This window comes from Chroicocephalus ridibundus, chromosome 4, assembly GCF_963924245.1.
Source record: "Chroicocephalus ridibundus chromosome 4, bChrRid1.1, whole genome shotgun sequence".
Taxonomy (NCBI): domain Eukaryota; kingdom Metazoa; phylum Chordata; class Aves; order Charadriiformes; family Laridae; genus Chroicocephalus; species Chroicocephalus ridibundus.
This window is the reverse complement of record NC_086287.1, coordinates 54,163,759-54,233,579: the sequence shown is the minus strand read 5'-3', so window position 1 is coordinate 54,233,579 and position 69,821 is coordinate 54,163,759. Positions and strand designations below refer to the sequence as shown.

General features: G+C 43.8%; 5 protein-coding genes across 12 annotated transcripts in view; 3 read left to right on the top strand and 2 right to left on the bottom strand.

The window, feature by feature from the left end:
- Positions 1-20,248: 20,248 nt before the first annotated feature.
- Positions 20,249-41,015, bottom strand: CPSF2 (cleavage and polyadenylation specific factor 2). Of its 4 annotated transcripts, none has more exons than XM_063332567.1 (15): positions 40,995-41,015; positions 39,228-39,413; positions 37,579-37,738; positions 37,382-37,487; positions 36,130-36,259; positions 35,686-35,801; positions 34,916-35,103; positions 34,123-34,413; positions 33,274-33,374; positions 32,749-32,949; positions 31,956-32,108; positions 31,159-31,384; positions 29,231-29,530; positions 28,125-28,259; positions 20,249-28,019 (listed from the first exon to the last, which is right to left on the bottom strand). In XM_063332567.1, exons 2-15 carry the CDS (start codon positions 39,374-39,376, stop codon positions 27,927-27,929), a joined length of 2,349 nt encoding a protein of 782 aa, XP_063188637.1. In that variant the 5' UTR covers positions 39,377-39,413; positions 40,995-41,015; the 3' UTR covers positions 20,249-27,926. The 4 variants fall into 4 exon arrangements, with proteins under 4 accessions (XP_063188637.1, XP_063188634.1, XP_063188636.1 ...); XM_063332564.1 differs by lacking the exon at positions 40,995-41,015 and adding an exon at positions 39,972-40,064; XM_063332566.1 differs by lacking the exon at positions 40,995-41,015 and adding an exon at positions 39,976-40,064.
- NDUFB1 (NADH:ubiquinone oxidoreductase subunit B1) lies at positions 40,077-42,431 on the top strand. The gene is made up of 3 exons (XM_063332568.1): positions 40,077-40,222; positions 41,151-41,295; positions 42,095-42,431. The coding sequence occupies exons 2-3, from the start codon at positions 41,156-41,158 to the stop codon at positions 42,129-42,131; spliced, it is 177 nt and encodes a 58-aa protein (XP_063188638.1). The 5' UTR covers positions 40,077-40,222; positions 41,151-41,155; the 3' UTR covers positions 42,132-42,431.
- A 1,420-nt stretch (positions 42,432-43,851) lies between these two features.
- LOC134514575 (interferon regulatory factor 9-like) lies at positions 43,852-48,555 on the bottom strand. 2 transcript variants are annotated; one of them, XM_063332557.1, is made up of 9 exons: positions 48,396-48,550; positions 47,593-47,774; positions 47,251-47,434; positions 46,802-46,902; positions 46,645-46,708; positions 46,458-46,532; positions 45,733-46,134; positions 45,126-45,241; positions 43,852-44,958 (listed from the first exon to the last, which is right to left on the bottom strand). In XM_063332557.1, exons 2-9 carry the CDS (start codon positions 47,761-47,763, stop codon positions 44,875-44,877), a joined length of 1,197 nt encoding a protein of 398 aa, XP_063188627.1. In that variant the 5' UTR covers positions 47,764-47,774; positions 48,396-48,550; the 3' UTR covers positions 43,852-44,874. The 2 variants fall into 2 exon arrangements, with proteins under 2 accessions (XP_063188627.1, XP_063188628.1); XM_063332558.1 differs by lacking the exon at positions 45,126-45,241 and having other exon boundaries at positions 48,396-48,555.
- Positions 47,828-56,741, top strand: LOC134514576 (fibronectin type III domain-containing protein 11-like). The gene is made up of 3 exons (XM_063332559.1): positions 47,828-47,880; positions 53,117-53,217; positions 55,791-56,741. The coding sequence occupies exons 1-3, from the start codon at positions 47,853-47,855 to the stop codon at positions 56,739-56,741; spliced, it is 1,080 nt and encodes a 359-aa protein (XP_063188629.1). The 5' UTR covers positions 47,828-47,852.
- A 4,449-nt stretch (positions 56,742-61,190) lies between these two features.
- Positions 61,191-69,821, top strand: part of ATXN3 (ataxin 3) — a 16,570-nt gene continuing 7,939 nt past the window's right edge. Inside the window, exons 1-6 of one of the 4 annotated variants that reach the window (XM_063332547.1) lie at positions 61,191-61,264; positions 64,794-64,958; positions 65,489-65,533; positions 66,865-66,950; positions 67,362-67,428; positions 69,804-69,821. The exon at positions 69,804-69,821 is cut by the window's right edge and continues 70 nt beyond it. In XM_063332547.1, the coding sequence (XP_063188617.1) occupies positions 61,241-61,264; positions 64,794-64,958; positions 65,489-65,533; positions 66,865-66,950; positions 67,362-67,428; positions 69,804-69,821 (405 nt within the window). In that variant the 5' untranslated portion in view covers positions 61,191-61,240. Of the gene's footprint in view, positions 61,265-64,793; positions 64,959-65,488; positions 65,534-66,864; positions 66,951-67,361; positions 67,429-69,803 lie in introns of those variants that run through there. The other 3 variants (XM_063332548.1, XM_063332549.1, XM_063332550.1) reach the window with 3 other exon arrangements.

The following is a 69,821-nucleotide window of genomic DNA, read 5'->3' as shown; positions in this document are numbered from 1 at the left end:
AGCAACAGTGGGATGAAACTCAGCAGTTCCCAACTGACAGCAGCAGAATCACAAAGGGAAAGGGCCAGCAAAGACCAAAGCGCATTTGGGGTGATGAGGTTCGAGTTAAAGGACATTGAGGCTCAGCTGCAACGTGGCCTGAAAAGGGTTACGCAGCTACTCAGAACACAACTGAAAAAAGGTACACAGCAAGCAGGGACCAGCAGGGGCTTTGGGGCACTAAAATTAATTTCCTTTACTTGATCATGTGAGCATCAAGAGACCATCCTGTGACTGGTGAGCCATGACACACCACCCATCACTGAAAAACAGAAAAAAAACCCAACAAATTCAGAGCAACAAAAGTCTCACTGAATCTGTGTACCCGAAAGGAATTGCTCGCACGTCAGGGGGGACACAGGCGCACGCAGGACAGACTTGGAATAGCAGAGGTGAAAAAACAAAACTGCAATTTGCTGTTGTAGCCCCCAGACTACACACTTCTCCGGTACCGTTATTATTGATAAATATTTTGACAGCTCTTCAGCATGATAGATTTCAAAGGGTAGACAGCAAGCCCCTGTCATAAATATCAGATCAGGCAGGGCTCGCAAACAAGGCGGCAAAGTCAGCGAGTGACACTATGGGAAGCTCACGGACCAACTTTGGCACTTTGTGACAGCGATGGCAGAGCTGAGAGATTCCAGCAACTGATTTCCACAGGCACAACAGGAGAGGTCCCTTGGGAGATCTGTACTGGGAACAATGTTCTAACTCTCCTTCCCCCTCTCTTTTTTTCTAGTGGAGGGGAAAAGGGGGAAAAGAAAAAAAAAAAAGAAAAAAAAGAATAAGTCGGGCAGATATAACTGGATCCAGAGTGGAGGCTGGTGATGAGAATCTGCCGACAGCGAAGAGTTTTAAGGCATCTATTAAAAAGGAGAGGAGGAGGCTAACATAGAAGTACAAGGAAGTTTGAAGTGTGAAAATTTGCATGTCTGTGTATTTATATAGATGATATTAGTGGGATCTAAAAAGACAGAGCAGAAGCTGGAAACTCCTGTGCACATTTCAGAATATCACACGTTCCCAAACATTACACTCTGTGTGTGAGGTTTTGACACCTTTAGCATCTCCAGCAGGCGAGAAGTTTGCTGTAAGTATTAGAAACTGCTGAAGATCCAGTCAACTGACTAAGAGCAAATGACAGCTGGTTTTCTTATTAAACATTATGTAAAATATTAACACATATGCCTGCCATGTTAAATCCTTCCTCGGGGTACTTGGCCTCACATGTGTAAGCCTAAAGCAGCTTTTGCTAGAAGTAAATGAAGCTGGCAAATCTGTCCCACAACGACGTCCGAAAGCTAAAACACTAATGAGGCTCTAGCAGAGGCCGCAATCAGCTACAGCGATCGTCTGGCTGCTTGGCCCCTCTTCCATTCAGGATACGTTTTGGATGTAATGAATTTACATGGTTGGGAAAAAGGTGGCAGGAAAAGCTCAGGGGACTTGCCTGCAGCTGCGTAAGTTTTGTGAAGGACGAGTCCCGCGGCGCTGGTGGTAGAGCCGGGGGTGGCATTGGGACGGCTCCCGTTACTCGCAGGACTGGAGCTGGCAGAGAGAAAGCGATCCCTGGTGCTCAGGAGGTGAAAACCGCACAAGGAGACCCATCACAGTGGAGGGGAGGAAGGTAGGAGGAATATCACAGCTCACTCTTCAGAATAGAAGGAAAATACAGAGAGGTTAAAGCCAGGCATCAAGGCAGGGAACGGCAATGGAGTTTCCACGCGTTCACAGGGAAACTGATCCCAGTCCCCTGTGGAGGCAGGCACAGCTCCCTGCTGGGGAACACCACCCATGAAGGGTCAGGACAACCTGCCGCAGACAACCTACCAGGAACTGCAGGGTTCTTACCCCTATTCCTCCTTTGCTACAACAGCGTTTGTGTGCGGTCACAAACACCCGCAGCAGAGGCAGGACAGAGCCTCCCTCTTCCCATGAGAAGTCCTCGCCTTAAGCCATAACTGTAAGAATATTAACTTGTGTTTTTTTTCATCAACAGGTCTCAAAACACTTCACAGAAGGAAAATACCCACCTATTCCCAGTTCATGGATACAGGTGTGAATTGGTAAGAGATTCTCCTACAGACAGAGAGACAGTGAGTAGACAGTAGGAGAGCCCTGGTTGGGGACTGTCGGGGTCCTCCCTCTCAACTCAAAAGACCCTCTCTCTTCCACTTCTGTTCTTGTGCTGGTTTGCATATCGAAAGTGACCAAATGTGGCAATAGCAGAGCCAAATTAAGCATAAATTGGATTTGATTGCAAGGATACACCTTTTGCAGGGAACTCATACTACGGCTTTGCTGGGCAAATATTTGAATGGAGTGGAACCAATTGGCAATTGTCATGCGTTATTTGCAAGTGAATACACCAGATCTTTTACTGCACTGAGAAAACAAATAATCAGACCCCCCAATCCATGTACTTTCCCTTTAGAAAGAGCCACATTGTGTTGTTACATCAGCAATTGAAATATGACAGGGTGCTTGTGTTTATACTCAGAGAAGTCATATACAGATTCCATCTGTTCAACATTTGGAGCAAATTTGCAGTGATTACTCAGGCTGAAAATTGCTTTGGAGTTTTGTCTGCTCTTGCTTTATTTGAAAGAAATCACTGATGTGGTGCCGCACTTCTGAAGACAGACACGCGTGTCAAAGCCGGAGGATGGCAGCTGAACTTTAGCCCTTCTGATTTGCAAGACATTCAGGTGTTGTTGACACTGACAGGGTGGTTTTCTCACAGGCTTTGGAGAAATTCAAGAAGAGCTGAAGCTGCCGCTGAGGTGAGGAACTAATTTCCTGGAGCTTTGTCTCTGCAAAGTAAGACTCATTCCACTTTGGACAAAGTCCACCCCGTGCCATGAGCTCTGGGACAGAGCTGTCAATAGCGAATGTCACAGCACAGAGCTGCAGCCGCGTTGCTAAAAGTGGTTGCCCAGCAGTCTGACAGGGTTATCAGATAAACTGAGGTGCAGATGATTCCCAGCCATTCCAGCTCATCGGGTCCAGACTTACATCCAAGCTTTGAAGCAGCAACCTCTCTCCGAACAGGACATACCCAGGACTCTCAACAATATCAAGGAGAATTAAGAAGCTTTGGAGTTTGCTCCAGCTTTGCTGATTGGGCTCTAAATCAGAGCAAGAGAGAGATGAATTTCAAACTCGATCCTTGATATGGCCAAAGAGGAAGCCACAAAGGAGAAAAATTAATTTCAGTCATTCAAATGCAGTTGAATATTCCCAGCTGCAACTTCAGGGAGAAATCAGAGAGGAAGAATTTAGCTGATTGGATTTTGAGACAGAAACAACTCCTATTAAAGTGCCAGATGTTCAACAGTAGTCAAGTAATAAGGGTTAAACCCTACATCACCATTATCCAATCCTTCAAAATCCTTGAGTGATGGGAAGCTTTTTATGCGAAGGTAGGCTATTCTTCCAGCACTCTGCCTAGCTTGCAAGATCGAGCGGAGTAAAGCAAGATGACTAGCTACCCCAGCTAACAAATTAGTAGGATGAGAGAGCGAAAGCATGTGTCGCTCTGAGAATCAGGCTAACTATGTGGGTGGCGAAGAGATGGGAAATGGGTTGGAGGGAGTCGGTACGCATTACCAGCCCCTGATCCTCTGCAAAACTTGTTGACAATGGTACTGCAGCCAGGCAGCTTTGGAAGATGAACAGCTTGGCTGGTGGAAAAACCTGTTCTCTGGCCACCCACGCCATGGAAACCAGCAAGCAGTTGGCTTCGGATGGATAAAAGGTTATTTCTATGGATGAAACACACTCAACAATTAAGGGTAAAGTGGCAAAGTTAGGCATCAACTGAGCCTGAGCTAACACCCAGTGACTGCGGCACGACTTGTGAGACACTGACACCATGACACCATCTGTGTATGATTTATGCTGAACAGACTGCATATAGAAACAGATGGGAGGTGTCAGCTTTGATCAGAATTGTTATACCGGTGATTCCGCAGCACATTATATAGCCGAGAGCCTTACTTTCCCACGTAATTCTATAAAGAGGAAGATGTTTGTACTCATAGGAGCTCCATGTTACTCAGGGAATTATTCTTCCTGAATCCCCACCAGACAGAGTCCTAAGGTTATGCAGCTGGGACAGAGCTTTATTATTGTACCAGATATATTCAAGAAAGATCGTCACTTTGTCAAGCCCAGTGCTCATAAAATAAGGTCCCAAAGTGTCTTTTTTGGGCTAGCTCTCAAGGTCAAATCAGACCTTGCTGAGACTGTTCAAGGTTGTTATGAAGTTAATCTCGGGCACCACTGTCCTTTAGCACTGCCATGCTTTTTATTTCAAGTTTCAGCATTAGAAGGTTTCCTTTATGCTTTTATGACTTCAAAATGCCAGAAAGGCCTGTTGGAAGGGATCCCTGGACAGCTCTTGTCTAATCTCTCACTTGAAGGAGGATCAGTTCCAACACTGGAACAGGTCAGCCATGGCTTTATTTACCTGGGGCTTGAAAGCCTCCAAATTTGGAGATTGCACGACCTCCCTGGGCAGCATGTCCAGAAGCCAAAATGCAGATAGAAAAGAACCCAAACCATGTATTTGCCAAGCCTGATTTATGATTTTTAACACAAACACCTGGCGTTGATACCTGCAAGAAGAGTTTTCTAGTATAGATAGTAGACCATAAGGCCAATTTTCTGTCTATGGGCTTTCCTTAGGCCACAGTAATTAGGAGACTCATAAATATTAGATCAAAATAGCAAAAAAGAATTCTACGTATGAAGGCAACTGTTAAAAACTAAACTAATTCAAAACTTGAGTATCATTTTTGTAGGAGTTGTTGTTAGCTAAACTGGAAAGCCCCTGTTATAAGAGACTTTCAGTCAGTTCTCAGAAGTCTGATAGACTTTTTTTTTACCAGATTATCCAGAGGGGTTCTCCAAGCAGTGATGCGTTCAAAACTAATCTCACTTAAATTGCAGTTAACTAGGTCCTAAAACGAACAGGGCTTAAAACTACTGTGAGAAACCACACCAGCAGGCAGTACAGTGCAATGGTCTACCATTGCTTCCCCAGTTTCTAATCAGGATTTAAATGGGTGAAAGTAAGGTACGGATGTCACTGAGTGCCGTGGGGCAGAATGGATGCTCCCATGTCCATGCACACACACTTACAAATCCAGGGTAGCCCTACTGCAACCAGAGGCACTGAATTTAGATAAAATGAGCACAAGAGTGGGACAGGCCCTCTCATCTTACTTCCACTGATCACTGAGAGGGGAAAATGACTGTGCCTGTGGCTATTTTGCCAGTCAGCGTAAACCTGCTTTCTCAAATCACAGAATGGTGGGGCTGGAGATCATCTAGTCCAACCCCTCTGCCAAAGCAGGTTCACCCAGAGCAGGTTGGACAGGAATGTGTCCAGGCAGGTTTTGAATATCTCCAGAGACGGAGACTCCACACCCTCTCTGGGCATCCTGTTCCAAGACTCTGCCACCCTCAAAGGAAAGAAGTTTTTCCTCATGTTGAGATGGAATTTCCCATGTTTCGCTTTGTGCCCGTTGCCCCTTGTCTGTCACTGGACACCACTGAAAAGTCTGGCCCCATCCTCCTGACACCTGCCCTTTAGATATTGGTCAGCATTGATGAGATCCCCTTTCATCTTCTCCAGGCTAAACAGACCCAGGTCCCTCAGCCTTTCCTGATCAGAGAGATGCTCCAGTCCCTTGATCATCTTCACAGCCCTCCACTGGACTCTCTCCAGCAGTTCCCTGTCTTTCTTGAACTGGGGAGCCCGGAACTGGACACAGTACTGCAGAGCAGAGGGGAGGAATGCCAAGGGACTCAAGCCTGTTGACATCAGCAGAGTGGTGAAGCCTGCTGTGTTTTTAAGCATGAACGTATGTGCCAGACCCTCAAAGTATAGGTGAGTAAAATGACACAGCTATGGATTACGTAGCATGGAAAAGTCTGGCCCACCTTTCCCAGGAAGCAAGGGATTCCTGGCTGGTGCTACTCCAGGGCACAGACCTCAGGACCACCAGTGCGTGGCTGCAGGGCCTCACTGAAACAGTTTCTCCTACTGCCAAAGCAAGTGCCAGAGTTGTTGATCAGCTACGTGGCACCCGCCAGGCTCAAGGATAAAAAGCAGCAGATGGCACAGCAAGAGTCGTTATAGAAACGAAACAAAAAAACTTTTTTACTTTTTCCTGAAACAGAGACAAAACAGAGCATTGTACCACTCCGTGCTAACACGTCTCTCCTGGACACGGTCCCTCAGGGCAGCACTGCTGAGGGTCACCGGCACAGCTGGGGGCTACGGACATGGGGCACGCACCAGCCACTGCAGCTGCAGGAACCAACAGGCTTGGGGACCGCTTGATTTAGGGATTGTTTGTATTTACTATCTAGAGATGAAAGAGTGGATTAAGAAGCAGCCAGGTTTCGGCTGAAGGAGTTTTTCACAGATTTCCCCAGGCCCTGGAGAAAATAACCCACTCTAATTCCCAAGCACGGTTGGATTCCCAGCATCTGCACTGCCTCGGCTAGTGGCGCTGTCAGAACTGATCCTGAAAATCACCCGCCAGATCAATCGCATTAACTTGCCAGGGCAAGATCCAGTTTTGGCCAGTAAAGATGCAGAGCCCAGGCTGGCCCAAAGGCAGGCGGGTACAATGGGAGCAGGGGGTCTGGCGGGAGCAGACACTCAGTGAAGCCGGCTGGGAGCTGTTTTCTCCGTAGCCAGCGTGGTGAATGGTTTGCAACTAGGGACAGAGCCCTGGGAAGCAGCTACAGGCAGAGGAAGTTTCCCCGTGTGTTTAGGGCAGAGGAGGGAGGCTGTGGCCTTCAGACAGGTGCCCTCCCTCTCTGCTGCTGCCAGGTGGCTTCCCCTCTGCCCAGCCAGCGGTCTGGTTGTGCTGGTAGGCTTCAAAAAGAGTCACTGTTCAAAGCTCTCATGGACCCCCTCAAGACAGCTGGGTGTGCACACTTACAGGAGCACACCCAGTTTGGGGGGGGCGGGGGGGGCAGGCAAAGCACCCTCCCATTCCTCCAACATCATCCAGTTCCCTCGATTCAGCTTTACTAGACCTCTACGCAGGCGTATAGACATAGCACAGCCCCTGGAGACCTGACACAAGGACGGCCAGCATTAGACTGCAAGAACTTTTCCCAGCCTCATCTACACTTGTCGGGCATCCTGCAGCTGGGTCAGCAGAGCGGGAACCCGGCAAGGAAGGGTTTCAAACTTGGCCAAGTGTTCTGAGTAGAGGGGAAATGCTTTCATTTCTTAACTTTCCCTTAAAATAATGCGCACGAACTGTTCTGGGAACACCCACCCAGTGAAAATCCCTCCGGAGGCTGCCTGCCAAAGCCTGTGAAAATCCCTTCTGGGAGCCGCGTCCGCTATTTCAGACACAGCCTGTTCATAGGAACATAAATCTGCTGTCCTCACTGATGAAGATTATTCGAGCTGGATTTAATGTGCCTAGGCATATCTTTCTTAACTTGGCTCAGACAACCACCTGCTACTTCACGTGCATTTGTTGCTCAGTGCAGATGTCTTCATCAAGTCACCCGTCCCGCAGAGAGCAGCTGCAGGGGGCCGCAGGCTTACCTTTCCCCACCACCCAGCGCAGCCCTGTGCACGTAGCTGGTGAAGAAGCCGCTGCTCCCGCTCCGCCCAAGTGTTTTACCTCAGGATTCTCTCCACTTGCAGCATTATTCCAGCACATTGTCAAATCTAGGGCAGAGAATACCTGATATTTAGGAAAAGAAAGTAATAGAGCACAGCTCAGTTACCTAAAAACATAATAGAGATGACACTTATGGAAACGTAACAACATCTGTAGAAAGTTACATGAGGATCTATACAATTTACAAGAGCGTGGGTTTCCTTTGCTGAACTTCTATCTGGAAGTCCACACCAGCAACCGTGTCACTAAGGTGTCAAAACCACCGGAGGAGGAATTCTGAATTCTGTAGGCCACCCTCTCTCCATTACTGTAATCCCTATAGTAAAGAAAGGAGGCGGGGGAGCAGGAGTAAAACCCATATTTTGGCACCACTTCTGCTGGCAACTTGAGTTGTTTAAAACCAAAGGAATACCCACATTTTTTGGGATGTCAGAACATTGGCACACACAGACCTCTGTATGATTTGGCATAGGACAGCGCTGTTTTCACCCATACCCAGCGAGCGCTGCATCCCGCCAGCCACCCCGAGCTCCCTGCCATTTCACCGTGCTGCTGGCACCAGTTCCACCCGCTGGAAATAACCAAACCCCGCAGCCAAATTCAAGTTTTCTGGATGCAATTGCTGTATTACAGAACTTGCCTCTGCCAACACCCTTGGTGATTTCTCAGAATCACCCCCGAGAATCAACTGGTTCCGTTAAGGTTTCATATCTTTGTGAATTAATTGATCGGAATTCAGTCCTTGCTCTGATGCAATGGTTTAACTCGGCGTTCTTTATAATTCAGCCCTTTTTATCCATACATATCAGAAAAATTAAAAATATGTCAAAAATAGAAAGTTTATCCTATGCTCTACATTTTTAGATAATTTTAAAGACAGGATCGATTCCAACTGGTTTAGTTTCTCTAGTTTGATATAAAGTAGGTGAAAAAATGTCAATGAATGATTATTTTTATCTCTCGGCCAAGGCTCCTGGAAGAAGTTACAAGCATTAGGCATAATAATTCACCTTCACAATTCCCTGCTACGGGACGATCAGATACCCACGTTACCATCACCTTTTCTCTACGAGTACTCAGCGCAGAGGATTTCACACGGTGGTTCCGCTGTTTATAAGGCTCAGAACTTTGAGTTGAAGCAAGCCTTCACAAGACATTCAGCTTCAATTTGAAATCCTACCCAGTGGGGAAACCACCCTGTCAACTGCAATTGCACTCAGTTGTTAATTACCTTCACTGTGAACGTTTTGCATCTTACCTCCAGTGTAATTTCATTTCCAAGAGATGATGGGCTATTATCATCCCTCCGGCTGCCAAGCAAAGCACACTCTATTAGTAGAAGTGTCACAATGTGGATGTTTATCAGCTGAATAAATTATCACTTAACCTTCCCTTTAAGCTAGCCGTATTTTTATCACTCTTGCATTCCTATTTTCTAATTGATAAAGAGGAAAAAGGGATATGGCTGAAATCTAAACAAGGCCGTAGCAGAGCCAAGCACGCCTCGCAGGATCTCGATTCTCAAACCTCTGCCCCTGACACTACTTTCTTCAGAGAACAAACTGACATTTATGCCTCTCCTGACACTATTTAACAGCAAGACAAGAAGCTGGTATGCCTTGGAAATTCCAAGCATACAGAGTGGAAGATGGTAGAAGAATACATGCGTTATAAAAACATTATTTTAAACAGCCAGGAAACTGTTCACTCTTCACAGATGACCTAATACAAAGGTATCTTGTGATTCAAAGGATAAGAAATGGCCATTATGAGTTTCACCGCATCTTATGGTCAAATCATAATTAATTATTTGCAGAAACAATTCCTTGATTCATCTAATCTGAGAATTGGTAGTAACATCATGGTTTTGTAAATCATCCAATGTGCTGAATCCACAATTTTCTAGGCCAACATATTTGCTGAAATCATTCCAAGTATCTGGAAAATACCTAATTTTATTTTTTGTTCTGACTTTTCAAAATAAACTAAATGAACACTCAATGCTCACAGATAAAAGCAAGCACAGGAAAGTTCATGTAATGCTGTGTTACTTCGTTCACGAAATTGCTGGCATTTTTCCCAACAATGTGGTGATTTGATTTTCCTAGCATACTTTTTTGCAGTAGACAGATTAAACTCATACTTTCTGAAGATACCATCAAAACACCATCATTAGATTCAAAGTTTTTCTCGTGGCTATTTATCATGGTCTAACAACATCAGAGGTAAAACCTGTTGGTAAAAGCAGAATCTTTTATTAGAAAAAAATGATGTATTCATGAAAAAATGTTTGTATTTTGAAAAGATAGTGCTTAATCTAATAGAAGAGCTGCTCTCTTTCTATTTCAAATTTTCAAAATGCCTTGAGTCAGTTTTAGATCATTCAAGTATCACAAAACGTATTTGCAGTAGTAAAACAGAAAGGTATTTGCAAACACATTCCCCTCAGAACATTTTTCCTCTGTTTACATCAAACTTTGCCTTCAAAATTATATGGAAGTTCCTCTAACTTTATACTGTTCTCAATGTGGTATGTTTCCTAGAAGCCAGAGGCTGTAAGTTTGACTCAGTATTAGGAGCGATTATCTACAGTTGTAGCGCTCTTTCATCAACACTCGAGATGTCACCCATTTACTAATGTGAGTGGAATGACTAGCTATTTTTTATTTAAAAACAAAACAAAACAACAAACAAGCATGAAATCTCTCAAGAGCAGCTTTAAAAATAAATTTGCTTTTGATTAGTCTGTCACTTTTGGAAAGGCATTTACGCTTTATCGAGGCACGTCAGGTGATAATCTCAGATGTGGCAATCAACAGCAGGCACAACTTTGATGCAACGCCTCACATACGCAGCAAAAGGGCTTTTGGGACTTTGTTCCAACAATTAAAATCTTCAGCCTTTTGCAGGAGCTGAGCTGCTGCATAAGCTCAGAAGGACACAAAAGACTCAACATCTAAAAGTGCACTCAGGTGAGATCTTCAACGACCTTCCACAGGTTTCACATCAAGTCAGGACCATCCAGTTTATGGTTTTGGTGAGACCACTGGACGAGCACTTGCCACACAGAGTTTGTTGCTGCATCTCCTTCAGTGTGGGCATGAAATAATTACGTGCAACGACTGCTGGGGCTTCTCCCGTCTCTGGAGTTTTAATCAATACTGAGAAAATGTTGACAATTTGATAATGAACCATTATCATTTGGGAAAAATGAAAGAGAGATTGAAAGTAAACATCTGGCAAATGGAATTAAACATTTTCTCTTCTCACACATTACATGTGCTCAAATCACACAGAGTATCTGCTGCTCGGCATACACGTTTCCATCATGGGGACTTTTTTTCTCCTTTTATATTAGCATTTCTTCTGATGCAACTCGGATAAGTGGTCTGAAACTATTTGCTTACCGGCCGCTGCAATACTGCATCATGTGTATGTCAAAATCCTAATATATGGCACCAGATATTTTTTTTTCCTTCACATTTTTACCTCAAAATCCTTTCCCTCTCTGCAGTGCTCACCTAGTGACTTCCCTTTACCACTCCAGCACCAACTCCTCCCCCTAAACAAGGCCAAGAACTTGAGCATAATGAGCCATACTTCAGTCCTGATGAGATTTTGTCATCTTATTTGTACCAAACATACTAAAATCAGTCTCCAATAATGTCTGAGGACACAAGAACAGGCATTCATTGAAAAGACTTTATCTATTTTTGCACCTGCATATCACATCAAATTCTTTCATACCGTAAAGACAAGTTTTTGTACTCCTTTTCTAAGTTATGTTTACCAACATTATCTGCTAGTTAAGTAGAAAAGGTCTATGTAATTTTTCGAACAGCTGCTTTTTCTCAAGCAACATGCTCAGTGAGTTTTAAGTTAGTTTATGGAACTATCATGAAATATCCACTCACTCCTTTCAGAAGTCCTTAAAAATCCCCGAGACAAACAATAAAGATCAGAAAGCAGCAAATTTACATTTTTTCCCCCTCCCATTTTTTGGAGGTAACCTACCTGATAAGCTTCCATTAAACGTTAATAAAACAAAGGTTACATAATTCACTATCCAGCAAGGACTAAGCGGGATAAAACCAGACACTAATGATGGTTTGTTTGGGATTAATGGTAAGCGTTGGATTAGTTGAGGGCTTCTTGGTATCTGCCTTTCCCGTCTCTCAACAGAAACTCCAACTGCAAAAGACTAGTGCCACCTTTGGATGAAAATTAGTAGTAGATCTGTCAATCCGCTCTATTCCCCTACAGACACTGTTTCTTGATGAGATATTTTGTCACACTTTCAGAAAGTTTAGTAAGATTTACTCAGAAAAGCCCTTTTTCCTGCTGTCTCACCTTCCTTTTTCCCCTCCCGTTCAACTTTAAATTTTAAGCAATAAAGAGAGAGTGTCCTTCCCCCTTCTCAGCGCTCGTATGCTACCTCATCTTTTTGGAGTCTATCCCATCAGAAAGACTCCTATTAATCATAGTGATGTATAATTAAGGCCCATTTGTAAGCTATTTCCACTAAATTGTTAAGCATTTGAGAAGAAAAAAAAAAGGGGGGGGGGAGGGGGAAGCTTTACCTAACTTTTGGATCTTTTTTTGGGTTTTCACCTATTCCCAACGCTATCCTTATTTTACCTTGCTTCAGGTAGCCAGACATGTTAACATCCTCATCAGACCTGCAGCACCATCGCACGAGGACGGACTGCTTCATTCTGCAAGATGGCATCCAAACATCACATACCACCTCTGGCTGGAATGGAGCTCACTTTCTTCATAGCGTCGTTGGTCTGATCACGAGAGACGGCGAGTGCACCTCTGCACCCTCTTTCCTTCACTTTCAAACTGTGCTTACCTTGACCCAGGCATTTTCTTGCTTCTTAAGGCAAAATGGCATAGCATTACTGACAATCAAACCTACACTCGTGTTTGGTATTAACAAAGAGCGGCGACTGTAAAATCCCAGAGAGGGGCAAATGATACCATTGCTAATTGGTGCTGGGTTTCCATCTCTGTGTGCGTTTTTTAATTACATGTAAGCTTTGTTTGATTTCAAGCGCTCTGCTCTTATTTCTAACAGTAGCACTTTCCAGTTTTTCTTGGGTGATCCCCCAGAGACCTTGCAGTAGGGAAAAAAATAAATAAATGTGATCAATCAAACGCTTCACTTCATATGTTGAGGCATATTTCTACAGCAAAAGGACACAGATGCCATTTAATGCACCACACACGCAGGCAAGTGACAACTTGAGAAATACAGTCTGGAGTGAGTCAAATCAAAAGAAGGGACTTTTCTTGATGATTTCCCAGTGCAACCAATTAAAGTCCACTCCCTGCGCGCTGCCTGGCCTTGTTTTTTAATTTTTCATGGTTTCTTTTTTGCTAACAATTTCCCTTGTCCCCTTAGGGGTGAGCAGACAAGTGTTTGCTTTCTGCCGAGGAAATGCTCCGACACCAACGCCCCTCTATAGCCACCCTCATTTTAAAGCCTCCGATTGCAAAGCTGAGGAAAGTTAGGCCAGCTGACTTTTTTTGCTCTCTACACGTATCTCCTTCCACTTTAAGAGAAAATTCAGGCTCATCTGCAAATAAATGTTGCACACATCAACGTGAAACTGAAGCGATATCACTAATAGCATGTGAGCCATCATGTAACAATTTAGCAGGGAAAGGGCTCGTGTTCCCAGTTCAGTTTTTAAGACTGTTCTTCATCTCCTCGGCATGTTTCGCTCCAGCCACAAGTTGCAGGGAGACGTCTGCTTTGTCAGGGGTTATCCCTTTGAAGTCACTCATCAAACCTAAGTTTAATTCCCTGCTGTGACAGGAGTAGTCAGGGACGAGAGTTCTGAAGTCACTCTAACCCTACTGTAACTCACCCAACGTGGGTCCCCAGTGAACGAATCGCTACATAATCACTGTAACGAGTCTTGATAACTTGCTCCATCAGAATGGGTATCTGGTTTTAAAGTCTTGTAGAAAGAAAAATAAAAAAAGAGATTAAGAGAGAAAACAGTCCATTTCCATGCTAAAAAAAAAAAATACACTTGTATCCCAACACTATAACCACTTTGATCAGGCTAATTTTCATCACGTAATATTTTTTCTGTTATTATTATAAGCAGTTATATTTATGCTGCACTATCAAACCGCTGATTTGTGAAGGCCATTTACAAAGGCTGTGACTACACAATTTAACGCACTTTAAAAATCCGTAGTTTCTCCATATGCCCTACACTAATGCATGAGTGCCTGTAACTCGCTCCCCACTTGAGCCCAGGGCAGGTGAATATTAGGACAGCATTTGTCAGAAGATTCCTGGAACTCCTGACATCCTGGAAAGATTTAAAGAGCAGCCAGAAATCACATCTTGTGTAACAGCATCTCTCAGTCATGTTTTATTTACGTGAAAGTCAGTCAAGGAAGTAAAGTGTATGTGCAACTCTTCTACTAACTCTTATTTCCCCCATTTCTATCCAAACAAATTTAGTACATATGCCAGGAGGAACTTTGCAGCTGCAAGCACACCCGTGTACATTTAATAAAGCGAAAGAAAACCAAAGTAGATGATAAAAACACAAAACCAAAAAGAAATGCTTTGTCCATGCCCTGTTTCTTAGTGTCACGGTTGGACATACTCAGTGACTGACAGCTGACCACATCAGTATTCACAGCAGCACGGGCCACCACTCGTTGTTACCTTTATGACTGCAGCCAACTAGTCTTAAAAGTACTTACCTTGTGCCCAAGTCAGAATTTTAATGCAGAACACAAAACTCAGCAGAGGCTGGAAAATGCATCCAAAAAGCTGGGAAATATTTGGCCAGAGGATCCAGCCCTGGCCTTCCAGACCGGCTGGTTTGAAATGTCCACTGGAGCATCAGAGAAAAACATCTGTAGATTCTCATCAGACCAGGTAGCTCACAACCAACAGGCAATACTCTACCAGGCTTAAAATACCTCAAAACTATACCAAAATGCTGAGCTTGCGACGCTACCACACTATTTAAATTTCTGTGTTACCTTGTCCAAAAACTCTGACAGCACCCCGTGGCCGGGATGCCCATGTAGGCAGAGATGTGCAGCTAAATGTATTCTGACGTTCAGCAATACAGTAGGCAATGCAATTCTCAAAAGTCAGTAATACAAACTTAGGCACACAGAAATGCAAGTGGCCCCCTTATGCCTGAGGCTCTAAGTACCAGCTGAATAAAAAAAGATCTTTCTCTTGCAATTCTATCAGAAAACTCCCCAAACTTCAGCGCTAACTCTCAACTTTCAACGCTTTGTTCTAACTGCTGCCCCAGCCAGGATCCCTCCAGCGCACACGGTGCCATGCTCAGCGCAACAAGAGCAGAGAGAAAGTCACAGCTGACACCGTAACGATGTTTGTTCCACATAAGGCTGCAGCTCACGCTTCGTTAGTGCCTGTTCCTAAATGACAAGCTGATCTGTTGCTCTGAGGCGAGCTGGCTGACGCCTGCCCAACCATCCTCAACTAACCCAACAGCAGTTTGGTTCCAAGAAATTCCACGTACTCCACGTAACGTACTTATCTGGAGAAAAACTGTACACTGCATAAGCCTTTTAAAGGTGTCCCTAGCAAAGGGGATGTTTGATGAGGTCTGTAATGTTGCTAATCAACCACTAATAGCCGACACCATTTTGGATGTTTACGCATCCCACTCGCCAGGTCAGTCTCAACTAGTCTCACCACTGGACAACTCAAAATATTGCAATCAACATTAAAGAGAACAGCACTAATACTTCTGCAGTCTTTGACATGAAATTGTGAAAAATCCTCTCGTGATTTACTTTGTTTATTTGTTCTAGATTTGGAATGTTTTTCCCCCCACAGATTTCCATTCGTTTTAGCATATATACCAAAACCGGGCTGCTATTGTGATGCAAATTGTTTTGTTCAGATTTCTTTTTATAGCTGCTTTTGTTTCAAAGGCTTGCATAACTTGCTAAGGAATTCACGCTTTAAAAATATACATACTGAAAACAAATTAACATTTTCTGCAGGTTTCAAATATCTGTACAAAAGGGAGTTAAAGAAAAATAATAATTATCCTTTTAAGTGGGGTATCAGAAGTGAGGCTTTTTAAGTTACTTGAAGATTATAACAGAGGAGTTTGCTCAGACACAGAATGCAATTTCAAACACAAAAGTACTATTGGTTTTAATTACGCGCTTTCCTCAAAAAGGACTATTTTGGGCACGGAGACACACGTACATCCTGCTTTTCCAAAGAGGCTTCTTGAGGACCACACCGAGCTGCACCATCGATGTCCTGATGCCCAGCCCCTGCCTGCCAGCAGAGCCTGAACCCAGGAGATGAACGTGCTTATGGCTAGAACAAGACATCACACCCAACCATCACACACGGAGAAGCGAGTCGGGTTTCTCTGACAAAGGATTCATCTTCACTGACATCAGCCACACCGGTTTATATTTCTGACCAACTGTAGAGCTGGTATCACAACTGCCCTTCCCCCCAAGACGACCCCCCCCCCCTTTTTTTTTTTTTTTTTTAAATCAAAATGACTTGCACTTGCAGTCATTTATATTAGGATTTCTTTTCAAACACAGGAAAAGCACAGGGGAGGTGTTTGCACTGAAATTCTTCCGTTACTTTCATCAGACTGTAGCAAGAAAATGTACTTTTCGTCTCTGAACTCCAGTGCCTTCTACCATACTCTTTAATGACGTGGCCAATAGTACCTAGAAAAGGGGATTCTGAAATGAGTTATTTCTACAGCTACTGGATATGATGAAGAGAACTCAAAAAAATCTAGAACCTCCTTGATATTTTATCATTCAAGACAGCAAAAGGAGATTCCCCGTTATCATTAGGAATACAACATTCTGAAAAGCCGCTGTTAGTTTTAACAGTTCTGCACATCAAATTTCACCAGAAGTCACAGAAAACAAGACATGTTTTTTTCCTCAGTTGTGTTCTTCTAGGAGTAAAAGACTTCACGGTTCAAAAACTGTATGACAGAGTCTTTATAACTTCTACAGATTCCATGACTAGATTATTGGGATATTTATTCCATGAATTGCACTAGTTTAAATAGACAGCAGGAACAAGCAGCAATTTAGAGGCTGACCACTTCCATCAGCCTAATATCCCATTTTTTGACTGAAGAATTCAAATCGAGAATAGCTTTGCCCCATCCTGGCATCCACACACACCTGAAGAACAGCAGCTCCTCTCTCAATGAGCAGTCAACACGCCACGAGCGTTACAAGATAACCCCCAACCTTTCTGAGATACTGAGACTCTACATCCTAATTTAGGCTTGATTTCAGAACTGTCACTTCCACAAGCTGAGAAGCCTAGAAAAGTGGAAACAAAAACGCATTGTTGGTTAAGTAAAAGAGTTCAGAGAAAAGACAAAGTGCAGAGCTGCTGAGCCTATCAAAGGAACCAACAAGGTGTCTGAAAAAGCCAGAATGTATGGAACTGTAAACAAATTCAACTATGTTCCTTTAACGTAGTCTTCTCTCGAAATTAGTCCACCTACTAAAAAAAAGGCATTTAAGGCAAACATCCATCCATTGTACCCACGAGTGAATGGAGTCTCCTAAGGGGAAGAAATGCACAAAGAACCCAGGAGACCTGGTGCAGAAACCCAGCTGATGCCAAGGGAAGATCTCAGCTTCTCACAGTCTGCACCACATCCTCCAGTTTCCATAGGCAGCATGGGAACACAAGGCTCCTACTCACCTAAATGACATTCCTGGAGTTAGTAAATGAGTAACTGCTCTTCTCCCCACACACTGTAGCAGACCAAAGAGTGGAAGATTTGTACAGATCCAACGTAGAAAAAGGGCCCTTTGCCTGAGCAGATAGTTATGCTAAAGTGGAGTATTATAAACATAAATCACAAATAGGGTGAAGCTGATGATTCAGAAAGTAATTCTTAGGCAAATTCCATAGAAGTATAATTAGACAACTGAGGAGGAATCTGCCTGTCTTCACTACTTCCATCTGTCCCCCCTTGTCTTCCCTGAAGCACACCATTAGAATCATAGAATCGTTTGGGTTGGAAGGGACCTTAAAGACGATCTAGTTCCAACCCCCCTGCCGTGGGTAGGGACACCTGCCCTAGATCAGGTTGCTCAGAGCCCCGTCCAGCTTGGCCTTAAAAACTTCCAGGGAGGCGGCTTCCACCACCTCTCTGGTCAACCCGTTCCAGTGTCTCACCACCCTCATGGTGAAGAACTTCTTCCTAACGTCCAGTCTGAATCATCCTATCTCTAGTTTTAATCCATTCCCTCTAGTCCTACCATTTACCCAGCATCCTAAAAAGTCCCTCACCAGCTTTTTTGTAGGCCCCCTTAAGACACTGGCAGGCCAGTATCTTATTTGTATCTTATCAGTATTTGGTTTGCATAGGTAGATGTCCAATCAGACTAGACGTTAAAGGTGCCTTGCTAGCTAAATCTCAGCTGCTTGCAGAGAGTCATAACTAGTTACCAACTCCAGAGCCACAAATTTGCTAGACAATGAAAAAAGAGAGACCTTAGAGTCAAAGCCAAGCAGTTGACTTGACAGTTTTCAAAATAACGTAAATAACGCTGTACTTCAGCAGTTTTCACCAGTCGCACAAAAAAGCTCCGTGCAGTAAGAAGTCTGCGGCAGTGCTGATAGGAGAAAGGTTTTACACTCGTACATACACCAGTGAGCAGACGACTTTCAAAGCGCGATACCCTGCTCGGAGACTTCCACGCACCCGCCCTTTTAGAGCCGCTATACACAAATGTGTCAGAGCAGCTGCAATAAGAAATCAAGGCTTACAGAAGCACACATTTAGGAAATTAGTATTGTTTTGATCACAATTTTAGAAAGCTCAAGGAATTAAACAAAAAGGTCAATATCATAATGAAAAGTCATCGAATACTAGGAAGATTTTTCAATTATTTAAAAGCCCAACTATAAAAACTCCCTTTAATTCTGGATTTCATAGTTCAATCATATGCAATGTAATTCCATCTAACGAATTATTAAGCAGCAGAATGGTATGATCAATACAATGAAACAAAAAGCAGAAGTCAATATCATTTCATCCAACAAGTTACACAAAGCTGTGTATTCAAAACCTTACAGACCAATGCTTTGACCAGTGACAGCGGAGGGACACATATACTAAAAGTTTATGAATAGACAAGAAATAAGTCTTGTAACTTCTTGTTGGCACCAACCCAGTATCAGTTGATAAGGCAGAAGTTGCCAAGAATCACCCATGGTTTGCCTTCAGTGCTTTACTCCATTTGTATTATCAATGCCTCCTTCAAGCTTCTCTCGCCATGAGACTCTCTACAAAATTTAGATTTGTAACCCTGGTGCCCCTAACCCTGTCCTTAGCCATAACTTAAACTAGAACTCAAATAAGCCAAACCACCCAGCACAGAACACTTCATAAACTGCTTGCAGCCATCAAACCTAGGCCTGCAGACCCTGCTGTGTGATCCAGGAATATCTCTTAACTCTTTCTGAAGCCGTTCATAACCCTAACCTGATCTTATTCTGGAGAAAAACATACACCATTCTCTTCTTCTGACGCAACAGGCTTACAGGCACTGAAAGATATGCCAGTAAAACTCTGCAGTTCCCCTCCCAAATCTTAAACTCATGCCTAATTCTACGGGGAACAGTTAACAAGACATCCATAACCCTCTCAAGCAAAGCAGAACCACATCTCCCTAGAAAACTCATCGCACTTTTGGTTATTTCTCCTTACCTTCCATGTTGTCTGAAGATCTTTCTTCACTCCGTCCGCACCTTGTTTCCAAGCCAAAAATACCAAGGCAGATCACCTTTCCCAGTCTCAAGGAGACTGTCAGTTTCTTTAGACAGCTCAACTTTAAAGAAAAAGTATTTCCCCCTGTAGCTAGAAGGGTTATTTTAGAACAATTTCAAAATTGTGAGAGCACATGTTCTGACAAGCAAAGGAAAATTCCATTCATGGATCGAAGAATAACTGTATAATTTGGAAGCTATTTCTTTCTTACAAAACTATCAGTTGAATAGTCCTGCAAATGTAGGAGTAAATTACCAGAAGTGTGAAGCACTCAAGTTCTGGACTCTTAGGCATGTAACTATTGACTCCTGTATATACAGCTCACACAAGGCAGTCTCTAGCTGGTTTTGAGATCATGCACACGTGCAATGAGATATAAGCTTCAATTTTGCATTAAAAAAAAAGTAAATTACCTATTTCTGTACATCAGCTTCAAGGCACTCCTTTTTATATATAAATAGCAGCAAGGCTACTAGTCAAAAGTTCAATCTTTCAACAGGTTCCCTGAACACAACACTGATGACTTCCTTCACTTACATATTCTAATACCTCAATTACCAATGCAGAATCCTTTCTTTTTTCCTTGCCACCCCCCCTTTTTTTTTTAAGCTGGCATTTTACAGCAAACTTTCAGCTATAACATAAAACTTGTGCACGTGTGAGATTAAGAACAGGCATCTTGACTGACCAAAGGCAATACACAATATTGCAGGAAATAAAGTCATTAATGTATGATGGCATGAATGGCATAACTTTATGACTTCTTTATAATAATTAAGTTTTTAAAACATAAGAACAGGCTACATGGAATGAACAAGAACAGACAAACAGGTGCAGTTTTGCAGGAGGAGGCTGTCGTGCAGGTATTTTATAGCTATTCAGTTTGGAAGGTATGGACTACGTACATGATTTCTACTTTTTCCAGTTTACTTTTTTTGTTTTTGCCTCTCCAGAGACAATTTAACATAAGGCAAAATACCAACAGTCCCCTCCCTAACAATCAACAGAGCAGCAGTCTACGGGATACTCAAATCACACTTTTAAAAGTCAAGAATTAATGAAAACAATGCCCAAAAGTTAATTAAAACCCTATTTCACACAATAACAAAAGTAGTATTTTGACACTTCTGGAAGAGAAATCAGAACAGAAAAGTCGCTAGTGAATTTCTATGATAAACACGATGTTGACTATTCAAGTCATCAATACACAGAAACGCAAAAGCTGTGCTGAAGAACTGTTGCCATCATCTCCGAGAGGAAGCAGACTAGGAGCATGGTTTGCAACACCAGAGTGGTTTTTGACTGCAACAGAAACTAAATTTAGACCCAGTTACATAAAAAATACTAATAGCCTTAACACTTTTAATCAGCATAAGAGGTTTAGAGATACACAAATGATTTAAAGTCAGTTGACTAGTTTTACACTGCATTTGCAATATTGTGCATTAGTAAAATCAGAGAGATTATGAAAGAAATACCAAAGCATAATAAAATTACATAAAACATGAAAAGCAGGCTATACAGAGTGACTCCGAACCCTGATACTAATAGAAATTTTACCAGACTACATCAAGAGATGTATTCCTCTATAGATTCCGGCAGCAAGGGGGCTAACCTACCCAGGTAATGCAACACAAGCACCTGGTAGGTTCAGAAAACAGGTTGGGCTCATTATAAATGCAGTATTAACTCATGTGATCTTACAAAGGACAAAAAATAAAACGCTTACTGTCTTCCTACTGTCACACGCTGCTGAGCTGTAGCTCGCGCAGCAGCACACAGCAATCTGGCAGGCTTTCAAACGCCACATCTGGCATGGTGACAGGCAATATGCTCTGCCAGCTGTGCAACTCCTTCAGGAGCTGCAAAATGGCAAAAAAACCAAAATTAATTCCCTGATGACTTTAAAGGATAGTTCATTATTATGGCTTGCAGAGCGCCCGCCCATAATTCATGAAGTATTGGTCACATCATGCACAGGGTTTTTCCTCCACAGCAGTTAAACAACAGAAGACACAACAATATTTTCCTAATACAAATAATGACTTGGATAAGCTGCAACAGGCATGTGGTAAGATGGCCAAACAGGTGGCAATGTTATCATATGTCCCATCTCCCACTTTTTGACATGTAATCTACACCATGAAAACATTTTCAGGTTCACACCTTGAAGCAATATGCAACAGGCCAGTTAGCTAAATGTGGGTAATTTTTCTTTTTTTTTTTTTTTACTTGAATAGTTCATTGCACAATGTCATCAGAATGCATTTCTTAAAAGCCTGTTTCTATCACTGTGTGCTAACAGATACAGAAACTAAATGGCTGACAGGTAGTCCTACTGAGTTTTAGTGATGACTAAGTTCTATCTACGTTGGTTTTGGTTTTTTTTTTTTTCTCTTTTCTTCTCTTCTTCTATCAAGGATCTTTCAAAATCTTCTTGTACAATTTTTCTATACAATTTGAGTGTTACTGCTGATAAAGACGCATTACCTACCCCATTCAGAATTATTTCTGAGAAACACTGGTCGTAACAGCTGAGATGAGCATACTATAAAACTTACCCAGACAGATTTCAAAGAGAAAAAAACCCCAAACTATCTTTGAAGCAATTACTGTAAAACGTACCTTAAGACAAGTATTATCATCGGTACCTGGCCAGTCACTTTTGAAGCCAATTGTTCTTTCTACAAAAATATAAAGATCTGGAGAGGAAGCAGTAATTTCTCCAGATTAGATTAACTGCAATGGTTCTACATAAAATGACAACTTTACACAAACCCCAATCAAAGGCTAGTTTTCAACTTCTAAGCTATTACATCTTTTTTTCTTTGCAGGGACTGTAAGCTGGCTGACTCTAGATTAGAGTTCCTCTTCCAATTTACACAGCTGCAAAGCTGTCTAGAACATGACTGTGGTCAGTGTCACCACATTACGGTTGAGAACTGGTGGGACAACCCCACCAGACTCCTTGAAGACAAGGCAACCGAGTGAAGTGACAACCCTAAGGAGGTATCCGTGAAACCAGCAGCTTGAGACACTGATCACTCCAAGCGTTGTTGCTTAATGATTGTGTTGCTAAGAGTTCATTCTTCATAATTGACACCTAAATATTCCTATAAACTCATCAGCCACAAAGGAAAAACTAATTTTGGTTGTATCTAAGAAAATCCTTTAATACATTGCAGATGGAATAGCTACTTAGCTGCAAAAGTTCTGACATCGTTACTTGACATTAAATATTATGCTTTATTTTCTACATCTTAAATACCAGCAAGGGCACCATAGCCACTATATGAGGAACTCTTTCCATTGGTTTCCCTATTTAATTTTCCACAGTCAACTTTACAACAACTGCTATCAGCCTTGGGCTGAGCTGGACAGCAAGTCTGTAGTTTGGATTTTTTTCTTTAACTGAAATTGCCATCATCGCAAATTTCTTTAGAAACGTTTGTCAAAAATACCTTTTAGAGAAGTTTTTAGCACCTCAGAAAAACTGCACTGAAAATGGGAAATATTTATGAAAAGCCTACACAACTGAAATCGTGTATTTGCTCGTTACCAAAATTTGTGAATACCAGATTGCAGTCACAAACTACACTTTCTGGCAGATGCTCAGCTGTTGGACCACAGATGCAGCTCGCATCACCTAAGAGGATTATGCAACAACACGCAGGTTATTCCTGCTTAAAGCTCACACACCGAACTTGCTTCTTCACAATGCTTTAAGTTTCTATGGATCCTTTTCCTCCAGGAAAACAGCTACATGGCTTATTGGAAGTTCTACTCAAAAACACAGTCTTTTTGGTTTTTTACTCCCTATCACAGTGGTAATATAAAACCTATCAAGGAGAGTAAAATGTAAAGAATTTAAAGCGCACTGCATAAAACAATCTAGTTCTCCCAGATCTTTATCAAACTCCCCATATTTATCAAACTTTCACTCTCTCACTACATGTAGGAAAACATACTTGTCAATTCATAGGTATTTTAAATACTGCTTCTATATTCCTCTTCTACCACTGTGAGCAAGTGCTACTGAGCTGAAAGGAGCGACCTGTTCACTTACCACCAAACTGCAATCACTCCTCAGAATTTCTCTGCCACAAACACTAAGACACCCTTTAGGACAAGGCATTAAGCATTTTACTAACGTAATTAAAGTAATTTTCATCCATCCAAAAGAACACGTTCTTTCATCCCTTGGTTAACACTGGTCAAGCAGCGTGATGTACATTAACAGTCCACAACATATACTGCTCGTCCTGCAGGGAGGAGGCAATTTTAGACCACCCAAAACATTCAAAGAAGTATTTGCCCTGCTGGCAAACTTCATGGAAGGTGATTCTTTACAAAAGCTTGCGTTACTATAATGGAAGCTTTCGGCTTCACTGGAAGGAATAGAAGTACTCTTTTTTAAGGTAAATACTGCTCGTTTTTGGCTAACTACCAAGTTAGCCATGTTAGCTGATACTACGAGTATCAGCTTTGGCTAACCACCCTGTTCTGTACTTGCCGGAACAAACCATGCAACAGACGTCCATTTACAAAATGGATCCTAGTGATGCAAATATTGATCTTTGTGTCATATCTGTTTTCCAATCAGAAGGAGTCTCAGAGAAGATAAGACTTAAGACTGTTTGAAATATTTTTAAAGATAAATTTCAACAGGCAATTTTAAAGATTCTTTTGATCTAGTTTCATTATCCCATTTTGAAGTACCATCAGGTCCTTAGACAGTTTTCAGATCAAGACCTAAAATTCTGCTTACTGGATACATTTCTTTATCAGATTTGACTGCAAGATCATCTTCCCCACCACCACCTCTTTAAAACTATGAAAACATCTGCAAAAGCCAAGAAACAGAATATTGTGCAATGTTCAGATCCTTACAGTAAGATTTCTGTTGCCAAAGTCTCAGAACATTTTATCGGTTTAAGTGTTTTCACTAGGCAATACACTCCCTTTTCCTAACTGAAATATTAATACATCGTGCATTATCATTATCTTGATTCTGCACAATGTAAGTGTTTTAGGACACAACCATCTACAATATTTATTTAGATTGTGGGGGTGGGATGTTGCTTGTTTATTCCAAATTAATAGTCTTTGACTGTGATTAAAAGCTAATACAGATACAAAATTCCTACCTTCATAAGCAAGTTTTACCAGCAAACGGATCTCAAACGCTCTCAAGAGACCGTTACTCTGACTGAATGCAGGGCATACCACCTTTCCATTAACAGCACATTTTGAGAAGTGGATACGGTTAAGTCTAAATATTGTTCAGGGAAGGAGAAGAATAAAGATTTTCAGCTTCACCTCACCTCCAGCACATACTGTCAAAGTAAAACGATTGAATATGCGACTGTCACCCACACAGTTATTTTAACTCCAGGGTAAAGCTATGTTTAGACAATGGGAACAGCTTAACAATTATTTCTAATATTATTTTTTTATTATTATAGAGTTCTGCTTCTACATTCCCTCCATCTTTTGAAATATGTCCTCATATTCTACTACATAGGCACACAAAGAAGAGAATACAAAAGCCAGGATTTACCCACAAATACTTTTGGGGGTGGGAAGGCAAGTTTCTGCCCTTCCTGTGTGTCCCACACCCCCTTGGCTCTTCTTAGCTGAGGAAGCTGAATTACCTAAGACCCTTGGAAGGAAATATTTTTAAAAGGTCAGTAAGTACCAAAACTAGGTTTCACTTGAAGTTAGTAAGTCAGTATTCTTGCCCTCGAGAGCAACAGAGCAAAGAGTAAGAAATGGTACTCCTTACCAAATTTCTACTGCTAATGAAGAAAACGCCAAAGTCAGAATATACAGCTTACAGTCCGTGCCAGCACTGGCATTTTGCGGAGGGAAGAGGAAACGCATCTTTCATTTCCGATACAAACAAGAACTAGATTATTAACTTAAAGTTCAATTATTGTTTAAAGCAAATCACAGTTAAGGAAAAAAAAAAAAAAAGAACAATGATAATCTATCAGAGAACTGATAGCAGACTGGGCAAAATTCATGGGAACTTGCTTCAGTTCCACCCTGCTTACCAGTAATGAACGTAGAGTGGAGGAGCCCGCCTGCCCCACAGTGCAGCGGCAGCCTGGGGTCCCGTGTTCCCCTTCAGCCCTCTCACCACCAGCACTGCCCACAAACCCAGCTTTCCCCCATCCCAGCACTCAGGTGACTACTATTGCCTCACCTACCAGCCTTCCAGGTCTCATTTAAAGCCACACTCATGCTGGATAGACTGAAAAAAAAAAAACAACAAAAAAACCCCACAATTAGCTGTTTCGCTCATACTTGAGCCTTTTCCTTAGTGATGGCACTATTCAGGGTTCTCCTCTTTACCAGAACACACAGGAATTTAGTGACTGACAACACCAAACTTTTGTCACTTAACTGAATTTGAATCAATAGGGTAAAAAAGAAACAAAACTGATAGAAAGGTTTACAGTCTCACTGTCTTGTCTTTACCCCTTTCTTAAAAACAGCACTATTTTTAGTTTGATTTCCTACGTTGTTTTTTTTTTCTTTATTAGTATATTCCCCGCAGGCATGTGTGATTTCTGCCCACCCTAAGCCCTCAAGTTAGAAGTCCTAAGGTCAATATGATTATGTACAAAGTAACTCACTTTATAAAAGTTCATTAGTATCAGCAACAACAGTAATACAATAGTATTCACTAACAAGCATCCAGTATCATATAGATTTACATAGCATTCCTACCAAACAGCTACAAAACCAGGGCATTTCTATGAAGTTCTCACTATCAACGCAATGGAAAATAAACATTTTTCTACACTGTTTAAAAAGAAAAAAAAAACCAAAATCAAACCAACAGCGTTGAGCTATTCAGTCATTCCTAGCCAAGATTTTCTTTGTGTAACAAAATACATTCTTACTCAGCATTAAATTTTCAGGTTTTTTTACATTTTTAGTACATCGTTCTAGCAGGTGTTTTGGGTTTTTATTTTTTGGGCTTTTTCTTTTTTACATGCAGTTCAGGTCTAAGTTACTATTTTAAACAGAATAGTCTGTAGATCAGATAGAAAGCTATTTGTCAAGAATGAATTGCAAAGTAAATTATCCTTCCATTGATAGCCCACAGGGCTATTTTTTGACACTTTTGAAAAAGGTTTTATTTAAACATACACGCAGAGAGCACATATTACATTGCTGTTGTATGCAAAACCAAGCAAGCAACCCTCCACTGCCAAAGCTGGTGGTTCACATGTGAAAAGGGGAAAAAAAGGGATTAAAGAAACTCTCAAGAGGCCATTTGTTTGCATAAATTCATTTCTGAGAAATTAAGACGCCCAAAACTGTGCTCGTCTTCACCTAAAAAGTAAGGTTAATTCTTAGTATCAGCAGCTACAGTAAGACCCACTGTCAACTAGAATGAAAAATGGCACAAAACATGCAACTAGAAGGAAACGTGGCACAAAAGCATTAGAATACATCACATGAACTCAGATTTCAAGATAAAGGATCTTCTTGAACTTGGCTCATAGCACTCTGAACAAACAGCAGTGCATGGATAATACTTTCAAAGTCTGAAGCCTTAAAAACAGAATTCAGAGATTTTATAGTTAGCATAATTTTGCAAAAGCCAGAGGTTACAAATTCTGTAAATTTGTACAGAAGTTACTCTGAAGCACACAATTACTGGATTTTAAACTGCCCGACAATATTATCCAGCCTTCTTAGAGTACCTTTCCAGAGCAATTTTTTGATCCTGCCGACTAATATTTTATATAGAATATGAAATGCTGTTCTGGAACAAATCAGTCAGATGGAGCAGACACAACATTAAGACGCAGCCAGATTAACGCTGGGGGAAAGTTTAGGTAGTCTAGCTTTAAGTGGGCTATTAAAAATGTACTTTAACTAACCTCCAGAAAAAAAAAAAAAGAAAGAAAAAGAGACAGACTCAAGACTGTCACCTAAATGGAAGTTATTTAAAAAAACCAAAACAATAAACCACCACACAAAACCCAAAAGGAACAAAACCAAAAGAAACCCACAGTTCCCTATCTAATCTTATTTTAGAACAGAAGAATGACTTTTATATATTTTGTGCTCTTTGGCAGGGAATCTATGAAATCAAAACATGTCCTGACAAATTTAACCTTTCCTGAGAAGGGTTCGTAGTCATAAACTGATTTATAATGTTATGTGGGAGACAGCAAGTCGTAACAGTTTGAAAGTCAACTACATGGAATGTACCAACAGATTTATGAAGAACAACAGCAGCAGTTATTTACATGTTCAGGGTAGTTAATTATTCTTTATGCATTAGGTTTCCCCTGTATAAATTAGAAAACTACAAAAAGTCAAAATTGGGAGAAGTCTCCATAGTCTTTTTAAAAGTTCAAGTAAAAACATCTTTGCAGCACTTCCCTTAGACAATAGCGTATTGCTCATACAAAAGGTCTCTTATCCTATAGAAGTCTTGACAGAGGCAGCCTTCCAATCCAATGCGCCCTGTTTCAGTCTGAAACAAAAGACATGTTTCAATTTATTATCTTTGCACTAATGAGAAAGTTAAGTTTCATTTAGAATATTATTTACCAAAGAGTTTAAGACATAGAACACCTACCCTGCGAACAGCCACCAGGTTGTTGCACACAAGCACTCCTCCTACAAATTCAGCCTGTATACCTTCTCGCAGGAGAACTTGCTTGAAGTCAGACAGTCTCGGCTCATTCATAAACACAGACTGATGTCCAAGAACCTTTAAATAACACATACAATTTTAATACTTCTCCTACTTAACTTCCATTTTTCCAAAGACCTCCTTATCGTTGTGTTGGCGGCAGTGTTGCCCAGACTACAGGACTATAAATGAAAAGATTGGTTCTACTTCTGTTCACCTATTTCCAGGGTAGGAAGGCCTTAGAATTTATCTGACAAGTAAAGGAAAAGTTCCCTTCTTTGCTCACATATTGAAGACAAATAGAAAGTTGCCATTGAAGATCCCTCTTCCAAGCCATGTTATGCCAGGGACAGAGCTGCAGGAAGCTGTACTGGTGACCAGTACATACTTCTATGACCGTTGTCATGAATGTGAACAGACTTTAGAGTTGTCTCCACACTTATCTAGCGCCTAGAACAGGCTACATTTAAGACTGTGCAACAATACCTTAAAAAGCAATTCTAAGATTAGAAGGCACTGTAATCATTCAATGAAAAGATAAAATAATATCTGCTCGTATGCAAAGTATTTTAATTTAAGAGTAAAAATAAATTTACAGAAAAGATTAATGAACTCTCAAATCACTACTATAGAAGCAGACGTATGAATTTCAAAGATTTGTATCTCAAAGATATATATGGAAGTATCCTCCAAAGCATCAACGAAACATAATAAAATCTAAGAGTGACTAAGCGCCAATTAATTTCCAACTCTTCAAGTAGGAACTACAAATATGAAACATGCTAATTAAAAATCTTATCTTCATAAATAGATGGCACTGTGCGCTAGGCACTGTTAGCGGATGCAAAAGATCATCCTTGCTGAAAAGCATAAAATCTGAACAAAGAACCGCACCAGGTTTAACAAAGAGAAAACCAAGCATGAAAATCCAGTTTCAGTTAGGCTTTCATTTGAATAGGATCACAGTATCAACCTCTAAGCACTAGAAAAACACAAATGAATACAGAACTCTTCAAATAAAGAAGTCCAGGTCAGCTTAATTTCTGTACCTCATGAGGCGGCAGAGGTTCCAGAGTAGGAATGATCTCGGTCTCCTCACACATCTCCTTGTCATCATCACCAAAGAGGCTTTTCATGGCCTTCTGTTGTGCAATGACACTAGAGTCTGAAGAAGGCATATCCACTTGCATTTCTAAGTCTTCATCTTCCCTCAGCTCTCCCTCTTCCAAAATAACTCCAGTATCCACTTTGGAAACTCGCATGTCCAGAACACCATCTATCCAAGCCAACTCAGCATCCTTGGCTTTACAGAACTGAAGGGAGCTGACAAGAGAATCTTTTAACCTGACCTGGGTTGCACAAAAATAGAAGTACTATTAGTTTGATGGAAAACACAGAGAGACGTCTTACTTCAAGCTTTCAAAATCAGCAGTTTTCCTTTCACTGTCTCTCCACATAGGTTTGATTTTGGGGAGGAAAAGGAGGTAATTGGTATCGCCAAGACAAGATGTTCTATACTTTCAAAGCATAATTTGTATAACCCTCATATCACTACTCAACTTAAAAGACAGCAGAGATCAATACCTTTAACTTGAGTTAAACTTACAGCAAGAGCAATCAATTTCTTTTAAAACATCAGAAACCTTTTTTGCAGCCAAGGAACTCCTCAGTTGGCCTTAGTAACTTCAAGGAAAGTTTCTACAGATACATTTAGGTTACTGAACAGCAGTTCCAAATTTCAACTCTTCGAAACAATTAGAATTAGTATTTTATTTTAAGAAGGGATGTTGTAAATATCGGATTTTAAAGTGACCAAAACATTACTTTACCCTGATTCCTCTGGGGCATTCCAGAATTTTAACCCAATCAAATAAAGCCTACTCTGAAAGGCTGTTACCCACATGAGATTGTGTGCAATCCCCATAGTGGAATCAAGGCTGCAACTGTATGAAGGACACTGCAGCTAATTATCCACCTGCAGCACAGTCCACTCAAAAGACTCTGATGCCCCACTCACATCTATTATTTTCTAATTCAGTGTCTCCAGTGTACTTCAAACAGAAAAACAAACTAAAGCTAAGCAGAAGACTGAATTTCCCTTTTCATATAAAGGTTGAAATTAAATACAAAGCAATTACAATTTTACTCAGTTAAATATTTTGTGAAAAGTTACAGTTGTGTGATTTCTTACACACTAGCAATCCATATAGCTTAAAAAAAACCCAACAAACCAAACCAAAACAACAAACCAACAAAAAACCCAACAACCAACAAACCAAACAAAGAAAACACCACTGTTTTAAGACTGTCAGAACTGCATATCTCTAAACAATTGGAACTTTCCACTTCCTATAGGGTAACAGGTTTTTCTCTCGAAAGAAGCAGAAGTGTAATTTTTACAATTCTACTGATGTTTTTCTATTAACTTTAAAAGAACAGAAGGAATAAAAGACTAATGCCTAAACTGCATGTGAGAGACTTTCCTCTAAACAACTTCAAAAGCTGAATTGGGACCATACAGAGTTTTCATATACTTCACACAAGTTACCCAAGCTTTTTGTTTAGAGCTTAACCATGAAGATTAAATGTAATATATTAATGCTGTGCAACACATTATCATAACTTCACATTCCAAGAACCATCACATTAACTCTTTTCTGGGGGGTAGGGGCATCCTATTTATTTATTTTTAACATTAACTTTCTCCTATCTTTACACGTTCATTCACAAGTACTATTTAGTTTTTTCTTTCCCCCTCTTTGCTCTTTAAGGCTCCCCTTCGGACTCCAAAAAGAATCCTGAACTGCAAGCAGCGTACAGTGGAACTCTAAATGTAAGCATTATAAATCTATGAAGACTTGAGTAAAGCAAACTGATGTTCCCACGGACAAGAACCCTTCCTTCTGCACTAGAGGTAAAAATACACTGATCTCATGTTTAAGCTTTTAAACACAACTAACAAATTCCAGTACCTTACCTGGTAAATGTGAGTTTCGCTGGTTGCATCTACAGTTTCATGCAGTTTCGGCACGTAAACTTTAATATCTTTTCCACCAAAAGCTCTGCAACATTCTGCAAGGTCCTGACTGGCCTCAGGTGGTCCATGGACAATGATCAGTTGTCTTGGTTTCATTTGGTTAATTATTTTTTTAATTGAGTCCCCATCTGAGCGTCCTTCATAGTCAATGTACGTAACCCTGGCTCTAGTTTGAATTAAAACACCAAGAATACATTTTTTCAGTTTAAAAGATTAAACCTTTGAATGGTCCAAAATATTTCATTTAAAAATAGAAGACATTTTGAAATTATTCTACATCAGCAAAAGCTGTCAGCACAAGTTATATCGTGCATCAGTAAAATACAGAATTGTCAATCATCATCATGTACTGAACACTATAAATTCCCAAAATTCACTTACATGATCCACTTACACTTATCCAAAACATGATATAAGCACATTTGAATAAGTTCTTCTTTTAACAAAATATATATACATTAGAGTATCTATGCTAACATGTGATTGTATTGGGGTTTTTTTTCCTCACTCTCTGACTTGTCTCCGTTAGACAGGGAACAATTAAGAGTGGAGAACTATAAGGCTCTGTACCATGCTGCCAGAAAGACTAGTAAAAAAGTAACTTAGACAGCGTGGGGGCAAAACCCAAAAGCAAGTCCTTTCCCACTTTCTTAATTCCAAGCTATCCCTTTACCCAATTTGCACCGTACTCATGTCTCCATTTGAGCAGAACTGACAAGAACAACAAAGCCACTCACTTAATTTCCATGGATTCTGATGCAGAAATACATTTGGTAGGAACATCTGATAAATCCTGGTCCATAGGCTCTTCTCCATTTGTCAAACCAGATTCTAATTTGCTTTTTTCTTCTTCTGTTGCTTGAAGTTCTGGAACTAGAAAATCCTCAGGTCTAAAGGATGAAATGTATTTTGCTTTTAATAGTCTTATAGTAAAACCAAAGCACTACATAATATAAAAACAAACAATGCTGACTATTACTACTGATTTGTTATTGACAACAATTTTACTACACTTGCCTTCAATATTTCCATATTTGAACAGAGCTCATTTGGAAAATATCACTTTCCTATCTTAAAAAAGAACTTTGATATCTTGGGAAATACTAGCAAATGGAAGTTTTCTAGCAAGTATTCTTTATGCAAATAAGACAAGTATCGCTAGATTTTTCTACGATGAACAATGTTCTTTCCCCTCATTACAGATTTATGAAAATTATGTGTAATTTAAAGCAGAAAAAAAAGTCATATTAAAAAAAATCTTCTAAGATAAAAGTCAAAAAAAAAAAAAGCCTGGAGTGGAAATACATCCCCAGAGGTGTGAGCACAGGTCAAGGACCAGCACTCTGCAGCTTCAGTCCTATCATAAGCTTCCTGTGAGATTTAGCACAAATTGTCCTAACTGTTCAAAAGTACTGCAGTTGTAAGACTATACAGCGGTGCTGCAAAAGGCACAAAATTATGGTTTTTATTACTTCTATTTTTGAATTATTTCATAGCTACCACATGTTAGTATGCATTACCACCACATACTTGATAATCTCGCCATATTCATCCCATTTAATTCTTTCTTCAGGGGCTGGAAACATTGGATAAGATTTCTTTGCCTGTTTGAAGAAGCTTCCTTTCCGACTACCTTCACCTTTCATCATCAAATCATGTTTGGTCTTATGTACGGTTGGCTGATCAATATCCTCTTCAGCATCGCTCTCATCACTAGAATCAATATCTGCCCTGAAACGACATTCAAAAAATAATAGCACTTTCTTTTTCTTCTGGTTTAATATTACACAAACACACTGGCTGGAAAATAACAGTTGACATATCACTGACCAAGGCCAAGGGCAGTTCATGTGTCTGAGAAAGAGCTCCCAGTCAAATGGCAGATGAAAGAGGTCTATCACACAACTGATTAAAGACAACCATTCCTGATTCCTCAGGTCTACCAGAACTAGGATCTTCATTTATCCCCATAAATGGTTGCAACAGCACAATGATCACAGAGAAATCTCAACTCTGACCGTAACAGCAGAATGCAGGAACAGCCAATATACTTACTCTTTAGACTGCTCTAGCTTCTTAGCTGCTTCTTTCTTTAGTTTCTCCTTTTCTAGGTATTCTTCAAGTTCTTTTCCTTCCAACTTGACACGTTTTCTCAACTGCAGATCAAATTAAAATTAACACTACTCTGAGCAGTTGACATGATTTTAATACTTCTCTTACATGCTGCTGACAAGAATATTTGTATTTAAGTTCCAAGGGCAAGTACAACTTGACTTGTATGTCACATACAAGACAAGATTATGCAAACGTGTTGCACCTTGGCGTGGCAACATCATGACAACGTTATCAACTAGTAAAGTTTACTTTAAGAGAAGAGCATTTCTGAAGGTATTAAAATAAACTTGCTTTACAAAAATTTCTTAAAACATCTTCAGGAAATACTTTTCCAATAAGTGAACACAAATACTCTGAGATGAGCAGTGTTTTTTTTAATTTCTGCGTCACTAACATCAAACCAGAAGAACCTGGCAAGTCATACTAGCAGGCAAAACAACGGTAACTTTTGTGTTCTTGTTTTCTGAAAATAAAATTAGAGTATAGGTCACTTTACAACAAAAACACAAAGGAAAGTGGAGTCTAAAGATAAATATTTAAAAGCAACTTCTTGCTCATGTCTATTATTTTTACCACACCGCCAAAAAGCATTTTGTAGTTCCTAATAAGACACCTATTTTTATGTAAGTTTATCCCACAATTGGTTAAACATGCAACATACTGATTTCAGATTTCCCCTTTCCACTAGAAACGTTTTCAGTAGTCAAAAAGCAAACTGTAAGTTTACTTTTGGTCATATTCCCCCAGATGGCCCACAGTAAAAAACTCTGAAATATACAGACAACTCACCTCAATATCTATAACTTTTTCAGAAGGATTATCAATCAGGAATCGTGCTAATGTTCCAGGCGTAGTGCGATAAGTTAAAATTATAGAGTTTTTAGAATCCTGGCACCACTGAATGAAAAGATCTCTAGAAAAACCACACTCTAAGTCAGGCTGACTGGCAAGAACAACTTTTGGACTAGACACTCGAGCCAGATCAGACAGACTGTGACATAAGGAGAGATGGCGGAACTGAAAAGGATTGTTTCTCTTGTCTTCAAAGCACCTCATCAACTTGTCACTCATCCATTCAACCTAAAATAAGTATTAAGAGTTAGCTATAAGAACACAAGTTCCACAATAACGTACAAACCTGATATGAAGAACAGGATGTAATATGCACGTGATTACATCAATACTTCTCAGCAAACGTAGAAATAATGCTGACCAGAAACAACGCAGAAACAAGTACTTTAAGTCCTCTTTTTTAACAGCTATAAACTATGTATTTGTGGGAGGTGTCCCTGCCCATGGCAGGGGCTTGGAACTAGATGATCTTTAAGGTCCGTTCGAACCCGAACCATTCTATGATTCTATGCTAACGACTCTTGTGATAAAAACAGAAATGAGTACCAAGAAACATGCCCATAGCCATGACTGGACTCTGTGTCGCTTAATCAAAAGAACTGAGACAAACATGCACTATAGAATAAGGACAACGCCCAGTATTTAGCCATTCTTTACTGTTAAAAAGAAATGCTTTTGCATACATGTTCCATTGCCCTCTTCATAATTGCATTTAAAAATCAAAACAAACCTGTGATTTAGAGAACTCCACTACATTGTAGCTGACGTTATTCAAAAGTGCTAGAGAGTAGACTCCTAATCCTGCGTCTTTCGTTCTCCAGATCTGATCAAGAAGTTGAGCAAGTTCCAGAACTCTGCCTGCTGTATCCACGGCTATTAATACGTTTCCATCACCTCGTAATGTCTCCAAAACATTAGCTAAGAAGAATTAACAACGAAACAAAAACCTACTTAACCTTTGAACCAAAATTAGAATGTTTATGGCTTGGTTTTTTGTTTGTTATATCACACTAGCGATCATAATCAAAAGCAAATTGAACACAGAAATAAACTAAACTTCAAAAGAGATCCAAAACCACATTTCTACCAAAATTAAAGGGAGCTGGAGTTTTCTTGGTAGCTCTGAATATCTCACTGTCTTGATGCTACATTTTTTTTCTTTTTTTTATTAAAAAAAAAAAAAACCACAACAAAGCCACTAACTAGTAAAACGGAGTTTAAAAAAAAAAGTGTGCTGAAGAAGGTAGTTTAAAAATCCCTTAAGAAGACACTAATTGATACTGGGAAAATACACTGTTTTCAAATACCATTAATAATTTTCAGGAAAATGTTTAACCCACAGTGTCAGTACCATCAGAAAAGCATAATTCAAAATTTTTAAAATTTTAATAAAGGGTCTTAGTTTGGATGCTGATGAATTTCTCATAGAAAAACAGTTTAAATTTACAGTGGCTAATAAATCTCATTACTGCTAGTTTCAAGTCCAAACAGAATACATACTCAGTAGCTGTTCATCCCTTTGCTTCCTCCTGGGTTGTACATAAGTAGCATTAAATGAGTCTGTAATAAGCAATGAAGGCCTGCTCAACATTTCCAAGGAACATCCATTCAGATGGCTGTGGAAAAAAGGCAAAATCTCACTTTTTTGCATTTCTATTTTACAAGGAAAATATAAGACAGCTAGCTTCCGGATGTCTGTGTGTACAGAAATCAAACTACTCAGTAGCTGAATGTTTCCTGCTTCAAACTTACAAATACACAAAAACTGAGTGGAATGAAGAAACCCAGTACTAATGCTTGTTTCAAACTGGTTAATCTGAATGCAAGTGAAATCAGTGGTCTTATTAAAGCTGGAAAGGCCCTGCTACTTCCGTATCTGTTTATCATACACTAAATGATGTACACTTAACATCTAAGAAATATATATTGCTATGTCAAACTTACATCTCCCTCTTGTGGTTGAAATCAACTGCATAAACAATTTCTTCCTCTCCATCCTTGACAATCTTCCAAATTGTGCCTCCTATCATGTGGCCAGCTGGCAATGGTGTGATTGACAAACCGTGTCCTTTGCCTACAAAAGTTTTCAGTATTTTAGGTATATTACATGTATTAAAATCCATTACTCTGAAAAAAAGATAGTAGTTTTAAACAACTGCACACCAAAATTATTACTGGGAAAAAAGTCAAAGGAAGTATGAAAAGTCAGTAACACATCTGTCCTTCCCATTTAACCAGTAATTTGGAAATTTTTTGCAATTCACTTAAATTTTGCCCCCAGAAAAAAGAAACTAAAGCGAAGCTCACTTCTTCCTTCCACCTCCCACCGGTTTTCAGAGGCGCTGCAGAGCTTACAGCTTTAGCAATAACTAAAACATGCATTATCTACTTTGATGCATCCATCACGTCTTTTTGAATCACTTCCGTTAAATATGAAAAAAGCAGTGTGTTTTCAAAAAGTTTTAAGATGTAAAAGTTGGCAGCACAGACACAGCCTTGCTACAAATATCTTGAAAAAGGGCCAGCAGCCTCTCAAGGATGGCATTCCATTTCTGTTTTCCAAATTACGGGGCAAGTATTTTGGCAGATTCGGGAACTGGCAGATGCTGCATCTCAGAAGCAAGCTGCTGGTGGTCAGCTTGTACGTGTCTTTGTTTAAGAACAGGGCTTCCGTTTCATTCTGATCTTTAAATTCAACAAGAGTGAAAAGCTGCTGGTTCTCCAGATGCCAGAGTTCCCAGCAATAAGCTACAGAGTACCATTCAGAGTCAGTGAAGACATCATTAAATCATCCACACGCCATAACTTAATCTCTGCAACCTACTGATTCTGTAGAAAGCCTTCCTTTGAGTTACTGGTTAGTGAAGGGTTCTGCGGTGTCCACCACCAGGCACGAGCAAATGGTTTTGAGACACATGAGCAAATTCCAAGTTACAAAAAAACACAAAAGAGAAACAAACGTCTAAATATGCTTTGTCGTGACCCCCTCCTCAGTGAGTGGAAATTCTATCCATTTCCACATACAATTACTGAGGCAAACGTTCAGCTGATATAGACTGACACTGGGCTACTGAATTCAGCCCTGCAAAATGTACATTTCGAAACCTACTCCCTTTAAAAAAAAGTTACTTTAACTTGTAATGACTCTGTTGCCTTTCACTAAAAGTCACTTATTGAAACTTGGTGACAACTTTACCTTTTAAGTTCACAATCTGAGAAAACTTCAGCTGTTGTATCTTATCAAAGGCTGCATCTACATCATCCAATGTAAAGAGTGTGAAATCTTCAGTATTATGGCGGGACTGAAACAAATAAGAAGTATAGAGCATTCAAGAACTGGAGCAGTCTACCATATCAAAGACATTGTGTATGAAAGTATCAACTTAAATATACCTGGTAGAGATCATACATAAACATCTGTCCCATTTTATACACAGGAATAGTTGCATAAATGGCACAATTCAACCCCATTTTTCCAACTGCATATGGAAGAGCACCAAGGTGTAGAGGGTCAGGGTGAGAAAGAAGAACAGCATCAACCTGGTGTACATGTCTACAAAAAGAGGGATAGCAGAAGTCGGTGAAAAGAGTTCTGTATGGTGTTATATACTCCTTATTATGGCTTTTTTGAGAATATATACCCAGTCCGAATGCCAAACAAGAAAACTTAAATACTTCTACATTTAAAACAAAGTTTTTAAAATAATAATTAAAAGTTATACATATTTCCAAATGTTTAAGTACTTAAAAATGCAGATGACTTATGAAAACATAATTTCAAGGTCTGGAAGACGTAAGTTTTCTATCAAATTCTTGATTAGAAAGACCTTAATAGATACTTGGACACCAGAAAGTACATTAAATGAGAGGCCAAAAATATTGTCAGTGCAGACGTGCTACAAATTATTTATACATCTAAAAACCTAAAACAGACCACAACTTTTCTTCTGATAAGAAAGACCAAGTAACAGGACCAAAACCACAACAATCCTTAAACTGGTATGGGTCAAATCAACATGTATTTCTACAAAAACAGAAAAGGTCGAATACATCATGTAAGAAAAGTGGCACATAAATTTCTGGGGGTTTATTCATTTTAAAAACAGAAGATTTTTTTCTTGCAAAGTGTTACACAAACTAAGAACACAGACTAAAAACTTATTATCTATCATAACTGAAAAACTTGAGGGTGTGAAACATACGCAACAAATGAAAATACAAATTGGGCTGAAAGCTTTTTGTTCCCTCACATCGTAACGAGAGCACACACATTCTTCTTGATGGCTATTATTAAAAAGATGATTTTTATCTAATTGCTTCTCAGATAAGACACTCAAAAAATTTTATAAATTATCTTTAGTACATAATAATCCTCAATTACAAGACTTCAAACATGACATGTCTGTCAATGCTAAAAAAGTGAATCTATAAAAACAGCATCACAAAGCTTAGTTTCTTTCAGGAATTTACATGTTTCAACCCTGTAATCAATGCTTGCATCAGCAAAGCTCCTTGCTGTGAACCTGCAGAAGTTCAGTACTAAAGTCTAGGCAGGTTTATTTCTTTGCAGGGCTGGGACAACTAACAGGAGCCGTTTTCCTGACTGACAAATCTATTCAACCTGAAACAAGAGGCAGGAGTTGAATCACTTTGTATTCAGCCTACACACACTAAGGATTCTCTCATTTAAAACTTAGTTAATCATTCCAAATTAGTTTAGAGCCAAGGTCAGTCTCCCATAAACTCTGCTCTGTTTCATGTTTATGAAAAAAACAAAACATCCAAGCCAAAACAAACACACAGCAGTTTGAGAATTACAGTTAACAGAGGTAACTCATTAGACTTACAAGAAAACAACCAGTTTTTACTGGAAATATTTCAGCAGCATCATTCCCTTCACATAAAACATACTTTAAACAACAAAAGAGAACAATTTTGGATTTAACATCACCATACACATATCATTGCATGGTAGTTTGAAAACTTTCAGAAAAGGACAAGACCTAGTGAAAAAAAAGAAGTGTATGAACTGAACTACTTACTTCCTCAGGGAATCAATAATATCCATAGAAAAGTTTTCATCCCAGCCACAGTCCAAAAGAAAACGAAATTCATCTACTTGCAAGAGATAGCAAAGGGCAGATTCCTCCTGCACCCCTGAAAGCGTAGTCAACTTGATAATCGACGTCATTTTGCTCTCCAAGCGTTTAATCTCCAAAAGAACTAATCTGGATGGAGGAAGAAAATGTTTCATTGACTAATGCAAAGGAAAAGTCTATTTATTTTGATCTAACTTCATGCGTTTCTGAGAATACGCAGGTAACAGTTGTGAATACTGTTCAATACAGCTACTGCGTATTAATTAAGTCTCGGATATTAATTTTTGATCAATGTAGGTCTTTTGTTATTGGAAAGGTTGTGGTTGTTTTTTTTTTTTTACAATAAAGTAGAAGGTATCACGCGGAGCAGCGCAGTTAACAGCAGCCCCAGGGCCGGACGGGGACACCCGGACACGGCGCGCCCGGGGCCGCCCCTCAGGCCTGGCGGCTGCCCGGCGCGTGGGAGCGCACAGCACCGGGCGGGTCGGGGGCTCTGCAGGGATGGCCCCGCCGGGCCCCACCGTCGAGACAGCGGCCGGCCCTGATGGGGTGCTCCTCGCCGGCCGGGCCCGGCCCCGGCCCCGGCCCCTTCCACAGCCGAGAGGAAGAGGAGGAAGGGAAGGGAGGACTCGGCTCGGCGCGCCCGGGACCAGCCCGCCGCGCTGCCCCCCGAGCTGCCGCCACTACCTGCCTCGAGGCCTCCCTCAGGGCCGGCGGGGAGCGCGGCCACCGGCTCCACCCGGCGCGGCGCCCTCCGCCATCTTGGGGAGGCGGGGAGAGGGAGGCGGGAGGGTGAAAGGGCAACGGGCGGCACCACCGCCGGGCCGCCGGGGGGGAGCACCGGCCTCCCCCGCCTCCTGTGGGTTCTCCCGGCCTGCTGGTGCCGCCCCCTGCCCTTGGTGTGGCCGCTGCGCAAGGCCCGGCGGCGGCGAGGAGCGGTAACGGGGGGGGGGAAGCAGGGAAGGGGGGAGGCTCTGCCGTGGTACCGGCCTTCACCGGGAGCTCGGCGGGCACGGGCGGGTCCCTAGGCGGGCCGGGGGCAGCGTTTCTCCGCGCCCAGCGGAGCCGGGAGGCCGGCGGGGCCCTGCCGTGGGTCAGCACCGTGAGCGCCGGCCCGAGCCCTGGGCAGCAGCCTGGGTGGCCGAGGGCACCCCTGGGTGACCTGGGGTGTCCCTAGGCGGGCACCCATGGGTGACGTGGGATGTCCCTATGGGTGGCCATGGGGGCACCCCTGAATGGCCTGTACTGGCCATGGGGGCACCCATGGGTGGTGTGGGGCATCCCTGGATGATTCACGAGTGACATGGGGTGGCCCTGGGTGACGTGGGACATCCCTAGTGCGCTCATGGGTGACACGGAGTGTCTGTGGAGCACCGGCGGCAGGTGATGTGCGGTGGCCTTGGGCGACCCACAGGTGATATGCAGTGGCTGTGGGACACCAATGGGTGACACATGGGGTGGCCACAGGTCACCCACAGGTGAAACAGGGTGGCTGTGAGGCACCCATGGGTGATATCATTGGAGTTACTTTAACGGGTAAATAACTCCAGAACATTTAAACAGAGCTGTTTTGCCAGAGATGTTGTAAGAGATGTCATATTTCTCTCCTGTTTGGGATAAACCCCAATTTCCCAGGGCTGGGAGTTGGTGAGGGGTATTTCTGGGAGACCTATGCATGGATTTGAGAGCCACAGGTCTCTGGAAGCTCACCGTGTCCTGCAGGACGGGTCTGATGGCTCTCCTGTTCGTTAGGCTGCTGTTGCATCTGAGCAGGATTAGAAATACTGGGCGTGCAGCAGTTCCTGTGTGCAGATCTCTCGGGATTTATCAGATTTTAACTCTGCTCTGTCCCGCTGCTCTCTCTAGCAGCCATGGTGAACTTCGCCCAAGCTGTGCGGGACCACTGGGTCCACATCCTCGTTCCCTTGGGATTCGTGATTGGATGCTACTTGGACAGGATGAATGATGAGAAGCTGTCTGCCTTCAGGAACAAGAGCCAGCTGTACCGGAGGTCAGCTTCACCCTGCCTCTAGGGGATACCCCATTGTTTTGCAAAGTGCTTCTCTGCTCTTTTTGAGTCTTAAGTATGAAAAATAAAAAATTGTTGATGCTGTCAAAATATTAAAGGGAAAACAGCCCAAAAGACTTCCAGCCAGTGTTGCTGAAGGGTTGAGGTCACCAATGTCCCCTGACAGCTGGGGCTTCGGAAGCTGCCTCTGCAAGCTCGTTCTGCATCCTGCAACGCGGGAAAACATCCTTTCATCTCTAAAACTTCAGCAGGAAACACAAGGCTTGAATTTTAATTTTCACCTTTTCAGTGGCTTATAGCAAACTTTTAAAATGATCAAAGCACTTTTTAACTAAATACTTTTATAAATTTGTGTCATTTAAAAATAATAACCAAGTTTTTGAAAATTAACATTTATGTTGGCAGCTGCTCTTATCTTCACTGGAGCTGCAATTACACATTTGGGGGGACTTCTCGGGGAGAGTTTAGATGACATAATGCATTACCTCATCTGTGTCAGGTCTAATTCTTTATTAGACCATGGGGCTAACGAAACAGCAGGAAAAAAAATCATGCTGCACAGCACGACTAACTAGTAGTAGCTTGTTCAGACGACTCAATCCATTGGAGCTTGGAAAAAAAAAGAAAGACTGAAAGATTTTTAGCTGACAACGATTGCAAGGAAAGTTAAATTTATGCATAACTAAGGTACTCTAGAGTAATTAATTGCATTTATTAGTAATTATTCTAAAAAGATTATCCTAATTTTAATCTTTCCTCCATTTTTTTCATTTCCACACAGAGAGCTGAAGCCTGGTGAAGAAGTTACATGGAAATAAAGGCTGCTGATGAGATGGAAAGTATTTTCGTTTGATTCATCGTCTTATCTCACATGTTGGAAGAATGGGATTATGGGGTTTATCTTGAGAGAATACGTAAAGCTACAGAAAAGGACACCTGCAATCCATCAGGGCTGGCTTAATTTTCAATCTTACTTTTCAGAAGATGTAATTACATGACTAATAGGCGTCCAGGAATTACATTAGTCCACAAGCGTTGAGAAACTCCTGTCCCCAGATGTCATGCTCTGGAGGGGGGGAGAAACAGCTGTGTAATAAAGAAAAACTATGCAAAAATCATTGATGTTGTTCTTGATCTGTAGGGTGTGGAATTCATGTATTTATAGCTAATTGATGAACTAGCCTTCAAAGGAACACATCACATAGACGCAGAACCTGTCTGACAGCAATTTGGGTTGTAACTGAATCTGAACAAGTGTCCCAGGGTGTCACTGGGTGCCAGTGCCCCACGGCCAGGCAGAGCCCCCATTGCAATGTCCTGTCTGTCCCTGGGCCAGTGCATGCTTTGGGGAGACAGCTATGGGGCTGTGGGGTAGTTTGGGGGAGCTACGGGGCACTGTGGGGTGCTTTCAGGGGGCTACAGGGTGCTGCTGTGCAGTTATGGGGTTGGGCAGTATGGTGGGTCTATAGGGGTGCTGTGGGGCAATTTCAGGGGGATATAAGGCACCGTTGGGATCTGTGGGGCAATTTGGGGGACTGTGGGGCAATGTTGGGGGTCTATCAGGTGCTGTGAGGCAGTGTTGGGGGGGTTATGGAGCACTGTGGGGCAGTGCTAGGGTGCCATGGGGTAATTTGGGGTGCCACGGGGCAGCATGGGGGGGGCTATGTGGTGCCGTGGGCTCACTCACCGCCGGAGGCAGATGAGGTCGATGTTGGGGAGGCAGCGCCATGCCCACTGCAGCCGCCTCAAGATCTGCGCTGCCTCCTCTCGGGGGGGAAAAAAAAACACACCCCAAAAAACCCCTTGGGGACCCACATCAGCGCCCAGACCCCCACAAACCCCCCCAGCACTCCATAGCCCGCCATACCCACACCATTCTCCCCGTTCCTCTCCTGTACCCCGCAGGCCCGCGCCAGCCCCAGCCGCGGAGAGCAGCGGGGGGCGGAGCCCAACGGCGGGGCGGGGCCTACCAGCTCCCTCAGCCAATCACGACGCCGCGCAGGGGGAGACCGACACGAGGGAGCGGCGCCACAGCAGCGCCCGTAGGGCCCATTAACCCCCAAATCCCCCCAAAATCCCCCCAAAATCCCCCACGCCACCTCCCCGCCGCCGTACCAGATGCGATGCTGCAGCACCTCGGGGCAGTAGAACATGGCGATGGACCCAAAATCCCCCGGATTCACTCCAAAAATGGGGCGGGGTCGGACAGAGCCCGGATCGGGCTGATTAATCCCCTAAAAAACGGGGAGCCCCGGGCGGCCCCCAAATGGGGTGAAAAAACCCGTATTGGGTTAACGGCGGCGACCCCAAAACGGGTTACATTAATTAGAAGGAGGGGCTGTAAGGGCCGGGTTTAACCCCAAAATGAGGATTAATTTAAATAAATTTAAATTAACGTATACTTAGGTAAATTTTAAAAAGTTTTGTACTTAAATGACTTTAAATAATAAATTTATATTTAAATAAATTTGTATTCGAGTAAATTAGCATTTAGTAAACCTATATTTAATTACATTTAAATTTAATTAATGTGTTTTATTTATTGTTTTTATTAAATTTAACGAATTTCATTTAATTAAATCCAACTAAATTTAAGCGAGGTTTTAAAAAAACAATTCTGTGCCCTAAACCTGCCCAAAGCCCCGCAAAAACCACAAAAGATCCCAAAACCAATATCCACAGAGTTTAAATATAGCAATTTAAAATTATAACCGGGTAACATAAAAAGGTGATTTTGGCCCCAAAATCCTGGTAAATGGCCCCAAATCCAGCACCACCCCACTTTAAGTATGAAGATATTTAATGTATAATTTGAATACCTAGATTAAAAAAAGCTTTTTGTCGCAAATCAGCCCCACCCACCCCCAAAAGTGGTAACCCCAGACTTTAAATGTTGCTTTATGTAAGTTAAATCTTAAAAGCTGAATTCAACATCATACCTCTCAAACCCCTGCCCCTCGTTACTTAATTTAAACCGCCGTTTCTCTCCACTAGCTCTCGGACAGTCACTGAGGCGTCTCAAGGGGTTATTAGTCAGCTAACGAAGCCCAGCCCTATTAGCACCGGGGCTGAGAGGAGCGCAGAACGCCAGACCCTGAAACGCCGTCCCCGGCTGCCTGACTAATCCCACACGCTTCGCGCCTCGTCCTTTATAACGTCGCTCGTCCCGCCCCCCAGCCACCCTCCGGCCAATAGGCGAGCCGCTCGCCTCAGCGCCGCCGGCCAACTCCCGCCTCGCTGCCGCTGGCAAACCTGGGCGAGGGGAGGGGCAACCCCGGAGGGAAACCGGCGACCAATCAGCGCCTTCCTCTTCCCCGCCGGGAACAGCCGCGCGGGACTGAGCCAATAGGAAGCGTTCCCGCCTTGCGCTGCTGGCTAATCAGCGGGCGCCGCCGCTTTCACGCCCTTTCACCTCAGCGTGGCGGCGCGGCGGGAAGGTGGTGGCTGGGGCGAAGGCAGCGGCTCTCCACACACCGACCGTGACTGGGACGCAGCTTTATTTAACGCTGGACGTGCAGCCCCATGGACACAGGTGAGGTCCATGGGTACTGCATGGGAGGCTCAGGCTTGCATGAGGAGGTGACAGGGGTGTCCCAAGGCAGCTGGGGTGCTGTTGAGAAGTTCCTGGGCAAAGGCTTGTTCGAGCTGCAGAGGGGAAAGAGTGGGGCGGTGAGGGGCTGAACGACATCTGTGCTCCCCCCACATCCTTCCCCAATCCTGCCCCACAGTCTTCCCCACATATGCTGCACATCTCCGCCTTCCTGCCCCACATATAACCCACATTCCCCACCTGTCCTACAGCTGCCCCTCACCTGCAGGACAAGGGTGCGGTTGTGGGGGCCATCATGGGGGCCCAGCTCCTGCCCCACAGCCAGCGTCACCCAGTGTTCAGGGCGGGGGCCCAGCCCAGCGCGGTATCGCCCCACCTCTGTGGATGGGAAGGAGGGGAGGCGTCAGAGGGGCACGTGGGGCAGAGGCTATGGGGCAGTTAGGGGGTACCTATGGGTCATGTACAGGGCTGCTGTAAGGTTATGTATGGTGCATCTAAGGGGCAGGTACAGGGCTGCTGTAGGGCAACCCATAGGGTGGTTATGGGATATCTATGGGGCAGGTGTAGGTCAGTGTGGGGCAGTTCTTATGGTGGTACTTATGGGGAAGTTACGGGGCTGCTATGGGGCACTTATGGGGCAGCTATGGGTCAGTGATACAGCATTTACAGAGCAGTTATAGGGAACCTACGTGGTACTTATGGGTCAGTTATGGGGCAGGTACAGAACTGCTATGGAGCAGTTATGGGGCTAGTATGGGGCAGTTAGGGGCCACTTATGGAGCAGGTACAGGACTGCTATGAAGCAGTTGCAGGGTACTTATGGGGTACCTGTGGGGCAGCTCTAGACTTATAGGTCTGTGGTTACTCACCCTCCCGGAAGCGCTGGGCGTCGAAGGCCTGCACCAGCTCCCCATCCTGCAGGGGACCTCCCTCTGCTGTGGGGCTGGCGTGTGGGGCACGGCAGTGCACCCCCAGCTTCCCGGGCCGTCGCCGCAGGAAGAGCCCCCGCCGGGCGCTGGCCACCAGCAGTCCTGGCCGAAGCCCTGCCAGCAGCTCCCCCACGGCAGGGGGGTCCCCGCTGGCCCCTGGCCCCGCAGCTTTGGAGGGCAGCGTCTCTGGGGCGGGCAGCAGCAGCAGGCGGGGCAGCATCCCGGGGCGGGGGGTGGCCCCCGGGGGCGCGGGGGGGCCTAGCAGGTAGTCACCGGGGGGCAGCCAGCCCTGCCAGGACAGCTCCCCCCCCAGCCACAGCCGCAAGCCCAGGCACGACTCGCCTGTGGAGGGAGGGGTCGAGGTGGGGACACGCAGACACCCCCCCCCAAGCAGGGGACTTGCCCCCACCTCGGTGGTGGTGGGCGGTGGGGAGGGGGTGTGGCCTGGGAGGGGGCGGAGCTAGTGTCAGCCGGGGGTGACATGAGGGGGCAGGGCTGGGGGCGGAGCCGGGGTGGGAGTGTGTGGGTGTCAGGGTAGGGGGCGTGGCCAGCGCTGGGGGTGGAGTCAGTGCTGGGGCGGGGCCGGCATGGGGGCAGGGTCAGCTCTTGGGGCCCGGCTGGTGATTGGGTGAGGGTGGGGCTTAGTACCCGGGGGCGGGGCTTACCCTGTGTCGGTGGGAGGGGCTCAGTGCTGTCCACCACGATGGCCAGTCTCAGAGGGTCTGGGGGCGGTGCTTCGGCTGGGGGTGCAGGGTCAGATGGGGTGACCCCATCATCAGCTCTACTGCTCCACAGCCCCCTAACCACCCCCCTGTTGCCCTCCCCTGCCCCTCAAGTCACCCCATTTCTCACAGGCATCCTCGGTGTCCCCATTGGGCTCCTTAGCTGACACCTCATTGGGGCTGGTGGTCGACACCTGGGGATGGGGGCAGCCGTTGGCAGGCTGCTCAACACCCCTCATAACTGCACCACATGCATCCCATAGCACCACCCCCTACCCCCCACTTACCGTGGTGCTGTAGGGCTGGGCATCTCCATTGCTCCCCTCCGTGGGGCTCAATCCTGCCTCCTTCTGGGGCTGCCAGCCGCCATGCTTCAGGGGCTGCCTGCCTGTTGGGTCCAGACACCTGGGTCCCCTTCCCATCCCCTCCCCATGTCCGCTGCTCCCCAGATGTGAGTTCCCTTCCCCACCTACCCCCAACCCCAGTCCTCCCCCACCCAGTGCCCTCCAGCTATGGGTCCCACATCCCCTGCTCAGATGTGGGTCCACCCCCAAACCCAGTGACCCCCACATTTGTGTCCCCACTAAAACCCAGGTCCCCCTCTCCCACACCTGGTGCCCCCTAGATAATGGGTGCCTCACACCCATGTGCCCCCACACACCCAGTGTTCCCTCCCCATTAGTTCCCCTGACATTTGGGTGCCCCTGTGGTCCGTCTCCGGTCTGTCCCCCCGCACCTGGCTTTTGGGGCAGCGTCAGGAGCTGATAGACCTTGTACGGCCGGGGCCCCTCCAGGCGGGAGCGCTCCGGCACCTCCTGTAACTCAGAGCTCTTGTTGAGGGCACAACGCAGCCGGGTCTTACAGCTGGCGGGGTCTGGATGCACTCCAGGGCGGAGCCGCCCCTTGAACTCCGCCCATGCCTGCCACACCCACAGGGGGACATGTGATGACGATGTACATGACAATGCAGGACGGCAACATGTGAAGGCAGATCACAGGGACAGAGGTGAGAGGGTGGGGTCTCAACCCCGCCCACCCCGAGCCCTGCCCTGCCCACCCCAGGCCCCGCCTGTGTCACCTGGCAGAGGGCAATGCAGGCCCCGCCCCTGGCCCCGCCCTTGCCCGCATGCTGCCAGGGTATGCGGATGGCTGTGTGATCAGCGTCGTCCCACACCAGCCCGGGGAAGTGGCCACTCTGCACCTGCGCCACCAGCCAGGGACGCAGCCGCCGCCCGCTGTGCCCTGCCATCCTGGGGGACACTGTAAACAGGGGACAAGGGGACATCAGCATCGAGATCATGGGGGTGCCAGGTCTGTGGGGACTTGGGGGCATGGACCATGGCCACCAGGACCTCAGGGACAGCAGGTCTGTGATGATGTGGTGACATTGGGACCATGGGGACTCCAGGGCCATGGGAACATGGGCACTGGATGCCAGGTCTGGGGGGACTTGGGGACAAGGGACATGGGAACATGAGGACACCAGGACCACAGGGAGCAGGACCATAGGGACACAGGGATGGGGACACATGAGCACACCCTGTGAGGACATGGTGACATGGACACCAGATCTGTGAGGACATGGGGATTGTAGGGACATAGACACCAGGACTGTGGGGACTTACAGAGAAGTACACCCAGTCTATGGTGACATGGACCCTGAGACCATGGGGATATGGGGACACCAGGACCATGGGGATGTAGGGACATGGGGACACCAAGACCATGGGGACCATGGGGATGTGGGGACATAAACATCAGGACGATGGGGACACCGGGACTGTGGGGACAGGGACCGCAGGACCGTGGGGACATGAGCACCAGGTCTATGGGGACGGGGACCATGGGGACCCGGGGACCCGCAGGGACGGGGCCACCTACCTTCTGTCGGTTATCTGCGCGGCGCCGCTTCCGCGAAATCACGTGATGCCGCCTGGCACCGACACGGCTTCCTTAAGCCCCGCCCTTCCTTCGTGCGCCCCTAGGACGCAGAACGGGGGGGTGGGGCCGCTCCGCCCTTATTGGTCCGCCCCCGCAGCCGTCGGGGGGCGCGTCCCCAGCTCGGCCGGCGCGTGGAGGAGCGCCGCGTCCCGGCGGGGCTGGGCGATCAGCCGCAGCAGTTACTCGGTGTCGTGCCCCTTGCCGGCGGGGAGGTCAGCCCGGCCGTTAACTCATTTTTACTTTGCAAAGTTTTAGTTTTGGGTTCCAAAGCCTCATTTGCAGGCTCCAAAGCAGAATTTGCAGGATCCAGCTGCTGATTTTATGGACCAAATGCTCATTTTAAGGCCCAAAGATTCATTTTTAGGGCCTAAACCCACGTATTTATGGCCCAAAGCCTCACTTCTAGAGATCAGAGCCTCATTTGTATGGTCCTAAGGCTCTGTTTCAGTTTGCAAAGTCTCTCTTTTAGAGTCCAAAGCCATGTCTTTAGTTTCCAGAGCCTCATTTTCAGGCTCCAAAGGGGCATTTTTGGGATCCGGACAGTTGTTTTTAGGCTCTAAGCTGTATCTTGTGTGTCCAAATCCTCGGTTTTACAGTCCAAACGGCTCATTAGGTTCCAAATCCCTCATTTTTAGAGTCCAAAGCTTTGCTTCCAGTGCTGAAAGCTGTGTTTTTAGGCTGATAAGGGGACATTGCAGACAGGTCAGGTGCAGGAACCTGGCTTGTGCAGGTGCTTCTGATGTCACTTGTAGAACAGTTCCTGATTGGGCAGGTGCAGGAACCTGGCTTGTGCAGGCATTTATATCATTGCCATCCTAGTACCTGATAGGGCAGGTATGGGTAACTGGCTTGGGCAGGTGCTTGTGGTGTTACAGGTGGTAAGATTTTTAATTGAGTATTGATGGAACCTGATCATGTAGTTCTGTATGATGTCACACCTGGTGGTGTAATTAATATGGCAGGTGCAGGAGTCAGGCTTATGCTGCTGTTTTAATGTCACTGGTGGCTCTGTAGCCCATGTGGTAGGCGCAGGAACCTGGATTGTGCAGGTGTTTATGTCACTGCTGGCTTTGTCCCTGATAGGGCCGGCCCGTGTGCCTGGCTTTGTGCCTGTGATGTCACAGGTAGCTGACAAGGTGATAGCACAGGTGTGGGAACTTGGCTTTTGCAAGGGCTTGTGAAGTCACTTGTGGCACAGTTCCTGAGCAGGCAGGGGCAGGAACCAGGCTTGTGGTCAAAAAACAACACTGCAGACCTCATCACTAAACTGTCTGTTTTGCTGTATTTCCTAAAGGTGTTTTCATGTATTGAAAGTTAAATTCATTCCATGTGAATTGTCGCTTTAGTAGATGAATCAAACTGGCACTGAGGTATTCATGGGAGACCTCAGAGAAATTCATTCCATAGGTCTGTGCTATGAATTCTTTACAGCTGAACATTTTATAAAGAGAGTCTTCTTCCCAAAGCAGCAGATAAATTTTTCAGAAGATGGAATCATGGATGCAAGCTGCTTTGTGATGGAATGGTTTTATTCTTCATAAACTAAGTTTAAAAAAAAACAAAAAAGCAGCATATTGTAGACCTGTACATTGCTTACATAGTCATCAGAAGTACACGACTTTCTGAAGAACCACAAAAACCTTCGTAATGTGATAATTCTTGAAAACACAGAAGAATAAATATTACAGCTAAATATAGATTTTCTCTTTGTAGCTCGGCTTATGTTTTGCGCTCTAAATACTGGAGAGCAGCCAAGACTGGGCCTCTTGAAATTTCTCACTTGAAATTGGTTGGGTGATTGCCGCCATTACTCCTGACAATAAACCATGTTACATTTGATAACAGGTAACTGCAATTGTTTGGTTGCTTCAGAAAGTCTTCAACTGGTGAAGTACTTACTGTCAGTAAGAACTAGCTTTACGAGGATTTACGTGGCATTCCCCATTTATTAAAGTAGCTCAGGACTACACACGGAGGTTTAAATTAAATTGGTTTTCAAATAAAATACTGGAACCATTGCTTCACTAACAAGAACACAGATGTCCCATCCACCAAGGTGTGCAGCTTAATGAACCATCTAGTTCAGGCTAGGTGATCAAATCACCCTCGTTCTTAATGGGTGGGGCTTTTTTGGTGTGGCATAAAGCATCCCTTGTTCTATACAAAACAGAAGTGCTCCAACAGGTACATAGAACACACCTGTCACTTTCAGTTTTTCCTAATTGATGTTTTCATTCTCTCTTTAAACATGAACTTTTGTCATCAAAGATGAACACCTGTGTATTGAAGTCTCACACAATTTTATAAAGCACCTGTTTTTAACCTGTCCGTGGGCATTGTCCATGGCTCCTAGGAAACGACAGGATGGACTTGGAGCCAAGAAGAAGCTGCCAGAACAAGTCTAAAATAAGATCATTGCTGTTTCTCCAGGCACCATGATTTGACCCCTGGAGAAGGTGCTGAAAGCCGAGGCAGAGAGAGCATTTCAATGATGAAGCTGGGAAAAATGAAGAGCCCATTATCTAGAGGCATGGTGGGCCTAAGAAATCACCAACCTGAAGAAAACGTGCCCAGGAGACAAGAGAACAATGACCAACTCTCCAAGAATTTGGGTTTGGGGGCCTTCTGGCTTGACCATGGCCAATGGTGTTTGTTGCCAAGTCCAGTGGTAGCCAGCAGAGGGTCTCTGTCCGTCAGCAAAGCCCCACAGCGTTGGGATGGGGACCCCCTCACCAGGGCTGTGCTGCAGCATCCAAGCTGATTGTCCCACCTGGGATAACAGTGTCTGGCCACACTCCGCCTGTCCCAGCCAGGGAAAATGCCAGGCTTGGCCATGGGCTGGCCCTAGCTGGGATGTGCCGGCACAGGCAAGGCAGGTACTTCCCGATGTTTTGGGTTATTAAAACGATTTTGCAGCTAGACTCTTGACCTTTTGGAGACTTGATTCCACAAGACTCATGAAACCTGCCTGCTCTCCCCAAATCCAGGCCAAGTCTTGTGTGGGACAGGCTGGGCTAACTGGCACCAGCATTCCTGGCATTCCCCCCCAGCCCGGACACCTGTGCCACAGACACCTATGCCACATTCCCGCTGTCCTCTTCACTTGGATGTGTCACCCCCCACTCACAGGAAAAAGAGGGGAGGGGTAAGTGACTCAGATTCATAAGTCCCCAACAGCGTGGACTGAAGTGAGACCAATCTCAAGGTCCATATACAAACATACATTAATTTCCCAAAATGATTAGCGTAGGTCTTAACTAGGTCCATGATGATTGGTTAGGTATAATACCTATATGGTTAGTGGTAAGGTACACATTATGTTATTTAGCAACAGGTATACAACAAATTATGGTAAGCAGTAAGGTACACCTGGCATTATTTAACCACTCTAACCATTACTTAACAACTGTAAGGGGAAATAGAAACAGAGGGCTAGAGAAAGAAAAAAACAGAGAAAAAGATAACGAGATCACCAATCCCAGTTCCAGCATTGAGCCAGTCAATCATGGGGGGGGTTGTCTTGTAGGAGTGCTCCTCTGTGTATTCCCCTCTTTACAAAAATCCCCCATTGTACTCATCTTCCTCCCTTTTATGTTTGCCGAATTAACACAGCCCGCCCACGTCATTATGGGGCAGCCTTGTCTCAGGTTTCTCCCCCCCTAGGTGACTCCCCCACCCAGGTGACACGTAGCGTGATTTGTGTGGGGAGATGAGAGCTATAGTCATACATGTTTAGCATGATGTCTATAATCTTCGTTAGCATATGCAGGGTGTGCACTTTCATATGCATTTCACAGAGAATGAGGCAAAGGTCACTTCGGACACTATGGCCTTGGACAGAGAACTAACAAGCTCATCACACAACCGACAAACCGTCTTGTCTTCACAAGGCAATCTTCCCACTGCTTTTCAGGTGCTTGTGAGCCTTATCAGTTCTTTGAACACCAGGCCTGCATTACTTATCTCCTTGTGAGTGTTTTGAGACCTTCAAGCTCTCACCGTTTCTTTCAGGGAATTGACAAGCTGTCTCTTACAGGATGGTGGGACACGCACAAGCGTTTCCTTCTGGTGCATCTGCCGCAGATGCATTTTCCTTCCAGGGAGACCCAGAGGATGGTCCCAGCTCCTCCATGGACCCTACTGGCACAGTGGGGTGATGCTGCCTGGACCTTCCTAAGAGATGCTCTGTGCTCTTGTCTTCAAGCCTTCTCCCATCCCTGTGCTGGCCCTGGGGCAGCCCCCAGGGGGGGAATGCCTGGCCTGTGCCCTGCCCGGTGTGGCTGCGCTGCCCTCCCGGCAGCAGCTCCGTTCTCCACCCTGGGGGGAGTCAAGCCCTGTCACCTGTGGCCTGGCCTAGCCCCAGCTCCGCAGGGAAAGGAGATATCACCAGAGATCAGAGGGTCAGGGCTGATCTTGGTGTTTCCTTTAAAAACAAACATTTCTTTAGCGTTTCACTGAGCCTGCAGTGGAAGAAACAGGGCAGCGCCGTGCTGGCATGGTGCTTTACCATGGACACCCTGCAGAGTGCCACTAGCACGACCTTAAGGCTTCTCAGGATGGAGACAACTTTTCTGCGCAATGCTGCACTCTCTGCACCTTGCAATGAGCTTGCATTTACCATTTTCTAGCTGTCCTGCCTTAACTACTTCATCTCTCTGCAGAGACCGGTGGCTCGAGGCTGTGTCCCTGCGGTTCGCTGCTGAGATGTGGGCTCTGCAGAGAGAAGAGGGCTCTTAAACCAGCCTATGGTGAAGCAGCTCAGGTAGGCTCCTTGGCCTTGGAGCTCAGGCTCATAAAACGCTGAGGCTGCTGCCTGGCTTTGTAGAGCAGAGGCAAAACATGCTGGAGGAGCAATGTGAACATCTCGCATAGGGAAGCAAGGCTTTGGAAATCATATTTTGGATGCCCCAAAGATCACAAACCCTGTGGTCCTCAGCACGTGGTCCTTTCTTCTGCTTAGCACTCCCATCGCAACAGCAAGGGCACGAGATGTGAGCGAAACAAAATATGCCTGTTAAGGGGGAAGCACAGAGGCCTTGGCCCCTCTAATCCCCTCTTCCCTGCCCTCCGATATGATGGGAAACGGCCTGCGCACAGCCCTGGGGTGGGGGACGGAGCCTTCACGCACCTTGAAGTGCAGAACGCCCGGCCCAGGATCACACCAACTCCATGCCCAGCGCCAGGAGATGCATCACATTGTGACTACAGGAGACAGTCATTCTGATCTGAGCCACCGCTGTCGGTATAGAAACAGACACCACTAATTAAGCAGGCAGAGGAGAGGGTGGCTGTGCTCCTCTCCTAATGCACACAGCCATCTCGCTTCAGGGATGGCCTGGTGTCACTGAATCCACAGCGACCCAAGGTACCACCTTTCCTCAGGGACCCGAGGGTGAAGGCGGAAGGGTGCAGCTGAGGAGCAGATTATGTAGATCTATGGAGGAGAAGGTACAAATGATTTTGAGGGCTACAGCCCTGTAGACAATTGGTGTATGTCCCCACAAACCGCTGCTGCCAAGAGCAAAAAGCATCACAGTGAAAAGCAGGGGCTGGGGGGAGACATCAGTGGGTGGAGGGGGCTCAGCCGGGGCACAGCTGGGGGTGGAAACCAACAGCAGGGAATAGGGACAGCATCCACATCCACCCAAGATGCTGGAGTCTTGCCCCCGGGTGATTTGCCTGTGGCTCCCTGGGTCTGGGCAGTGGTGAGAGCAGGCAGGGACCCCCGGCACTGTCCCCGCATGCCACAATGCATCACCATGGCCAGGCCAGGGCCACTGGATGGAGCTCCCCAGGACCTGGCAAGGTGGTTGGGGCTCAATGGGGCAAGGTAAGGCAGGCTGGGGGGGGCCAGGGCTTGTCCCCCAGCCTGGGGCAGTATGAGGCGGTGGCTTCCCTGGGATGAGGGGGCTGGGTTTGAGCCACGGGGAAGGCGTTGGGGTGGTTTCAGCTCCCCTAGGTGCCCCCTTCCATCCCCTCCAAACCCTGGCCTGGGAGAGCCAAGGGCCACGCAGCCCCAGGCTTGGGCAACTGCAGGCTCCCAGGCTGCAAACATAGCAGCGCTACTGGGAAAACAGCCGTTTCTGGCAAGAAAAAAAGGGATATAAAAACAGAAAGGGAAAACAAGCACAATCTCATCTCTGTGAGAAAACAGGCTGTTCTAGAGAGCCACATTGCTCTGAAAGCTGGGTAATGTCACCCGGGGCACGTGCTGTCCCTGTTGCACTCCATACGGGGATGCCAGGAGCTGGCACTGCTTTGGCCTAGGATTGTTTTCTTTCTGTGGAAAGAGAAAAGTGAAAGGGAAACACAGCTTGTTTTTTAAGTTGACGGGTCTCTTGGAAAAAAAGGTTGCTGCAAATGAGTGAGTTCGGGTAAATTGTCATGCAGCTAGGGGCCAGACATCTGAAAGGTTTACAAACGCTTGAAATTCCTACGAGGAAGTGCTATTAGTTCTGTTACGTATTTAGGGAAAATGAGGCTAAGAAAAATTGCTTTTTCAACTAGATATCACCATCTAGCTTCGACAAGACATGTAAGAATTAAAATATCCCGGTTAGATACTACAAGAACTGAAATAATTGTAACCAGAAATGTACATCTAATAAGGAAAGCTACCCATTGCTAGATCATATCATTGCAGTCTGACTGGGGTCACAAAAATACTGTGATGTATTGGGCTGACGCAATGATGGTGTCAGGTTATGACTGTTAATCCGCTGTTGAAGGTAGAGGTGCAAGGAAAACCACTAGCATCCTCCTGAAAGCTGTTGTGAGGTGGCACTCAGTGTATTGCGTGGTTCTGGCTGCTGCATAGCAGGTCACCTGAGGGGCAGAGGGTGGTGTGATTGTGTAGCTGTAGGAACTGGCTCAGATGGGTCTCAAACCTCAACAGCCTGGCAGATTACAAAGAGAGAAAAATAAACAGAGATGTAGAAGAATGGAAAGAAATGGCTTACAGGAGTAGAAAGGCATCTAATTGGAATGAAACAGAAGATAATAAGATTGGGAGAAATTTTGGCAGAGTGTACCAGAGACTAATTCCTGACAGTGAATCTATTAAGCAGAGGTAGAACCTCTCAAGGGGGTGGGTGGGGAGAGGTAGCAGGAGACCAGTTGGTTGGAATATGTAAGACTATAGAAAACATCAGAAACCATACAACTATAAAGGAAAATTCCTCTGGAACTACACCTATTCTACCAGTTCTTTCCCATCCATACGTTTATAAGCTAAGCTTTATAATTAAGAGAGGAGAGAAGAGTCACAGCCATGATTATACTCCCTCACAAGTGCTTTTCCTTTGGTTCTTAATGTTATTATTGCTGCTTACAAAGCAACTGAGCTTTGGAATCATGGCTGTGAATTGGACTGAATTTGAAAGCAGCTCGGAGAGTACTGCACACAGCAGAGAAGATGGCAGTGCCAGCTGGGAGCAGTACTTGGAACGGAGAAACCTTGTTCTGCAGTTCCTGCACTCTGACCTGAGCCTCCACCACCTTCACCACCAACGGAAGAAAGCTGAGCTTTTGAAGAAGTGTTGCTTTTACTTGGAGATTGAGCCCAAACACATGACTGTGAGAGAACATAACCTGCAGGTACGTTGCATTGACATCTTGGAACTAATAGATCCCATCCAATGGGAGAGGATGAAGCAAGTGGGAAAAAAACAGACTGAAATCCAGCTGTTGCTTTTAACTGAGCTGTTAGAACAGCTGGAACGAGGTCGGGAGGAGCTGAACTGTTGCATAGAGACCTGTGACATGAAAACTTTCCTCTCTGAGTGGGACAGGATTATGCAGAGACTGTCCAAACTCTCCAAGTTTATGGAAACTCTCATTCCCTTGCAAGTGCCAGGACAGGTCTATGTCAAGCATCGTTTGGTGACACGTGCAGAACTCACATATATAAACCCCATCATTAGGCTTTCTCTCAGTACAAAGATGCCACTGATTTTTGATCGTGAAGAATCATTTGCACACAAGGACTGGGCCAAGCTCAAGTGGTTTGATGAAAATCCAGAGTCAGGCGTTGAACAATGTGAACTGCAGATTAAAATACTTACAAATGGGAGTCAGGCAGAAGCAGGATACAGCAGGCTTCAGCCAGTCAGCTCCAACGTGTGTGTAGTCCAGGACCTGCAGCCTGGCAGATCATATGAATTCACAATTAGAAGATCACACACTCACACATTTGTCTTTGGAGATTGGCACGACAGCATTACGTTGAAGACAAAAACTGACGCTGTTGAAGACGTGGACAGCAGCACTTGGACACTAGAAGGATAAGGTGGCACACAAGAACATTTTTCTCATTTTATCCATTTGAAAAAGATGAAAGAGAAAAACGAAACCTTATATTTAAACATTTTGCGTAAAACTGAACTCATTCTGTTTTCAACGACAATTTTACAAGTGCCTTCCCCAAATCTTCCCAGGTTAACAGTAACCCATTCCAAATTCCTCACACAAAACAACATCCTTAGGCAGCATTCAGGACTCAACACTCACTTCCCACTGCCAGAACTCACAGATGGGAGCAGCCAGAAGCAGGCAGTTTTGCAGGACACCTTGGATGCAAAGAGCAGGAGATAGAAGCATCTCCATCATGCAGTGCTTTCCATCCACCAAAAGACGCCCAGTGTCAGCTTCTTGCAATGATGTTGGTTTGGGGTTTTTACCCCAAGTTATTTTTCTCCCTACATCCTTCCTTCAGAACACCTGAACCAAATCCTGAACGCTTCGCATAACTCACCCTAATTTATCTCCCATCGTTGGTTCCTCTCAGCATCTACACCCTGTGCCTTACAAGTACTTAAGCATGATTTCATGCTCAGCCCTCCACAGTGCATGAAAAGATCACTCTGATTGAAAAAACAACAACAAACTGACCACCCCCATAAGCCCCCACAACAAAAAGGGAAGGGTAATATGTCGACATGACCAATATGTAGAAAACAATCTTTTCTGCCATGTACTGCAGTTAATACTCATTTTCTCTTTTTTACCACTTGGTTCAGTTCAAATATAGCTGTCCCCACACAGATTCTAGTCAAACCATCACATAGACAGACCTTTTAGTAATAAAATTCATAATTTGAATAAATTCAAATAATTTTTACAATTATGGCTTAAATATAAAAAAAAAATGTTGAGATTCATTCTTCATTCAGAGGAAAAAAAATACATCTATTTTCTTATAACACAGAGGTGACCAAGCAAAGTATTTCAGTCTAGGCTTTACCCTCCAAGGAGTAGCAGTAAACATACTTTCCCCACTGAGAGAAAAGAGATGTTTTGTGAGGTCTCTCTTGGTCTAGACAAACACATGGTCAAACCACACACAAGTGCATTGGGCTGAGCCACCGCACTTGGGGTGAGTCTCCTCATTCGTGTTATGTGTAATGCAATAACCATCAAAAAAAACAGGGGAGAGACTCTTCACTTACATTGGATCATGAAAATGAGACCCACTGGTTCTAAAGGGACCAAGATGACTTTGTTAGAATAATACTGCCACTATGCTCAAGCATTTACCCCAACAATTCCACCATCTTTGGCAATTCTTAACATCATCTTGGAAACACACAATTGTATTTCAGTAGTCCACAAAATTATTCCCATACAAGCTTATTTTGGAATTGCAGTAATATTTGCAAAATCAGGCTGGCACAGAATCAGGGATGACATCAAAGAGGAGCAATGAATTTTACATCTTACCAGCCTTTATCAAGCATCTTTAGAACCAGAAGGAGTTACTTCCTACGGGCTTTTGTCCCTTGCGGAGTTGCCAGCCATGTGCCCATTATTACACTTCAGGAAGGGCAGAGCAAGCCAGAAGCAGAAGTACAGGAAGGTCGTTTAAAATAAGGAAGAGAACAACAAAATTTCTCCAGAGGTTCTTGAGTCAAGTCTAAACACAGAGCCATGAGAAGAAACACAGCGTTAAATAAGGACTTTTCCAGACATGATGCTTTCTTACTGCACATTCCTCCACACTAGAAAGAGCCATGCTGCATTTTCACTTGCAAACACAGGACAACATTCATCCCTGCCATAGCGTTGTGAAGTCATGGGGACCCCTTACTTAGGTCAAGGAGGACTTGTGTCCCAGCACAGCAGGCACTTGGTGCAAAGCCACCCTGATTGCATCTTGGCTCCATCCCACCTGAACATCTGGAGACAGCCAAGTGTGTGGTCTTGGGGAGAGCTGAGACTGGCACTTCATACATTCAGAATTGAAATGAGATAAAAGACACCTTCCCTCAAAACCATCACGCTTCAAAAAGCAGCTCCGTGATTCGGCAGAGAGCACCACTTCACTGCTCTACATCTGCATCAGCCATACGTTACTGGGCAAAAGCAGCCTTCTCTAGTGAATGACAGCTTCCAGTTCACACATACATTATACACGTATATGCTGTGGTACATTTATCAAGTTTCCATCACCACTCTTAAAAATGCAAGCCATAAACCACTGAAACAAATTCATAGAGTTAGAAGTTAATAAATCAGAAGCAGCTTTAAAAAAAATATGGGGTAGGAAAGGGGGGGCTCTTACAGGAGGAGATTTCAAATAAAACTCAGAAGAGTTTAAAATACGCTTGGAAATGTCAGCATTTCCTGGTAGGAGTGGTCCTCCCTTTTTGTTAACTTTGTACTGGTGAGGACAACCTCCTTTGTACCAAGAATAAGTAAATCTATTTATAAAATCAACTTGGCTTTGGCTCTGTGATATTTATGTGATTAGAGAACAGTGCTTTGGCTAGATAGGGTTCTCTCTTTGCTTTCTTCCTTCACTTAAAAAAACCAAACCAAACAAAAATGTTTTTCTCCTTTGAGAAATGAGAAGCCTTAAAAATTCCCTGGCCTTGGTTTTAAAATGAGTGGTAGTACTCAGAAGCTTGGGTTTTGGCAAATGGCAGCTTGCCACGCAGCTCTGTTGTGCGCAGTCATTCTGCCCTCGGTGAACGGACTGAGTATTTGGTCCCCAAAGCGCAGCTGCACTGGCAGATAGGATGGGGGCTCCGCTGAGCATCTTACAGTTAATACTATAATTATCAATAAAGTCACATACTCATCCATCCATTTCCAATGCTTTTTGGTTTGCTAGAGCTGAAAGTTCCTGTCCAAGGTTGCACTGATTAAAAAACCCCCAAGATGTCAAAGCACACGCTGAAGCTGAGCTGTCACTGTGCACGGGAAGACACTGGCTCCAGGAGTCATTAAATAATGGAAAGATGTGTCCTTCCCAAGGCACACGTAACACAGTTCAGGTTGAGGGACGAGCTTGTCAAGGTACAACCCATCCTCATCAGCGGAAGGCTGAAGTCTTCCTAACAAAAATCCCCTGGGCTGCAGCGTAGCAGTTGTGCTGTCTGTAACACTGAAGCAGCCTCCTCCACAAAGGGCTGTGCGCCAGGAGGTACTGGTTCCCTGTTGGCATGGGGATGGGGACAGCAGGTTAGTGGCCAGAAGAGGCTCCGATGATACCATCACAGACTGGTTGCGGAAACTTTTGCCTGACATTTCTGGCCTAAGGGTGCTGGATAACTTGCAGGGACGTTTCCTTCAGACAGAGCTCTGGGAAATCCCAGCTCCCTTTTCAGTGTGGTCGTATCTGCGAGCAGCTTCCCTGCACATCACAGCCTTTGCCCCTTGTCCTATTGCAGTGGGCCCTGCTTAAAAGTTTGTCCCCATCTCTCCTGCAGCCCCCTTTAGGGACTGGAAGGGACTATAAGGTCTCTCTGGAGCCTTCTCTTCTCCAAGCTGAATAACCCCAACTCTCTCAGCCTGTCCTCATACCAGAGGTGCTCCAGCCCTCGGATCATCTTTGTGGCCTCCTCTGGACCCGCTCCAACAGATCCATGTCTTTTCCTGTGCTGAGGGCTCGAGACCTGGATGCAGTACTCCAGGTGGGGTCTCACCAGTGTGGAATAGAGGAGCAGAATCCCCTCCCTCGCCCTGCTGGCCACACTGCTTTTCAGGCAGCCCAAGATGCAGCTGGCTTTCTGGGCTGTGGGTGCACGTTGCTGGCTCATGATGAGCTTCTCATCCACCAGCACTCCCAAGTCCTTCTCAGCAGGGCTGCTCTCCATCCCTTCATCCCTCAGCCTGGATTGATGTTGGGGGTCGCCCCGACCCAAGTGCAGGACCCTGCACTGGGCCTTGTTGAACCTCATGAGGTTCCCACAGACCCACTTCTCCAGCCTGTCCAGGTCCCTCTGGAAGGGATCCCGTCCCTCAGGCGTGTCAACCGCACGCTCAGCTCGGTGTCACCTGCAAATCTGCTGAGGGTGCACCCGATCCCACTGCCCACGTCATTGATGAAGACATTAAACAGTACTGGTCCCAGTACAGACCCCCGGGGGACACCACCTCTCACCGGTCTCCACTGGGACACTGCACCGTTGACCACTACCCTCTGGATGCGACCATCCAACAAATTCCCCACCCGCCGGACAGCCCACCCACCAACCCCGCATCTCTCCAGCTGAGAGCGCAGGACGCTGTGAGGGACCGCGTCAAACCCCTCAGAGCGGCCCAGTGAAGCGTCACCCGCCGCCGTGCCCTTGCCCACGGAGGTGACACGGCGGATGTTTCCGGCCGCCCGGGACTCGTGACCAGGCACCGCCCCGGGCCCGCTCCCGCCCCCGGCACATGGCGACTCCGGCCTCCGCCCGGCCGGCGCCCGCGCGGATTGGCTGCGGCCGTCCGTCCAGCAAGGGTAGCTGTGATTGGCTGGGGAGGTCACGTGAGGCGGAGGGCCCTGGCCCTTGACAATAAACATGGAGTCGATCTTCCACGAGCGGGTGAGTGGTTGGGTTCCGCTCCTTGCCGGTGGAGGGGGCACCGCGCCGGGGACGCTGGGGGAACGGCCGAGCCTGTATGCTGGCCCCGGGGCTGTGCCCTGCCCGACCGGGCCGCGCTGCCCCTCGCACCGCTCCGTCTGTCGGGCGAGGCCGTGTCTCGGAGTGCTCTGCCCCGGGGGGAGCCGGGGCCCTGTCGGCTGCGGCCCGGCCCGGCTCGGCTCGGCTCGGCTCGGCTCCGCTGGGCCAGGAGACGTTGTCGACGGAGATGAGAGGGTCAGGGTCGAGCTCGGCCTTTCCCGCCGGCGGTGGCTGTTCCTTTCGGGCCTTCAGCAGCGGGCCCCGGGTAGGGGAAGGTGCCGGCTGCGGCTGGTGCCGAGCGGGCGGGCCGGGGTGAGGGGAGCAGCGGCGGGCAGGGCTGGGTCTGCGCTCTCCGCCCGGCCGCGGCCCTGTGAGGAGCAGGGGAGGGGAGAGCTGTGAAGGAAATCCGGGTTCCTCTGCTCTGCTGCCTGCTGAGCAGCGTCTCCTCGGCTGGAGCACAAATGCTGCTGTGAACTGCTGTGATTTCGTCCAGGCTTCCAAACACCAGATATTTCTGCTTTAATGCTATTCAGATATAGCTGTCTTCCCCCCCCCCCCCCATGTGCTTTGCCAGTGCCTCTGCACTTCATTGCATTAACACTAGTTTTTATACACTGTCGTCATGTGTAATGTTTGGTTTACTTGGCAAAGAAAGCAAGATATCTGTCCAACCTTCTTAAAAAAAATTTAAAATCCTTTTCTGGAATCCACAGAACCCGAGGAGAGTTCTTTCAAACTAGGTTTGGGTAGCAAAACTCAGCAAGCCCCGTGGTGTTAAACAGCCGCTCTTCAGATGATGAGTGTTGGATTTCAGACATTATGGCCTCTGCCACACTGACCTTGAGTTCCAGTCTAAGTTTGAAAACTAGATCAAAACAAGTGTACCTTTCTCTTTTCTCTCTAGTGCACCTAGCCTATCGCATAATGAAATTATAACTTTTGCTCGGTTGCTTTGTAGTTTAGTAACAAAACTCTGCTGAAATTGAAGTGACAGCACAATGCATTCCAAGGTACAAGCTGACTGTAGTTGCTGGGGGTTTTGGGGAAGGAGGGTATAGTCTCGAGTGTCTCACCTGTGAAATATAACTGATCCTGGTAAGTTAGTTACACGGTTACACCTCAATGCCTCTTTTAAACTGGAGTACCAAATATTTTTATCTTGTAACTGTTATTCTAGGGAAAACTTAACTGAACCTCTGTTGTTTTTTTTTCTTAAGGGTTGGTTGGTTGTTTCCCCCCCCATCAAGTGCACTACCTCAGTTCCTGTCAAAGTATTTAAAGTGCTGTATGTACATGCACACCCCGGACTAGAATCCACGTGCCTCAGGTGTTATATTAAAAAGGCATGAAAAACATTGTTTTGTTAAATTGCCTTTATAAATATGTTTATAAATTTCTAGGCAGTGTGGCTTTTTTAACAGAGGAATGACAATTGCAGAAAGTAGGATTTAAGGATGGGGCTTAAGGAGCCCCTTTCTTTGATAAGACACAAGTGGTTGAAAATGCTGAAAGCAGGTTATATTGGGATAGGTTTCAATGAGAGAACTTCAGATTATGGAAGATGTGGTATTGTCTCCACACAGAAAAATGAAAGCTAATGTCTCTTAAAAACTGTAAGATCAGTTTTCTCTTCATATGCACTTCATATATACAAATTCTGCATACAAAAATTAGTGTTTATTACTTTAAGATAAAATTGTACAAATACAGAAAGGTCCTTTTTGTGAAATTAAGATTTAAGCCTGTATTACAAGTCATTTTCAAAGATTTTTTTTTTTTAATAGCTCTTTTTTTCTAAATCGGTTTCCTGTAATTCTGGTGGAGAAACCTGTGATTCTTGAGCAGGTTCTTCTGTTGCAGTTTTATCGCATGACCAGCAGCAGGGATGTGGTCCCGAAGGGATGGGAGCTGGTGTTTAGTCTCGAGTTCATTGTTGTGGGAAGGCTGTGAGCTGGAGCAGGTTTCTGGATTCCATTGGACTCTGGCCGTACAGCCAGTCCAGCTTGAATAACTTATTGCTCAACTGGGGGATGAAGCCTGAGGAAAATTCTGTCACCTGGGATAAAGGGAACTTTGGAGAGTCCTGCTGTGAGGGAAATCTTTGGAGGTTTGTGCATATTGTTTGTATGAGGCTTTCCTGGAAGGTTAAAGAATATTCCTACAAGGCCTGCTCTTGTATTCTTCCATTTCTCTGCGTTTGGTGGGAGGGAGGGATGTTCTTTATTTTTGTTGAGGGATTTTAGTTTTGTTCTAAATGCAGTGCATGCATGTTAGAGGTCTTAATGTAACTAAAAATGAGGACAGATTGGAACAAAAGAGAAAAGCAGGATTTTAAAACTGATGTTAATCTTGTCTTGCACTTGTAGTTTAGTTATTTGCAAAGAAAGGTTGTTTTTCATGGGAAACTGCAATTTGGTTGTTTTGGGTTTTGGTGGTTTTTTTGTTAGTTTGTTTTTTACAAGGCAGTATTTCATCTGCACTTATGAGAATAATGGAGCCTGATGTACATTCATTCAGACTAGATATTTTTGAACTTGTGCTACAAAATCATGACTGTCATTTCTAACTTACTCATTTTTAATTTGGGTTGAGAGTCTAAAAATATTATATTAGATTTCTATTATCTCCTGTGTGCTGGATATGTAATAAAGTAAGTGTTTTCCACTTAAATGCTTTAGCAACAAAAATATTTTTGTTGTTTAATGTGCTGAATTTAATTTTTTTTTCTTGTCACCCCATCATTGACATCAAGATTTTAGAACCAGTAGCACTAGCTTCTTTTACCTAGCTCCTATACATAAATTTCATGTGGAAAATGAGCTTTACAGCTTCTCCAGCTCCTAATCATTTCATCGACACTAAACAAATTGGTTATAATCTTAACTGGGTGAGTAACCTGAAGTGAAGGAAATAAATTCTGTAGATGTATAGTTTTAAATCTCTCCAGAGTCCTAATGGTCTGCCTTTCTATAGCCATGTGTGGAGAGCAGATTGCTGATACCCACACCTGGCAGGAAGAAAAGTTTAAAAAAAAAAAAAAAAAGAGCATCTGTTGCAGAAAACACTTGTTACTGGGAAGCAGAGATCTAAACTGATTCATTTTCATGTTGCAGTGATTTGGAAGAGGACAGAATCCATTGTCCTGATGGCTGCAGGGTCCTTGTGTGATTTGGTCAGGCCACTGGCAATTTTTACTGTGCTTTCAAAAATATTTCCTGAAAGGAAATAATGTGGGTTGGGTTGGGTTTTTTTTCCCCATCAAATTGATGGGAGGGTTGTATTCTATAGCTTGCAGTGTAATAGATGTGAAGACTATGTGGCATTCTGTGTGAGTGGGGAGGGCACGGAGTTTGCCAGAATGAAATGGTTGAGTCATTTTACAGAGTAAAGCATTAACATATTTTTTTTGTTGTTGTCTCTGATTTTTTTTTTTTCCTCTTCCAATGTTTAGCAAGAAGGCTCTTTGTGTGCTCAGCACTGTCTGAATAATTTGCTACAAGGGGAATATTTTAGTCCTGTTGAGTTATCCTCTATTGCACAGCAGTTGGATGAGGAAGAAAGAATGCGAATGGCAGAGGGAGGAGTGTCTAGTGAGGAATATAGAACGTTTTTACAGGTAAAATCTTCTTAATTTGAGGTTTCTTGATATTTGCCTGAAAGCTAATATTGCGTAGTGCAGACCTGCTATTCTTGCATAGCTAGAGAAGGTTAATTTCCTGCTTCTCCTTAATTTATAGGTCTTTTCATTCACGTATCTTAAATTTGGCATTTTCAAATGCTACTAGTATAGCTTTACAGTAATTCTATAAAAAGCTACTTTATTTTCATCTTATAGGTAGGAAGGTCAGGTGTGGCAAGGAGGAGGATCAGCAATTTGCCTTTTGTTTTTGTAAGCCAGTGGCAGAGATAGGAACAGAAGTTCCCATGCCTGTCTGTCTCTTAAGCACTGAGCATTTCTAATTTAAAGGTTTGAATTTTTAATTAATAAACTTATTTGGGAATGATAATCAGCCTTACAGACTAAGATATGTTTAGTTGTTGCTTTAAGTATGTGCAATTATATTTATTCTTGAAACTGAATTATTTCTGACCTTATATGCTTACACCATTTTTTCCTTCTCTCCCTCCTAACTTTGCACTGAGCAGCAGCCTTCTGTAAATATGGATGATAGTGGATTCTTCTCAATTCAAGTAAGCATGGCTCTTTACTGACAGAATTTTTTTATTTATGCAGGATACGTTCTCTTATAAAATGTAAATGGCATCGAGCTTTTTCATCTAGCTTCCAGTTTATAGGCTTAGCGTGATTAAGTGCTGGACTTCTAAATCTTCAGAGTTTTCCATTAAGAGCAGTGACTTGCAGTTCTTCAGTTCATGGGCCCTTGAACACAGAGGAGAAGCCATGGGCTCCTCAACTGTGAAAAACCGTCACCTGCTGACAATAAGCTTGTTTTCTAAGTTGCTTCTTATGGGGACTACAGGTGAAGAAGCAGACTTTAGATTTTCTCAAATTATAAACTGTAAAGCCCTTGGCAATGGTTACAGGGTTATCCCAGTGATCTGCCAAATGGAAAAAGCTGCAACGTCGACATTCCAGATTTTATAACACACTCTGGACACTTTAGAGCTGGGGTTTGTCTTTTTCTTTTTTTTTTAAGGACCATAAGGGAAAAGTAATTAATAAGAAATACTTAAACCAGAACAACAACAAAAAAAGGTTTTGAACACTGAATTGGGGCATGTTTCTAGATGAGAGCTGTAGGCAGTGCTTTGTATCTTTGTCTGTCTCCTGAGTTTTCAGAGGTGATTGTCAATGTTCCAGAATCCCCCAAGAGCCCTCTCCCTTATGGCAGGGCAGGGCTGTTTTTCTGTTTGGTGAAAGACCATTAACAGTTCGGCATTTCTTGTTTGCTTGGTTGGGCTGCTTCAATATTGAAGCTGAAAAAAAAAACCAAAACAACTTCCTTATATTCTATTTTTTTTGTCCTGTTGTTGCTTTGCTCACTTGCTGCGTAGTTGACTCACTGAAAGGAAGATGAATTGTTAATTTAAAATTTCTTACAGCGTTATTTCAGAGAATTTTAAAGAGTGATTGTAAAAGTGTTTGTGCTAATGTACCTGACTGAGCCTGTGATAATCCAGTGGTGCAAAATTTCCAGTAGTTACTGTGGGGAAGGATGACGTTGTACTGGGGGGGGAGGGAGGGCAGTGCAGTACATTGAGAGCTGAGAGATGACAAGTTATGAAGTGCCTGTGGGAGCCGAAGCTGCAGCTTACTCTGGGGGAGTAAGCTTACTAACACATCTCAGTTAAATCCCAGTTTTGTTACTTCCCCTTAGATATAGTGTGCATGTTATGTTTGCATATAGATTCATGACAGTTGCATATTGAATAACGTGATTCCTAGGTTTCCTAGCAATGTTTTGAAATCTAAGTTTTATGAAAACAGTATAATTGTTTATAGCATTGCTTAAATTTAGTTTTGACTGGTTTGACTCATGAAAAGTGCTATTTTTTGACAGGTCATAAGCAATGCCTTGAAAGTTTGGGGTTTAGAACTAATCCTCTTCAACAGTCCAGAGTATCAGAGGCTTGGGATCGACCCTATGTAAGGCTTTTTTTCTTAGCACCCTGCTTTAATTTTACAGAAAAATAATAATCTTAGCCTATGACTTAAATCTTTCTTTAAAATTACTATTTCAAGCTCTCTTGCATTCTGATGTTTTTATTATCCTGTCTGTCTTTAATTTTCTCCTTTTGGGGGTGTGTGTGAGTTTTGTCCTCTGTGCTTTCGTGAGATCTCAGTATCTGTGGCATCACAGGTACATGGAGATGTCACTAATGTTGGCAACTTCCTAAATGTTATAAAAGCAGTATGAGTACTCTAACAGCAACAGTTGTATTACTGAAATTTTATGATAGAAGTTGAAATTAGTGATAAAAAACAACTTAAACATTAATATACACTACAATATTAGAGTATTTAATTTTTTCTATACTTTTGTTTTTCTTTTTACAGAAATGAAAAATCATTTATTTGTAATTATAAGGAACACTGGTTTACAGTTCGAAAGTTAGGAAAACAGGTGACATTGTCTTTTTTTTATTTAAAAATTAACTTCAGAATGGGGGTGGAAAAGTGGTTGCACGTAGACCATGTGTTGGCCTTTTGCAAGCTTTTGCTGCAGTTTACTTTAGTAGTATCCCATATTAAAAAAAAAAAAAAGTAAATGTTTGTTATATCACTAAAATGCCAGGCAGCTTTTTATGAATGTTAGCCTGGGGAAAGACCCTAGGATCAGTTCCCCAGTGAACCTGTCCTCAAAGGAGAGCTGCATCTCTGGTACAGTGTGTGACATCCTAAGCTCTTTTCTTTCTTTTCTGCTTGAAAAATAGCAGAAAAAAATTTACAGGGCGGGAGGAGGGAGTCCTAGGCAAGTATTAGGATCCCTATAGAAAGCAACCTTATTTTAATGCACTAAATTATTGACATTGTAAAAATATTTTTGCCTGTTTAAATAGACAGTAGGTATAAGAAAAAGTTCAAATTTCAAATGTATTAATATTTGTGATTGCTTGTATTTAAGAGTACCCCATCAGAATAAGGTTGGGGAAAGTAGAATCACAACTTTGCACTATTTTAGAAAACTTTCTGAAACAGTTGTACTACAAGCAGAAAACAGTTATTAAAGGTAAGGGATGGCCATACAAGTATATGGTCCATATATAATAACTCAAGTCACATCCATGTCCCTTGGAACACCAATGCAGTGCTTTATTTCAGTAGCCAGTCATTGTTGTGGATCATACTTCATAAGCTTTTATAAGATAGTTTGGGTTTTGGTTTTTTTTCCAGGTTTTTTTGTCATAGAAAATATTTATGGAATAAGCTTTTACATTCTAGAATAGTAGACAGGCGTCTCTTTACTGATTTGGTTCAGTTTGTAAGTGGTGGCTACCTGTGTTGTCATCCAGGTTAAAAAAAAAATTAAAAATTAAAAAAAAGTCACGTGTGAGTAAACAAATTAAACTCTGCTGTTCTGCTTTAGTTTTAAAAGATGGCTAATGTTTACAGACAATTTTTGTATATTTCATATGGAAAAGGCTGAATGGTTTCTTAAAAGTATGGGAATGTTCCTTATTATCTATACAACCATGTTACGTGGAATTTTGTGAGATAAAACATTTTGGGCTAGAATGCAAAGTCAGATGAGGGATGTTTTTTGCTTGTACCTGTGGCTTGTAGCCACATGAAGACAATACTAGGTGTCCGTTAGCTAGAGAGTAATGAGAAAGGATAGACAAAATAGGTTGGCTTAGATTTGACGTGCTTCTCTTCTGTTACAGTTAAAGTGAAACTAGTTTACCAAACCTTCCTCTTCCATGTTCCCTTTTAAAAGTTCATCTGTAATCTTCCTATTGTATTTGTTTATGTAACTTTCTGTTCCCCACTCCTACGCTGTTGATGGTCTTACCCTTTCCTAGTGGCAAAGGGTGTTTTTGACAAATTAAGTGACCAAATGACATAATGATAGTTAGTCACTTACCTGTATTCCAGGTGAATTGTAGTATGGGCCTGACTGCAGCTGTATAACTGCATATATGGAAGTTTGGGTAGAGAATGGAGAAAGTTTTCTCCTTCTACTGTCTGAAATAGTGCTTCCTGGTTAAAATTGGATAATATCGAATGAGTGTGGTATAAAAAAGGTTCTTCAGATTGCTTGCAATACATATGGGATTTTACAGGTAGAATATTTTGTCATCCATGTTGAATGTATTTTCCCTCTAGAAGTAGTATTATAAGTGACTAGTTCTCTTCTTCAGGGAACTAGAAATGATCTGTGTGTATTTATCTGAAGTGTCCCCTTTTGTAATATTATGCTGTACTATCAGCATATTAAATTTGAGTTCATTTTTCTTGATTTTTAAATTTAAAAATTATCTCAGAGAGAAGTAAACTATAGTTTACAGCATCACCAGCTATTACAGGCAGCACGTTTAATGAAAGTATTTCATGGAAAGAATTCAGCTTCCACTTTCTGTATCTATTAATTTCTGAAGATGCAGCGTTAACTTATGAAGGGTTTCTTCCTTCATTAGTCTCTGAACAGATTTAAAACTAGGATTAAGCAGAATTTTAGAATGATGTCTGAAATAATTCTTCTACCATTATATTTTGATTTATCTGTTTCAATCTGTTTGCCTGGTACCAGTGTTCAGTAATGGGAGAGAGCACGCAGTCATTGCCCCGCTTCAGATCTCCTCTTAGCTGAAGAGTATTTGAAGGGTAACCTTTAGCAGCATAGGTATTGTGCTTCAAAAGACTTTTAATTTGATAATTTATTTTACTAGATTTATTCGGATATTCCATCATAGAAAATGACCACAATGTACAGAAATGGATTACCAAGTAATCTTTATGCTAATTTGTTCTCTCAAACCTTTTTTTTCTTAATTACAGTGGTTTAACTTGAACTCT

Excerpts from the sequence above, each read along its gene's own strand:
- NDUFB1 (XM_063332568.1), top strand. The coding sequence starts at position 41,156 with ATGGTGAACTTCGCCCAAGCTGTGCGGGACCACTGGGTCCACATCCTC. Across the intron at positions 41,296-42,094 it reads AAGAGCCAGCTGTACCGGAG|AGAGCTGAAGCCTGGTGAAG; the intron begins GTCAGCTTCACC and ends ATTTCCACACAG.
- LOC134514575 (XM_063332557.1), bottom strand. The coding sequence starts at position 47,763 with ATGGCAGGGCACAGCGGGCGGCGGCTGCGTCCCTGGCTGGTGGCGCAG. Across the intron at positions 46,903-47,250 it reads GACGCTGCCCCAAAAGCCAG|GCAGGCAGCCCCTGAAGCAT; the intron begins GTGCGGGGGGAC and ends TGGACCCAACAG. Across the intron at positions 44,959-45,125 it reads ACCGCACCCTTGTCCTGCAG|CTCGAACAAGCCTTTGCCCA; the intron begins GTGAGGGGCAGC and ends TCCCCTCTGCAG.
- CPSF2 (XM_063332563.1), bottom strand. The coding sequence starts at position 39,439 with ATGAAACATTTTCTTCCTCCATCCAGATTAGTTCTTTTGGAGATTAAA. Across the intron at positions 31,385-31,955 it reads TCAGAATCCATGGAAATTAA|AGCCAGGGTTACGTACATTG; the intron begins GTGAGTGGCTTT and ends AATTCAAACTAG. Across the intron at positions 28,260-29,230 it reads AACCTCTGCCGCCTCATGAG|GTTCTTGGACATCAGTCTGT; the intron begins GTACAGAAATTA and ends TGTTATTTAAAG.
- LOC134514576 (XM_063332559.1), top strand. The coding sequence starts at position 47,853 with ATGGCCACCAGGACCTCAGGGACAGCAG. Across the intron at positions 47,881-53,116 it reads CAGGACCTCAGGGACAGCAG|AGACCGGTGGCTCGAGGCTG; the intron begins GTCTGTGATGAT and ends ATCTCTCTGCAG. Across the intron at positions 53,218-55,790 it reads CCTATGGTGAAGCAGCTCAG|CAACTGAGCTTTGGAATCAT; the intron begins GTAGGCTCCTTG and ends CTGCTTACAAAG.